General features: G+C 41.5%; 1 protein-coding gene, 1 long non-coding RNA gene and 1 pseudogene across 2 annotated transcripts; all 3 read left to right on the top strand.

The window, feature by feature from the left end:
- The first annotated feature begins 9,254 nt into the window (after nucleotides 1–9,254).
- LOC139703284 (uncharacterized) lies at nucleotides 9,255–10,017 on the top strand. Its single transcript, XR_011705687.1, has 2 exons — nucleotides 9,255–9,564; nucleotides 9,707–10,017. It is a non-coding gene; the product is annotated as an uncharacterized lncRNA (long non-coding RNA).
- Nucleotides 10,018–20,642: 10,625 nt separating this feature from the next.
- LOC114107175 (melanoma-associated antigen 8-like) lies at nucleotides 20,643–55,334 on the top strand. Its single transcript, XM_071606101.1, has 3 exons — nucleotides 20,643–20,683; nucleotides 21,679–21,750; nucleotides 54,251–55,334. The coding sequence occupies exons 1-3, from the start codon at nucleotides 20,643–20,645 to the stop codon at nucleotides 55,332–55,334; spliced, it is 1,197 nt and encodes a 398-aa protein (XP_071462202.1).
- A 9,699-nt stretch (nucleotides 55,335–65,033) lies between these two features.
- Nucleotides 65,034–65,492, top strand: LOC114082954 (stathmin pseudogene; annotated as a pseudogene).
- Nucleotides 65,493–72,089: the final 6,597 nt, after the last annotated feature.

Here is a 72,089-nt window from a genome sequence, read left to right as displayed (position 1 = left end):
TCCAAGAGGTGATAACATGTCAGCAGAGGGAGGAATCCAGGACCTGCCAGACCCAAGGTATGGACTCTTCATGAGGACTGAAAGTATCCCCATCTCTGACCCAATGGATACCACATAGTATGCCTGGCCACTATACTCAGCCTGAGGAGGCCCTAAGTGGCAAGATCTTCTGCCATGGGCGCAAATATGGGAGATATTCAGGGAGATGGGGTCTTGGTCTAAAGATGTCAGTTCATTTCAGATGGGGTGGTAGTGAGGAAGGGCAGGCGTGGGCATGAGTAAGGACTTGGGTAATCTCCCAGCCCATGATACATTGGACCCAGGTCCAGCCACCAGCCCTGGAGAACCTACACAAGGGCAGTGGGAAACTGTTCACTTCTCTGGGAAGTACCAGGGCTCTTGGGGAAGAGAGGAACCTGATGTGACAGGGTAACTTCATCTTAGCACAGGGATCACTATCTGGTCATCAGACACAGGTGTCCCAGTTTACCCAAGAGTAAAGTGAGGACCCTAGGGGAAGATCAAGGGTCCCAGAATACAGTAGATGCCCCTCAGAAATCTTCCCGTTACCTGCTGTCAGCACAGGAAGCCCAGGCAGGGTTGTAAAGGTTCCTTTATTTTCTGTGTGTCATTGATTTCAGAGAAGTGAAGGCCTCAGTAAGAGGGGATTGGGCTCAGGAAAGCAGAAGGAGGATCTCAGGCATAGCCAGGAGTCAGGTAAGGACAGAGGGAATTTCTTCAGTGGAACACAAGGACCCCGATCCTCACCTGCCCTTTCTTCTCAGCCATGGGACAACCCAGTTCCATTGGCTTTACCTTTCCCTCACTTCCTTTCTGGGTGTCTCACGTAGACAGGGTGTGTTTTAGGATTTGTTAAGGTTTAAGGAAGGTGCCTTAGATCATTAGAGAGCATCTCATACCTAAGGTGAGGACTGAGCCAGATCCTCCATGGCCAGGACACATGGAACCATTGAGTTTGGCCAGCTCTTGCTTCACCTTTGAGAAGGTGTGGCCATATGTGAGGCCCCTCACTGCCTTGTGTTCCTTCACAGGGAGGTGGGCACTTCTTCAGAGTGTCCTTCAGGCCAGCACATGGGTGGTATCCAGGTCCTGCCAGGGGAAAGGTAAGGGCCCAGAGTAAGCAGAGCGGACCATCTACCTCAGAACAGTGGGGACCTCACAGAAGGCAGCCCAGCCCTCCTATCAGGGCTGGTGGATCAGGTTGTGCTTGGAGTCTGCAACCTGTGGGGCCCCTCAGTGCCTCTTACAAGAACTTCTGGAACCAGGTCGTGAAGGTTTTGTATGAGGCAGTGTCCTCAGGTCCTGGAGCAGAGGAGGCCCAGGCAGTATTTGGAGTCATGGTGTGGTGCACTCTGGGAATGTGTATCAAGGACCCCACACTAACAGGACAGAGGGAGTCCCACAGAGCTCAGGCCCCAGAAGCCCTACTATTAACCCTGGGCCTTGTGCTCTGTGGGCTTGCTGTACCCACAGAAGTTGCCTCACTTCCTGCCTCAGGTTTTCAGGAAATAGGCCTACCAGGAGAGGAACTTGAATAGCCCTAGAGCATTGCCCAAAGAGAAGACCTGTAGTGGGCCTTTGTGAGGGGTTCCAAGGGTTCAGTTCTCAGCTAAGGCCCTGACACATACCCTCTCTCCCCAGGCTGGTAAGTCTCCAACACCAAGCTCCTGTCCATCCTCCAGCTTGCTGTCTTAGACCAGAATCATCATGCCTCGAGCCCCAAAGCGTCGGCGCTACATGCTTGAGGAAGACCTTCAGGCCCAAATGGAGAAACAGGCCCTTATGGATGCCCAGGTTTCCACAGATGTGGATGAGGAGGATACTTCCTCTTCCTCCTCCACTTGCTCCTCCTCTTTCTCCGGCTCCTCTTCCTCCATTTCCTCCCCTTGCTATCCTCTGCCACAGTCTGGCTGGGCACAATCAGGAGCCACTTGTCAAAAGAAACTAACTTTATTTTTAGAACCACACACGCCAAACAAAACAGCCTCTCAGGAAAAACCCTCAGAGCCTCAACTGCCACCACCGGCTTTCCACAAGCCTCTCTCTCCCACACAAGCTTCTCTCCACCTCCCACAATCCTCCTGCTCTTGAGGCCGATTGGCTGGGTCACGTGGGCAGAGCCAAAAAAGTCCCCCAATGAGCAGCTCCGTGGTCTGAAAGGGCAGGGAAACAGCCCAATGAGCATCACCGCAGAGGAGCCAATCAGCTAGATGTTGCTGGGGCTGCTGTGAGCCAATCATCAGCCGGCAGCTGGAAGTTTGCTGGCAGCTGGAAGTTTGCTGGGGCCCCTTCGGCTGTGGCTCTCAACATCTCCCCCTCTCTGTTTAAACAACAAGCATGTGACTTAGGGACCATGCCTGCCTTAGGTTGTCCAATAGTACATATGGTCCTTAGGTTGGTACCATTGCAATTGGATCTTACCCGTCACTGACTACCGGTCCAGTATACAGCCACACCTGTGGAGAGGTCTTTGTACCAGCGGGGGGGTGAGGTTCTTTGCCTCACCTCTGTTGGCCCCCAAATTTTAGCTGGACGATCATGACAAGCAGAAGGGAGGAAGATTCACCAAGCCAATTGACGGCTCCTTTTGTAAAAATTGTACCACCAATGACATCATCAGCAAAAATACCCCAACACTACCACAAGTCGTTGCACCAACAGATAGTTCACAATGCATACAGGTGAGCTCACAATGTGTCCAGGCAAGTTCTGCAAGCAGTTCAGTGATGGCTATTGTAGAAGTTGTAGATTGGTTTTATCTTTGACTTCACCAGCACTGGGATGAAGATAGTAATTCTGGCAATAATGGCTAAAGAAAAAAATTATGTAACATTACAGAAGGCACTAAAAGAAAACAATTTTCTTAACAATTTACATTGTCTTTAAGAGAATTATTAAATATAATGAAAAGGAAAGGTGAAAGTAAACAAACAGATCTGTTAACCTTCTTTTTTGTTTACATATTAAAACAATCCTCAACAGTTGTTTACCCAATTTAAATTAAACCATATAAATCACGTGAAAAAACAAAATATTTGGATCCATTTTATCATGAGCGCTCATCATATATGATATATGGACATACATACATTCAAACATATAACACAAAACACAAGTGTGCACACATAATATAATACATACAACACATAACATTATAGTAAAGGCCTTATAACTTTTTACAGGTGAAATCTCCATTGCAATGTTTAAAAACTCTATAGTCAAAAAATAGAACTGATCAGCAAAACATTAACCTAGGTCTGTATGAGCTCAAAAAACAAAATAGAACTTCATGATATGGCAAAGGGCAATAATAAAATAGATATTGAAAAAAGCATCCTGGTTCTGTTGCAGATGTAAGAATAGCCAAACTGGAGTTTTGGATATCAGTTGTTATGGATTTGAGCCAAATCATCTTCTTTTTGGTCTGTAGAAATCGCTTTAGTTAATCTTTCTGGAATCCAAATCGGCTGCTGTTCTCCCTGTGGAAACACATAAACAGACCCCCGACTCCAGACAATTACTGGGTCAGGACCTTTCCATTGTCCTGTTAGAATATCCTTCCAAAGTACCTTGGGCTTATGTACATTTTTTGGACACATATGCAAAATGTAAGGAATTTAAGGAAATTCAGGACTTTTACATTATTCTGTTCCCCTCAATGACTATGGCATGTTGCTCTATTTATTTCAGACTCCTTTTTGGTTATGTTTTTATTAGTGCATTATAATTATACATAAGAGCAGGGTTCTTTCTGACATATTCCTACATGCATGTAGCATAATTTTCTCCACTTCATTCCCCAGTACTTCCTCTTTCCCTTCCATCCCCTCCAACATTCCCTTCTTCTTCAGTCTTCCTTCTATTTGTTTTTAAATGAGTATATTATAATGATGCACAAAGTAGAATTAATTGTGATATATTCATATATTCATCTAGCATAATTTGTCAATTTCATTCCCTAGTGCCTTCCCTCCTCCTTTCCCCTGGATTCCATCCTTTTACTGTTTATTCTTCTATTTTGGTGAGACCAGACACTTTTTTCCTGACTCTGTCACTACACATTTATAGTTGTCTTTATAAAGGCCTTATACATTTTGTTAGGATCTTTTTTTAGGTAATTTTTGGACTTTGTTGCCATTGTAAATGGCATATTGTCTATTAGCTGTTCTACATAGTGCTTTTGTGTGGCAATGATTTTAATTTTGCCATTGTAATCAGCTGTACACCTGGTCTGATGTCTCATTCACTTGAATACTCCACATGAATGTTCCTTTGAATTTTCAAGATAGATAATGATGTTGTTACTCTGCCTTATTTTCCCCCAATATTCATACCTTTATTTGTTCTGATGATCACAGCTCTGGCTTTGTGCCTTAGCCCTGTTTTGAAACACAGAGGCAGTAGCATACATCTACCCCTTCTTCCTGACTTTAATGATAATTCTTCTAACATTTTACATTTAAGCATGTAAGTGATTTTAGCAAGTGGAAGCTTCCTTTTAATATTAGTTGAATAAATGTTTTTACTATGAGCTTATGGTGAATTTCTTTCAAAAGCATATTCTCAACCATTGACATTATGAAATGTTTTCTCTCATCAATTTTGTATGTAAGGAACTAAAATGGAAAGGTTTTTTTCCCTAATGTTTACATCAAATTTTCTTGCCTTGAATGATGCCTATTTATTCATTTAATTCATTACTTTATCTGATATGCTGCTAATTTATGTAGGATATTTGATGCTGTATAAGCGAGCTTACCTCAAGGGTTCTTATCATGGGGAGGGGGTTCTTGTCTGGTTTTTGAATCCAGGAAAGCTGGCCTGAGACAATGAGTTGAACTACTGGCAACTTTTGATATGCTATGAAAGAGTCAACAATCAGGCAGTAATTAGTTTTCTCTAACCATTAAGTGGAACTGGCCTCCCAAACTGCCTGGTCCTGGAATATCTGAGGGTGGCTTGAGCTTTGAAAAGTTTCAGTTTATAGAGTTTAATTAGAATTTCATTTTCCTTTTAGGCCAATTTGATCATTTATTTATTTTATTTCTAAAAAGTAGTCAGAGTTACTGGAAGGGCATTATTTATAATGCAAACCTTTCATTACAGAAAGCGTCAAACATATAGTAGAAAGAATAATATAATGAGCCCAGTATACCTGAGCTTAAATACATGGAAGATTTGTCTCCAGTTAGATTCCCCACCTACCTGCTTCTCAGGTACTGGAATAATGTGGAGCAACTCCAAATAGTATGTCCTCTCTAAACAATTCAATATGCACTTCCTAAACATAAGAATTCTTTTTCTCCTTTGGTACCAGGGATTGAACTCAGGGCTGCTTAACAACTGAGCCACATCCTCAGCCATTTTTTTAAAATTTTATTTGACTTTTAGACAAGGTCTTGCTGAGTTGCTCAGTACCTCGCTAAGTTGCTGAGGCTGGCTTTGAACTCAAGATCCTCCTACCACAGCCTCCCAAACTGCTGGGATTACAGGCATGTGCCACCACACCTGCAGATAAGAACAGTTTAATAAAAAAAGCGTAAAACAAAATACTTGTGTTTTTAAATTAAATAAATAACCATCAGTGTACAATTGTTTTACACACTTTTCGATACACTTTTAAGAAGAAAGTTGTGTCCTTGAATGAGTATCTAAATATGGTCCATATAGAGTAATTCTTTGTTATGCCTCTTAAGCTTTTTAAAATTTGTGTATTACCTCTCAAGTTTTCTTTCTCCTTGCAATTCATTTTTTTATTTTGTTGTTGTTGAAAAAGAAAAAAAAAATGTTGTGTTCATTCCAGCTTTCCAAGACTCTGGAGTTTGATGAATGAAACACTGGTGTCTTTTAACATATTCTTCATCCCATAATTTCTAGGGCTACATGGTACTTCAGGCTTATGTTATATGCCCTTCCCTGGTTCTAACATCAGCCATTTCTTCAAGAGGTCTGCTTCCTTCTATAAATGGTTCTAGAAATCTCCATCTGGGTGCTAGAGGTGCTCATTGCAACTTGGGAGTTAGTTATATGCCTCCTCTGCTGACAACACAATGACATGGTCTCTATCATTTGTATATTTAGATCACTCAAATAAAAACTTGTAAGTTATAGTCAAAATAGTGAATATATTCTTCACATCTAAAAGTTTCCTTCTAGCCCATTGTAATTTCTGCCTGCTAGCCTTCCCTGCACACTCATCTCCAAAAATCACTGATCTTCTTCTGTCACCATAGATGAGTTTATATTTTGAGAGCTTTTATATAAAAAGATTTGGAGAAGTATGACTACATTATTTGTTAGGTGCATGCTTAGTATTTTTGTATTGCCAAACTATTTTCAAAAATAGTTGTGTCAGTAAACATTATCACTAGGTGTTACATGGTATGGCCAATCTCCTCAATTTTAGCCATTCTAATGGGCAGATAGTGGTATCTCATTGTGATTTTGATTTGCATTTCTCCAATGAGTACTGATGTTGAGTTTCTGACCATGTGGTAAAACCCTAGTGTAAATATTGTTGAACAAGTATTTTGTAGATGTGATTAACATTTGCAATCAGATGAGATTATAGTCCATAATGTGAGTGGGCTTCACCTATTCAGTTGAAGGCCTTAAGAGCAAAAACTGACATTTCCTAGAGAGGAGAGAATTTTGCCACAATTATGTAACATAGAAATGCTGTGTGAGTAGACACTTCTCAAAAGAATGAATACAAGTGGCCAAGAAATATATATGAAAAAATTGGTCAATGTCATCATTAACCATTATGAAAATGCAAATCAAAACTACAATGAGATAAAAATCTCACCCCAGTTTAATGGCTATTATCAAACAAATAAATAACCAATGCTGGTGAGGATGTAGAGAAAAAAAAATAACTCTCATACACTGTTGGTGGGAATGTATATTAGTACAACCATTATGGAGAACAGCATGGAGGTTTAAAAAAATTGAAAATAAACCCACTCTGTGATCCTGCTATCCCACTTCTGGATGTATGTATGTATGTGTATATATATATATATATATATATATATATATATATATATATATATATCTCGAAAAGAAATAAAATCAACATACTGAAGAGATGACTGCATGCCTTTTTTTATTGCAGCACTGTTCACAGCAGCTAAGAAATGGAATCCACCTAAGTGCCTAAGTGTGTTTCATATGGAATATTATTTATCCATAGAGAAAAATGAAATTCTATAATTTTCAGAAAAAGGTATGTACTGGAGAGCATCATGTTAAGGGAAATAAATCACACACGGAAATGCAAGTACCACATTGGCCCTCACATGTAGAAGCCAAAACAGTCAAACTGAATGTAAACTAGTGATTACTAGAGATTGGGAAAGGTAGAGGCTAGATTTAATTAGTGCATGCTGTATGCAAGTGTTGAAATATTACACTAAACACCATTATTATTTACAATTTATACATGGGAATGAAATAAAATATTAAAATAAAAAGAATGGGGGCTGGGGATGTGGCTCAAGCGGTAGCGCACTTGCCTGGCATGCGCAGGGTGCTGGGTTAGATCCTCAGCACCACATAAAAATAAAATAAAGTTATTGTGTCCACCGAAAACTAAAAAAATAAATATTAAAAAATTCTCTCTCTCTCTCTCTCTCTCTCTCTCTCTCTCTCTCTCTCTCTCTAAAAAATGAATGCCTATGCCTATGTGAGTTTCTGACCTGCTGGCCTATTCAGAGTTCAGATGTGTTAGACATGAGCTGATTTATTTTACGTCTCCTTTTCTGTTTCTCTCTTTCTGTGGTGAGAAAGAGGAAGATATCTGTAGCTATACTGACAGATACAGATGTAAATGAAGATAGACACAGTATGGATCAAAGTTTACTTTTTGCATAAGGATAGTTCATTTTTCCAGATCTAGTTGTTTCAGACAATTCTTTCTTTCCAATGTTCATTTACATCTTTACCAATAATTAGTTGTCTATATATGCATATAAATGTGAATCTACTCCTGGAAGAAATTTATTTTGTTCTACTGAAGTATTTCTCCAATTACTATTTTGATTATCATTAGTTTATAATGGTTGAAATGATGTAGGATATTTTGTTCTATTTTTATGGATTGCTTGCATATTTTTATGAAAGTTAGAATCAGCCTCCTGATTTCTATATAAATATTTATGGAATTCTGAATTGTACTACATTGAATTGATCAATGCATTTGAGAAGAATTGACATTGCAACAATATTCAGTATTGTGAGTAATAAACAGATTTATATTTCCATTTATTTATATCTTCATTAATTTATCCTTGGAATGTTTTATAGTTCTCAATGTACTCATCTCCTACATCTTTTGTCAGTTTATCCCTTTTAATTAATATTTTCTACTACTATTTTAAATTATACTGTTTTAATTTCCAGTTGCTCATTGCTAGTATCCAAATATAATGATCTTGTATGCGATGGTGTTGCTACACTCAATAATTAGTTCTGAGTGTTTTCTTAATTAATAGAATTTTCTCTATAGACTTTTCTTTTCCTTTTCCAAACTACAGGCCTTTTAAAAAGCCTCAAGTACAATGCTGAGCAATCCCAGCAAACCCTGCCCTGCTTTGTGAATTCATCAGTCTTAGGTTGTGGCTTCGTACATGCAAACATCCTGCATAACTTCTGGCATTGTTATGAATATTGGCCTTGTCTCTCCTTTACTGTTAAATCCTACATTGGCTTATTACACTTACTAAGGTAATCAAGGCCCCTTAGATTATAAACAAGATTGGGATACCCAGTGAAGCAAGTCTGGTGGTTCATTAAAGTCTCCCAGACTGAAGGTAGTGATTTCTGAATGAAAATTAAAAACCTAGGAAACCTCAGTGGACATTAGGAAAAAGAAGTGGGATGGAAAAGTACCCTGCAAGAACTAAGTGGTCTTCAAGGTTGTAGAGAAATGTTTAGGAGGGAAGTGGAAAGATCCATGTCTCCATATAATCTTAAACACAGAGTGCTTTCAGGTGCGACAGACCTGAACTAGGTGCTGGTGGCCAACAAAAGAGACTGGACCATTGCAGGGGGTGTCTGTGGAGAGGTGTGAAGGAAACGCCCTCTCTGGGCCTTGTGATGCACCACAATTGAGCGTGGGGACATGAGGAGGCATCCTGCATCAGTTTGGGAAACCTCTCCAGGGGGCTGGGCATATCCTTCCGTTCTCCAACCAGACTGACTCTCCTGGCCTTCAGGTCACGGCCCCTTCCCTATGGACCTGACAGATGGGGATGCTTTGTGATGTCTCAGCCCTTCCCCCTCCTCGGCAGGCTTAGGGGTGTGGCCTGGGGTGGGACTTGCTGAGCCAACAAAGCCCAAGGGTGTGGCCACCTGTTGTCCTGGGGACCATAAATAGAGGGAGCTCAGCGGCCTGGACAGACTACCTGGAGGTGCTGGTCCAGAAACATGGGCAGGAGACCCATGGCATCCATTCCCCACTGTGCAAAATCCAACTCTGGCAGCAAAGCGGGCCAAAAGAAGACGTGCATACATCATCGAACCAAGTACAAGAAAAGCAAGGTGAGCTGAGCCACCCAAGTCCTGCTCTTCTGCCCCTGGACTGCCCTCCCTACCTCCCCCTGCACAAAGCCCCTGTTGCCACCCTCCTCCACGTCTGCCCCCAAACCAGTGCCCCTCTGTGATCTCCTTGTTGTCCTTCCAGGGCCGAAAGATGACAAGAAAGTCTAGAAAGCCCCTTCGAGGGCGTTGTAGGAACAAAGAAGCTGCCAGAGCTCGGACCACCGCAGCTGACAGCAATAAGAGAGGAGCAACCCGAGGCAGCCGCCGTCTCCCGCTGAGGAAGAAGGTCCACCGTCGAGCCTGAGGGGGACGACCAGAGCCTGGAAAGTAGCTGCTGAGGTCGCTGCAGTGAGGACCTGTAACACCAGCGAGGCCTGAGACCTCAGAACCTTCCCTGAAGCCTCCACAGGTCTGGCCACAGAGATTGTGAAAATAAAATCAGCTTCTCTGGCGTGTGTGTGTGTGTGTGTGTCTGTGTGTCCTCTGACGGTGGGGGACAGAGGAGCAAGGGGAGGTTGGTGTGTGGGAAGAGGGAGGTGGGTCCTTTGGGGCTGTGGGTCTTCCAACAGGGCCACAGAACCAGACGTGGAGCATGAGGACAGATGGGCGCTGAGCACTGAAGAGTCATTTCCTCCACACAGGTTTACCAGGAAGGAGGGCAAAGACGAGGAGATTTTGCTCATGTGTAAAGGCGGATGAGATGGGAGGGGTGTAGTATGTGTGGAGACAGTGTCTCCCCAAAAGGACACAATGTAATTGCTAATGCCTGTGCTCTTGCTGCTCCTCTATGGGGCCTTTTCCACAGCTAGACTAGTGACCCAGCTAGGCCAGCCAAAGCCCTTCACCTGAGAAGCTGTGGATTTCCCTATATCCTTTTTTAAAAAAAGCACTGTGTAAATCAACAAATAGCTATGAATGGCAAGGAGGCAGGCTGGTGGGTGCCTTTAAGGTCCTTGTTGTATGAAGTTGGAAACTGGGAACCAGGGACAATTGGGTCTTGTCCAAGATCACCAACAAATCCATCAATGGCAAAGCTGAGTTGCTAATGCCTCCTACATCGAAAGTCTTCTCAAAGCACCACTATTCCCCTATGGTTTCACCTGCCCATGGGTGCCTCTAAGAGGGTGTCACCCTCTTCATTTTTCCTCCATCTGGATAGCTTGTGTTAATTGTCATGTCAGCCTCTCCCCACTGCTCCAGGTCAGCTCCACGAATTGCCACAGTTCAGCAGCCAGACAGGCTCTTGAGTACTCACAGACCTATAAAATACTGAGAGGAGAATGTTCTAGGAGATCCAGGACCCGTCTTGATCTTGCAAAAATCCCTCTGCACCAAAGGCTACAGGCTGGAAAGGGTTTGCTTCTCTCAGGATGCTTCTGTGGACTCAGTGTGTTTTCCCACTAGCCTTGAGAGGTCCGGCTTGCAACACTCAGAAATAGAGTCAGAAAATGAAAGAACTTGCTGGAAGTCACACAGCCACTATGGAGTAAAGGCAGGATTGGAGCTTAGATCTTGGATTTCAGAGTCCTGTCTCCTACCACTGCACAGAAGCCTCTTTCTCCTCTGGCCTACCCTCTAGGTGGCCTGGGAGTAAGGAGGCAATTGTGCAATAGTCCATAAGTCAAGATGAGAATCAGAACTCCTGATTCTCCAGCATGGCTGCCTCCTTGCTATGTAACCTTGGCACAGCCACTTCATTTTTCTGCACCTTGGTTTGCGCAGCTTTGCAGTATAGATCACAATGCAAATTCAGGTTTGCCAAGTAATGTTTACTGAGCACAAATTTTGTACCAGATTGTCCTGGGCACTAGAAGTATAGATAAACACAGGAGCTTACATGTGTTGAGAGAAGAAATTCGGAATACATAAATAAATGACCAGCTTAGATTTTGTCAGGCCTGGAAAGTGTTATAAAGTAGATTGTACAGGGAAATATGTTGGTAGTATTTAAGGGCCTGCTCCAGATAGGGTAGTAAGGACTTAGGATTGGTTTACAGCTCTAGAGGAATCACAAATCAGGCCAGTGGTGTGGTGTCAGAATCATAATGCATGGAAATGAGGCCAGATTACCTCTTGCCTTCCTTCAGAATCTCATTCTCAGCCCTAGCTTCCCCCTTCTGCCTCCTGGCCTCCCACTGGCCCTGGGTTGAATCCATTTCTCCAGCTCCAGTTCTGGCCCTACTTCTTCCTGTCCTCCATGCCCCTGGGGCTCTGGTTGCACATCTATTCTCCTCTCAAAGACTCGTTTTTTAAAAAATAATTAGCTGAGTTTCACTTCCTAGGTGAAACCTGCCACACAGCTCTCTCTAAGGCCTCATACATCTGTATTTTCATACTCAGTCCCCCAGGACATGCATCTGTGTAAGAGTAACTAATCTACATGCAGATACTTTACTTGGTTCAGCAGATAGGATCTCAGAAGGCTGTGACTACTTCTGTGCTATATTGGTGGCACCAACATTCCAGCACACTAGTTGGCAAAGCGGAGGGGGAGGTGCTCAGTTTCTGTTGTTCGGCACTGCCAATGGAGGCATCAGAGCTTATAGAATCTCAAACTGAAGGCTTTTGGATGCTCCACAGTGCCAGTGTTCAGACAAGCAGAAGCCAATGGTAGGAAGAAAAAGAATGCTGGAGAATAGAGGGCTAGGTTTGTCCAAAGTCACTGCATAGAAGACCTACAGTCCTCTTCCATGTAACACCTTCTCCTTTTGTTCTCACACATCCCTTTCTAGTGACTATTTTTCCATCACTGCCTGATTCCTCTCCATTTTCTCTGACCAACCATTAAATGTGAGTGCTCCTCTGGACTGTGCCTCAGACCCCCCCCCCCCCGCCCCGCAACTCCCATCTCTGTCATCATATGCTCCCTGGCTCATGTCATCCATTCCACTTCTGTATTTTGACCTCTGAACTTCAAAGCTGAGCTTGTCTCTCAGGTTCCTCCACCTTGATAGGAATCTCCACTTCAACAAGGCCCACATAGCCTCATCTTCTACACTCCTATAAGACCACACCATGATTAATAAAATAGTTCTCATCATTAGAAAAAAGACTCATGACTCCTGTCAATTTTACTTTGAAATAACCGTTGACTCCATCCTCTCCACTATGACCACCTTGCTAGAGGCCCTTTACCTTCGGAGACATTCCCCAACCTTCCTCTGCATTGCCTAAGTACTTGTACTTCCTGGATGGAGTTTGTAATGTGAGAGGAAGGGGAAACCAAAATATGTATTTTGTTCTTTTCTCTGCCTTGAACTCTCTAACTTCATCTCCCACCAACAGAACCTACATGATTCCACTTCCACCATGTTACCTTACATCAGGACTCTGGAAAACCTGGCTCCATTCTTTGTTCTCCATTCTTTGTTTCCTGCTGGGTTGAGTCATTTTATGCAATTTGGTTCCTCAATAATTCTATCTCCTATGTAACCAGTTCCCTGCAATACATTTATCCTCTTATCAAAAATTAGAGTGGCTTCTGTTTTCCTGGTTGAACCCCGACTGATATAGCCCTTGTTAATTCTAGCCTGGCTTATTGTAATAACTTTTCAGTAAATCATCCTGATTCTCATTCTATTCCTCCCTATTTGCTCCTAACATTGCAGAGTAACATCTCTTATCCTAATTGTCCTAAAACCCTTCAATATCTCCCCATTGCCTACAGAATGGAAGCCTAACCTAGGTTTGCTGTCTGGTGATGGGATGGGTGGGAGATGGGACTGTTGCAATGTTAGGTTGCCAGGTGGGGACCAGGGCAGCAAGCTAAGAATGCCCCTCAGATGTTGTCACAGTTGTATTTCTCTTCACAGAAAATAAAGGGAATGAGCTCTCAAAAACAGTCTTGGTGAGTAATAAAGGTTTCAAACTACAATGATAGATACAGACCAACTAATTGGAAGCTCCTAATTCATCTACTTGCTACATTTTCAAGAGATTCCTATCCCAACCACAGCTGGGCAGAGTGTACTGTGTAATAAGTGTTGGAGATTATTTTATTATATTTTCATATTTCTCATTGCTCAAAATGGAATTAGGAAAAAAATTTAAAACAACTGCAATTTTTTAAAGATTGAGATGTCAGTACTAAGAGAAAATTTTAAAATAGCATAAAGAGATGGAGCCTGGGATAGGTTTGTACGTGCAATTCATGCTGTAGGGTCCTGAACTTGCAATTTAGTTTGGGATTTTTTAGCATCCAGTTGTAGGAGAAAAATTGCATTATATGAACCCCAGGATTCCAAAGATAAAAACCAACCAGTTGCTCACAGAAGCAAACTATTTTCAATAATATGAGAAAGGAATTGCTGCTGGGTGTCCTCATAAAGAGGACAAGATGGGCCATAGTGAGTAATATCCTCCTCAATATTGTAGCAGCAAATGCTTTTTAAGGGATGCTTCTGTCAGTATTGGACAAGATCTCCCTGGATTCATGATAAGTGTATTTGATGGAGGGGGAATGAGGAGTCTAGAATTATAGGTTTCCTGTTTGGTATTTTTTTCCATTGTTCTCTGAGATTCCTGCATTGCCATACTTACTAAATCTGTGATAACATGGAATCCTTTTGCCTTTGCCTCTCCCTTGATAGATATGCCAGGTCTATGTCATTTGGGGTGTTTACTCATTCATCCAGAAGCCACTTATGAATAAGTTAATGGGCTCTGGTGAAACAGTGGTGAATAGAGGAGACTTAGCTTCTGCCACCATGAAATTGGAAATGCAATCTGCAGAGACAGAAGATAAACACGTCAACAAATAAACATCATTTTAGATAATTATGATGGCTTGTGGAAAATAAAATAGAGTAAGGGGATACAGTGTGGGGTAGTAGTGGAGGGATACTAGCTAATTTATATAAGATGGACAGGGAAGGCCTTTCTCAGGCATTAATAGTTGAAATCAGACTTGAATGATGGGAAGGCAAAAGGCATACACAGTTCATGGGGAGCATGATTTCTCTCATCTCTTTTGGAGATGTGATGCCACTTCTTACTTGAGACATGTTAATCAAAGGGAAATTGGCAGGATATGGTGACTATTTGGATACCACCTGTCATCGTGGCTTTGGTGATAGTAAGGATGACATAGTCATTCACTGAAACAATAAACACAAGGAAGGAGATGATTTCTATGCGTTGAGACAAGAGGGAGATGAGAAATTTACTTTGGACTTGTTGCATTTGAGATGCCTGTGAAAGTGTCCAGTTACATATTTCAGATGAATTGACTATTACATGTATTAGGAGCTGAGGAAAGCTATGAACTACAGATATAAGGTGGTGGGGAGAGAGGGAGTTCTTGAATATAGAGGTGGTAGTTGAAACCATGGTAGTGAAGAATGCCCAGGGAAAAAGTTATAAAATTGAGAAAGGACCCTAGGCACCTAATATTTGACAGACAAAAAGAATAGTGTTCTAATGAGTACAGCATTTCCAGGAAGTAGTGGCCAGTGCTATTCAATGTTATAAAGGGATCCAGTAAGAAGAAGACTAAGGCTTGACAATGGACCTAACAATTGGAAAGTCATTGGTAAAAGTGGTTTCTGTGAAGTGGTAGGCAGATGGTAACAAAAATGTAAACACATGTCCAAATGCACAAAATTGTATACATTATTTATGTACATAATTTGTTTTTCTATAGCAATTACACCTCAATAAAGCTAGATAAAAGGAAAAGTAATAGGTCATAGATTAAGTTTAAAAACAGAATTTAAAGAATCTTTCATTCTTCGGATTTCAGCAATTAATGTTTTCAGCATTGGAGAAGAAGACAGAGGAAAGGAAAATAAACAGGAGAGGGGGAGAAAGAAGAATGAGGAAATAGACGGAGAAAGGTTAAGTACAGAGGAGTGTGAGTGTGCAAAAGTGAACAGAAGGAGAGACTTGTCATTGAGGCCAATCGTTGAGAAGACTACCATAAATTGATAAGGGGGCATAGTCAGGGTGTTGAGATGCAATTTCTTATTTTTAATTATTTATTTTTAATTGACATATGTACAGTATAAAATTATATGCTATGTGATGTTTTGACCCATGTGTACATTGTGTAATGTTCAAATAAGGTCAGACTATCTCTTTGCTCAAAGGAAATTGAACATATTAACAAAAACTTGAGAGTTTAGTGGAAATGAATTTGTATTCTTAATGGCTTGCAGCAAGGCTGGAACAAAGAAATTCAATGCAAGGCAATGCATCATGAGGGCTTGGTTATGTTGCAAGCTGGCCTGGGTCACTGGCTGGTAAGCTTCAGCCAAGGAGTCAATTGTGATGCCACCTACCCGCACACTGGCTATGAAACCTCATAGCCATGGCACCCTCTGCTTGGTTCTCATGGGACAAACATAATCTGGAAGAATCTGGAGACCCTCAGGAATCAGTCAGCAAGCTGTTCTCCTAATCCACTCTGAACAGTTCCAGCATCCCATTTGTTTGTGAGCATTTGAACTTGTTCTACTTTTATCTTGTCCCTGTGACAGAAAATACTTTCTGCACTATTTTGATTTTTATTCTCTCCTTCTACCAACTCTTGCAGCACTTCATAAATTTTAACCACCACGCCCCCCCCCAAAAAAAAACAAAACCAAAACACCTGGGCATCTTGTTCAATGACACTTCTGACTGCCTAAGTCTGGGATGGGGTCTAAGATGTTCCCAAGTGTCCTGATGCTGCTGGTCTTTTAGTCACACTGTCAGCAAGAAAATTTCCAACCAGGGCTTTCCCCAAAAGAGCATTCCTTCACTCACATCCTCCCTTGTCAGTATCTCCCATAGTCACTGTGCTAGAACTAGAGTAGGGGTGGAAAACAAGGGAAAAAAAGGGTACATCAAAGAACAAGACCTGATTCCTCTTCATAAGGGAACAGGCAATGATACTATACTTGGGTATAATAGAGATATGAGCAAAGGATTAAGGGAACACATAGAAAGGACTAAATCTACCAGAGTTTTCTAGAAGGATTCATAATGGAAGTGACATTGAGATAGATATTGAAATCTGAGTTGGAGGGCAGCAAATGAAGAGATGCAGGAGTCCTGGGTAAATAGTGGTGAAAATAGTCTAAGTTGTCAATGAGAGCCAAGGTCACAAAGCCTTGTTTACCATGCTAAGAAATTGATCAGCAACCTTCTCTGCATGTTTACACTTATAAGCCAAACAAAAGATAGGGCAGGTATGTTGGGTGGGAAGTTATCTCAAAATAACAGTAGCTTCCCATTGATTCCAAACTGCTACAGATTCTCATTCTTCCTGGTTGGGCAAAGACTAACCTGGGAAAAAAGGGGTAACAATTGAGGAAGAGACTACAGAGGGACAAAGCATTTTTACAGTTATCACTTTTACCAATTAAATGTTTTAATTACAAGCAGGACTTATTTGTGTAACAAAGTCAACATCAAAGCTCCAGGATACTACTTTGGGTCTAATTTACTGTGAAAATCCATGTGCATTATGTAATGGAAAGAAACTGACTGCTTTTCTTTAAAGACTATACATGCCAGGGCCTTTAACCAATTTACACAGCCTATGTTCCCCAGCATCACAATCCAGAGCAAAGCCAGGTTCCATCTGTACAATGCTTCTCTAGTTTAGCAGGATAAGAAGAGCAGGAAGAAAAGACAGAAAAAGAGAGAGAGACAAACACAGACTGAAGGAGGAAGCAAGGGAAGAAGGAAGGAAAGAAACTGAAAAAAGACATTAAAATACATTTATGTAAATATTTTTTAAAAATCACCTGGGGGGCTGGGGATGTGGCTCAAGTGGTAGCGCGCTCACCTGGCATGCATGCAGCCCGGGTTTGATCCTCAGCACCACATACAAACAAAGATGTTGTGTCCGCCGAAATCTGAAAAATAAATATTGAAAAATTCTCTCTCTCTCTCTCTCTCTCTCTCTCTCTCTCTCTCTCTCTCTCTCAAAAAAAAAAAAAATCACCTGGGTACCTCCCCATGGGCAAAACCAGAATTGTGTAGAACAATCTTACAATCAATTTGTGCTGTTTACAATAGATAAGCCATTGTTTTAAATTGCTTATGGAGAAGTGGCATAATCCTTTCTTAGCTAAGGCTAATATGAAGTCCTGTTCTGGTGAATTCCACCACCCACAGCATGAATATGAGGGGTATGCATATGATGATGAACTGACCTCAAATGGCCCCAGTCATCAGCTCTGAGCATTTGGTTATTGGCATTTAGTTTAGCCCCCACTATAAAATTATCCACCAGGATGAAGGATTATGCCCTTACTCACAAACTAATTTTATTGAATTTGGTTGCATTTGGTCACACACCTTCTTTTCCCAGCTGCAAGGAGCTAAGTAACTGACTTGATTAAGTCTTCCATTATCGACCAATTTCTCTGGGCATAATGAAGCCATCCTACATGAATAGAAGTGAGCAGGTATGCAAATGAGTTGCAGATTTCAACCTCTCACCCTAAATTAATGTGAGGATACTGGGTAGTACTCCCTGGATTCATGGCTGGATTTGGGCTATATGCGTACTAGTCTATGTGATTTGGCTACTAACTTCTGTGCTTCTTAGGGCATGGCAGAACTGGCAAGAGATGGGGCAAAGAAGTGAGGCTGGTGGAGTATGACTAAATTTTCTTGTGAGGCCTGAGGGACTGGGGAGGCAGACCTCTTGCCTCCCATCAGACTACAGAGTGGAACAGATGTTTGACACCTGGGTTCCAAGCCTGAACAAGTGGTTTCACTTCTTTCGATCTTAAATCAATGAGGTAGAGGTACTAACAACTATCTCCCAGAAGATATATGAGGGTAAGTTATATGATAAGTAAATATGAGGGTCCTCTCATTTGCTTCTTCATTTGTTTAACAAATATGTGTTGATTACCTGCAGGTCCTGGGAAGGAACTTGGGCTACAGTCCTGAAAAGAATTGACCACATGTTGAACTTTCTATTTCAGAAAACATAATAAGCAAATAAATAAATGTGATTGAATAATATCTCCTTAGTAAGGTGATATCTGAGATGAGACCTAAATGATGAGAAAGAGATAGCTTTGAAAAGATCACAGCGAACAGATTCCAGTCTTAGAGAGTAGGATGAGCAAACACTGGGGAGAAAACTTGGCTTCCCAGAACAGAAAGAAGGCTTGAGGGCACCAGAGTGACCCAAGGGAATCTTGGTAACAGGTAGGACTGTAGAGGCAGGAAGGCACCCATGGGATGAGGGAAATGTATGTAGATTTTATTTGAAATGTGATGGGAAACCACTGGACTCTTTTAAGCATTGGAGAAAGATGATTGGTTTTATCTGTTTAAAAGGTCCCTTTGGTTGCTTTGGGAACAATTGGAAAGACCAGCAATTGACATGGGGTGACTATCACAGTGGTCCAAACACTAGAGCTGAATGAACTTCTTGGGTCATGTGTTTTTGTTAAACAGCTCATCTTATTTAAAATCTTTTCTTCCATCCACCTGCCTCACTATCCATTTTCTCTCACCACATTCATTACCTGGTACTGCCTGAGAACTTGGATATTCTGAGCAATATAATGTGATGAAATGGAGGAATAGAGAGAATGAAAGAAAGGATGAATGGATGATTATAATGGCCCACATAAATCCCCAATGCCCAGTAGAGATTCCAACACAAAATATTGTCTTCAACATTGAATGAATGAAGGGAGGAATGAGTTGGTAAATAAAAATTTATTCTCAGAATGAGCAATCTTGGATCCTGTTGATGTTGTAATAAAGGAGTTAATACCTTTGGGTTAGAAGCAATTACAGAACAGGACTTAGGAATAATTTTTAAATAAAATGGGTTCTGCTTGAAAAAATAGGTTTGATGTTTTGAGTAAGAGACTCAGTGGAAACGTTTCAAAGTAATTTTAGAAAGTCATTTTGTGTGGACATTGAACGTATACCTGTTGTTAATGATATGACAACTATGAAGGAGTTGAGTTACCTGTAAATAATTTCTGGATACACCAAAGAACTTGGCAACCACCTTCCTAAGTTTCACCCATCTCAATAAGTTGCACCATCTTGCAGTCACTTATCCAAGCCAGAAACCTAGAAGTTATTCCAGACTCCTCTTTCTCCCTCGGTACATCTTTGAATTTTCAAGCCCCCTCTATTGTACCCCTTAAACATCTTCTGATCCACTTAATTCTCACCATGCTTCCCTGCAGGGCATACTGGGAGTTAAAGACATAGGCTGAGCCGCACAAGGAGCGGACAGGTCCAGGACACTGTGGGTGTCAAGATGAGAGCTGGAGTGGACCGAAGATGCGTCCCCCCAGGGGTAGGTTCCCTTTGTAGCCACTCATTTCCCCAGGGGAAGAATTACAGGGTGCCCCGTCTGCCTCCACGGCCTTCTATCACGGTACCTCTTCTGGTCGCAAGGGATGCTGGGAGTAAAAGCCGTTGGCGGAGTGAGGGGACAGGGACAGGGTGCTGTGGGTGTCAAAGTGACAGCTGGCATAGACTGAAGTTGCCCTCTTCCCCCGCTCTTTGTAGTCAGTCATTTCCCGGGGGGAAGAATTCCAGAGAGTGCCCTGTCCACCTCCACGGCGGTACACCAGGGTACTCCTTCCGGTCGCAGGGGATGCTGGGAGTAAAAGCCGTTGGTGGTGTGAGGGGACAGGACAGGGACAGGGTGCTGTGGGTGTCAAGGTGAGCACTGAGGGTGGACTGAGGAGTCCCCACAACAGTGGGAGGGTTGTCAAATCATCCAAGTGACCTCTATGGTCAGCCCTGCACTTTGGAATGAAAGGTAATATTCTGGGACAAACCCTTAGGCTGCAAGGGACCCTGGGAGTTCCAGCCTGTTGCCTAGATGTTGGAGGTGAGGATGGGGGAGAATTGCAGTGACTCCTTTTGCCTCTCAGGACCCTGGGAGATATTCCAGCATCTGCTAGGAATCAAGGTGAGGAACTTTGGTGACAGGGACTGAATGCCATACCTCCCAAAGGAAGGGACCTCAGAGAGCCTGGCTTCCCTTGTAATCTACCCCATTCAGGGTCACTGGAAGTAACTCTGGCTCATTTCTGCCTCCTGGTTTGGCTGAGAGGTTTTATATGTGTAGGGACCTTGGTCCAAGAGGTGATAACATGTCAGCAGAGGGAGGAATCCAGGACCTGCCAGACCCAAGGTATGGACTCTTCATGAGGACTGAAAGTATCCCCATCTCTGACCCAATGGATACCACATAGTATGCCTGGCCACTATACTCAGCCTGAGGAGGCCCTAAGTGGCAAGATCTTCTGCCATGGGCGCAAATATGGGAGATATTCAGGGAGATGGGGTCTTGGTCTAAAGATGTCAGTTCATTTCAGATGGGGTGGTAGTGAGGAAGGGCAGGCGTGGGCATGAGTAAGGACTTGGGTAATCTCCCAGCCCATGATACATTGGACCCAGGTCCAGCCACCAGCCCTGGAGAACCTACACAAGGGCAGTGGGAAACTGTTCACTTCTCTGGGAAGTACCAGGGCTCTTGGGGAAGAGAGGAACCTGATGTGACAGGGTAACTTCATCTTAGCACAGGGATCACTATCTGGTCATCAGACACAGGTGTCCCAGTTTACCCAAGAGTAAAGTGAGGACCCTAGGGGAAGATCAAGGGTCCCAGAATACAGTAGATGCCCCTCAGAAATCTTCCCGTTACCTGCTGTCAGCACAGGAAGCCCAGGCAGGGTTGTAAAGGTTCCTTTATTTTCTGTGTGTCATTGATTTCAGAGAAGTGAAGGCCTCAGTAAGAGGGGATTGGGCTCAGGAAAGCAGAAGGAGGATCTCAGGCATAGCCAGGAGTCAGGTAAGGACAGAGGGAATTTCTTCAGTGGAACACAAGGACCCCGATCCTCACCTGCCCTTTCTTCTCAGCCATGGGACAACCCAGTTCCATTGGCTTTACCTTTCCCTCACTTCCTTTCTGGGTGTCTCACGTAGACAGGGTGTGTTTTAGGATTTGTTAAGGTTTAAGGAAGGTGCCTTAGATCATTAGAGAGCATCTCATACCTAAGGTGAGGACTGAGCCAGATCCTCCATGGCCAGGACACATGGAACCATTAAGTTTGGCCAGCTCTTGCTTCACCTTTGAGAAGGTGTGGCCATATGTGAGGCCCCTCACTGCCTTGTGTTCCTTCACAGGGAGGTGGGCACTTCTTCAGAGTGTCCTTCAGGCCAGCACATGGGTGGTATCCAGGTCCTGCCAGGGGAAAGGTAAGGGCCCAGAGTAAGCAGAGCGGACCATCTACCTCAGAACAGTGGGGACCTCACAGAAGGCAGCCCAGCCCTCCTATCAGGGCTGGTGGATCAGGTTGTGCTTGGAGTCTGCAACCTGTGGGGCCCCTCAGTGCCTCTTACAAGAACTTCTGGAACCAGGTCGTGAAGGTTTTGTATGAGGCAGTGTCCTCAGGTCCTGGAGCAGAGGAGGCCCAGGCAGTATTTGGAGTCATGGTGTGGTGCACTCTGGGAATGTGTATCAAGGACCCCACACTAACAGGACAGAGGGAGTCCCACAGAGCTCAGGCCCCAGAAGCCCTACTATTAACCCTGGGCCTTGTGCTCTGTGGGCTTGCTGTACCCACAGAAGTTGCCTCACTTCCTGCCTCAGGTTTTCAGGAAATAGGCCTACCAGGAGAGGAACTTGAATAGCCCTAGAGCATTGCCCAAAGAGAAGACCTGTAGTGGGCCTTTGTGAGGGGTTCCAAGGGTTCAGTTCTCAGCTAAGGCCCTGACACATACCCTCTCTCCCCAGGCTGGTAAGTCTCCAACACCAAGCTCCTGTCCATCCTCCAGCTTGCTGTCTTAGACCAGAATCATCATGCCTCGAGCCCCAAAGCGTCGGCGCTACATGCTTGAGGAAGACCTTCAGGCCCAAATGGAGAAACAGGCCCTTATGGATGCCCAGGTTTCCACAGATGTGGATGAGGAGGATACTTCCTCTTCCTCCTCCACTTGCTCCTCCTCTTTCTCCGGCTCCTCTTCCTCCATTTCCTCCCCTTGCTATCCTCTGCCACAGTCTGGCTGGGCACAATCAGGAGCCACTTGTCAAAAGAAACTAACTTTATTTTTAGAACCACACACGCCAAACAAAACAGCCTCTCAGGAAAAACCCTCAGAGCCTCAACTGCCACCACCGGCTTTCCACAAGCCTCTCTCTCCCACACAAGCTTCTCTCCACCTCCCACAATCCTCCTGCTCTTGAGGCCGATTGGCTGGGTCACGTGGGCAGAGCCAAAAAAGTCCCCCAATGAGCAGCTCCGTGGTCTGAAAGGGCAGGGAAACAGCCCAATGAGCATCACCGCAGAGGAGCCAATCAGCTAGATGTTGCTGGGGCTGCTGTGAGCCAATCATCAGCCGGCAGCTGGAAGTTTGCTGGCAGCTGGAAGTTTGCTGGGGCCCCTTCGGCTGTGGCTCTCAACATCTCCCCCTCTCTGTTTAAACAACAAGCATGTGACTTAGGGACCATGCCTGCCTTAGGTTGTCCAATAGTACATATGGTCCTTAGGTTGGTACCATTGCAATTGGATCTTACCCGTCACTGACTACCGGTCCAGTATACAGCCACACCTGTGGAGAGGTCTTTGTACCAGCGGGGGGGTGAGGTTCTTTGCCTCACCTCTGTTGGCCCCCAAATTTTAGCTGGACGATCATGACAAGCAGAAGGGAGGAAGATTCACCAAGCCAATTGACGGCTCCTTTTGTAAAAATTGTACCACCAATGACATCATCAGCAAAAATACCCCAACACTACCACAAGTCGTTGCACCAACAGATAGTTCACAATGCATACAGGTGAGCTCACAATGTGTCCAGGCAAGTTCTGCAAGCAGTTCAGTGATGGCTATTGTAGAAGTTGTAGATTGGTTTTATCTTTGACTTCACCAGCACTGGGATGAAGATAGGAATTCTGGCAATAATGGCTAAAGAAAAAAATTATGTAACATTACAGAAGGCACTAAAAGAAAACAATTTTCTTAACAATTTACATTGTCTTTAAGAGAATTATTAAATATAATGAAAAGGAAAGGTGAAAGTAAACAAACAGATCTGTTAACCTTCTTTTTTGTTTACATATTAAAACAATCCTCAACAGTTGTTTACCCAATTTAAATTAAACCATATAAATCACGTGAAAAAACAAAATATTTGGATCCATTTTATCATGAGCGCTCATCATATATGATATATGGACATACATACATTCAAACATATAACACAAAACACAAGTGTGCACACATAATATAATACATACAACACATAACATTATAGTAAAGGCCTTATAACTTTTTACAGGTGAAATCTCCATTGCAATGTTTAAAAACTCTATAGTCAAAAAATAGAACTGATCAGCAAAACATTAACCTAGGTCTGTATGAGCTCAAAAAACAAAATAGAACTTCATGATATGGCAAAGGGCAATAATAAAATAGATATTGAAAAAAGCATCCTGGTTCTGTTGCAGATGTAAGAATAGCCAAACTGGAGTTTTGGATATCAGTTGTTATGGATTTGAGCCAAATCATCTTCTTTTTGGTCTGTAGAAATCGCTTTAGTTAATCTTTCTGGAATCCAAATCGGCTGCTGTTCTCCCTGTGGAAACACATAAACAGACCCCCGACTCCAGACAATTACTGGGTCAGGACCTTTCCATTGTCCTGTTAGAATATCCTTCCAAAGTACCTTGGGCTTATGTACATTTTTTGGACACATATGCAAAATGTAAGGAATTTAAGGAAATTCAGGACTTTTACATTATTCTGTTCCCCTCAATGACTATGGCATGTTGCTCTATTTATTTCAGACTCCTTTTTGGTTATGTTTTTATTAGTGCATTATAATTATACATAAGAGCAGGGTTCTTTCTGACATATTCCTACATGCATGTAGCATAATTTTCTCCACTTCATTCCCCAGTACTTCCTCTTTCCCTTCCATCCCCTCCAACATTCCCTTCTTCTTCAGTCTTCCTTCTATTTGTTTTTAAATGAGTATATTATAATGATGCACAAAGTAGAATTAATTGTGATATATTCATATATTCATCTAGCATAATTTGTCAATTTCATTCCCTAGTGCCTTCCCTCCTCCTTTCCCCTGGATTCCATCCTTTTACTGTTTATTCTTCTATTTTGGTGAGACCAGACACTTTTTTCCTGACTCTGTCACTACACATTTATAGTTGTCTTTATAAAGGCCTTATACATTTTGTTAGGATCTTTTTTTAGGTAATTTTTGGACTTTGTTGCCATTGTAAATGGCATATTGTCTATTAGCTGTTCTACATAGTGCTTTTGTGTGGCAATGATTTTAATTTTGCCATTGTAATCAGCTGTACACCTGGTCTGATGTCTCATTCACTTGAATACTCCACATGAATGTTCCTTTGAATTTTCAAGATAGATAATGATGTTGTTACTCTGCCTTATTTTCCCCCAATATTCATACCTTTATTTGTTCTGATGATCACAGCTCTGGCTTTGTGCCTTAGCCCTGTTTTGAAACACAGAGGCAGTAGCATACATCTACCCCTTCTTCCTGACTTTAATGATAATTCTTCTAACATTTTACATTTAAGCATGTAAGTGATTTTAGCAAGTGGAAGCTTCCTTTTAATATTAGTTGAATAAATGTTTTTACTATGAGCTTATGGTGAATTTCTTTCAAAAGCATATTCTCAACCATTGACATTATGAAATGTTTTCTCTCATCAATTTTGTATGTAAGGAACTAAAATGGAAAGGTTTTTTTCCCTAATGTTTACATCATATTTTCTTGCCTTGAATGATGCCTATTTATTCATTTAATTCATTACTTTATCTGATATGCTGCTAATTTATGTAGGATATTTGATGCTGTATAAGCGAGCTTACCTCAAGGGTTCTTATCATGGGGAGGGGGTTCTTGTCTGGTTTTTGAATCCAGGAAAGCTGGCCTGAGACAATGAGTTGAACTACTGGCAACTTTTGATATGCTATGAAAGAGTCAACAATCAGGCAGTAATTAGTTTTCTCTAACCATTAAGTGGAACTGGCCTCCCAAACTGCCTGGTCCTGGAATATCTGAGGGTGGCTTGAGCTTTGAAAAGTTTCAGTTTATAGAGTTTAATTAGAATTTCATTTTCCTTTTAGGCCAATTTGATCATTTATTTATTTTATTTCTAAAAAGTAGTCAGAGTTACTGGAAGGGCATTATTTATAATGCAAACCTTTCATTACAGAAAGCGTCAAACATATAGTAGAAAGAATAATATAATGAGCCCAGTATACCTGAGCTTAAATACATGGAAGATTTGTCTCCAGTTAGATTCCCCACCTACCTGCTTCTCAGGTACTGGAATAATGTGGAGCAACTCCAAATAGTATGTCCTCTCTAAACAATTCAATATGCACTTCCTAAACATAAGAATTCTTTTTCTCCTTTGGTACCAGGGATTGAACTCAGGGCTGCTTAACAACTGAGCCACATCCTCAGCCATTTTTTTAAAATTTTATTTGACTTTTAGACAAGGTCTTGCTGAGTTGCTCAGTACCTCGCTAAGTTGCTGAGGCTGGCTTTGAACTCAAGATCCTCCTACCACAGCCTCCCAAACTGCTGGGATTACAGGCATGTGCCACCACACCTGCAGATAAGAACAGTTTAATAAAAAAAGCGTAAAACAAAATACTTGTGTTTTTAAATTAAATAAATAACCATCAGTGTACAATTGTTTTACACACTTTTCGATACACTTTTAAGAAGAAAGTTGTGTCCTTGAATGAGTATCTAAATATGGTCCATATAGAGTAATTCTTTGTTATGCCTCTTAAGCTTTTTAAAATTTGTGTATTACCTCTCAAGTTTTCTTTCTCCTTGCAATTCATTTTTTTATTTTGTTGTTGTTGAAAAAGAAAAAAAAAATGTTGTGTTCATTCCAGCTTTCCAAGACTCTGGAGTTTGATGAATGAAACACTGGTGTCTTTTAACATATTCTTCATCCCATAATTTCTAGGGCTACATGGTACTTCAGGCTTATGTTATATGCCCTTCCCTGGTTCTAACATCAGCCATTTCTTCAAGAGGTCTGCTTCCTTCTATAAATGGTTCTAGAAATCTCCATCTGGGTGCTAGAGGTGCTCATTGCAACTTGGGAGTTAGTTATATGCCTCCTCTGCTGACAACACAATGACATGGTCTCTATCATTTGTATATTTAGATCACTCAAATAAAAACTTGTAAGTTATAGTCAAAATAGTGAATATATTCTTCACATCTAAAAGTTTCCTTCTAGCCCATTGTAATTTCTGCCTGCTAGCCTTCCCTGCACACTCATCTCCAAAAATCACTGATCTTCTTCTGTCACCATAGATGAGTTTATATTTTGAGAGCTTTTATATAAAAAGATTTGGAGAAGTATGACTACATTATTTGTTAGGTGCATGCTTAGTATTTTTGTATTGCCAAACTATTTTCAAAAATAGTTGTGTCAGTAAACATTATCACTAGGTGTTACATGGTATGGCCAATCTCCTCAATTTTAGCCATTCTAATGGGCAGATAGTGGTATCTCATTGTGATTTTGATTTGCATTTCTCCAATGAGTACTGATGTTGAGTTTCTGACCATGTGGTAAAACCCTAGTGTAAATATTGTTGAACAAGTATTTTGTAGATGTGATTAACATTTGCAATCAGATGAGATTATAGTCCATAATGTGAGTGGGCTTCACCTATTCAGTTGAAGGCCTTAAGAGCAAAAACTGACATTTCCTAGAGAGGAGAGAATTTTGCCACAATTATGTAACATAGAAATGCTGTGTGAGTAGACACTTCTCAAAAGAATGAATACAAGTGGCCAAGAAATATATATGAAAAAATTGGTCAATGTCATCATTAACCATTATGAAAATGCAAATCAAAACTACAATGAGATAAAAATCTCACCCCAGTTTAATGGCTATTATCAAACAAATAAATAACCAATGCTGGTGAGGATGTAGAGAAAAAAAAATAACTCTCATACACTGTTGGTGGGAATGTATATTAGTACAACCATTATGGAGAACAGCATGGAGGTTTAAAAAAATTGAAAATAAACCCACTCTGTGATCCTGCTATCCCACTTCTGGATATATGTATGTATGTATGTATGTATATATATATATATATATATATATATATATATATATATATATATATATATATATATCTCCAAAAGAAATAAAATCAACATACTGAAGAGATGACTGCATGCCTTTTTTTATTGCAGCACTGTTCACAGCAGCTAAGAAATGGAATCCACCTAAGTGCCTAAGTGTGTTTCATATGGAATATTATTTATCCATAGAGAAAAATGAAATTCTATAATTTTCAGAAAAAGGTATGTACTGGAGAGCATCATGTTAAGGGAAATAAATCACACACGGAAATGCAAGTACCACATTGGCCCTCACATGTAGAAGCCAAAACAGTCAAACTGAATGTAAACTAGTGATTACTAGAGATTGGGAAAGGTAGAGGCTAGATTTAATTAGTGCATGTTGTATGCAAGTGTTGAAATATTACACTAAACACCATTATTATTTACAATTTATACATGGGAATGAAATAAAATATTAAAATAAAAAGAATGGGGGCTGGGGATGTGGCTCAAGCGGTAGCGCACTTGCCACCAGACTCAAAGGAGAAGTGAATTGGGCTCCCCTTTGCTTTTCCACATTGCCCAAAGCAATCTACAAATTCAAAACAAGCTCTATCAAATTTGTGGAAATAGAAAAACACCATAAAACTTGTTGAAAACCTGTTTCACTTCTATTCAACTGGGTACATCCTAGGTCACATGGTAGGTGCTTGCCAGGACAGTGTAGAGGTGTTTGCCCAGATTTCTCATTTCCTTCAGCAGCAGCAGTTACAGCTGCAGCAAAGCTGCATCACAGTGGCTCCCACATCCGCTCTCCAGGGTCAGTTGAGAAAAATGGGGCACTTTTCACGTACCAGTGCACAGTATATTCTCTGCATCAGCTAAGTATAGGCCTCTTTTTGATCTCAGGTTTTTTTGTGCCAAATCTGTTTCTCTGTGTACTCCACCCTCTGTACAACAGTACCTGCTTTTAAAATCTACTTTGACACACCTGTAATCCCAGTGGTTCTGGAGGCTGAGGCAGGAGCATTGCTTAAACAGGAAGTAAGGGCTGGGCTCACTGTGGTTGTGGCTTAGTGGTAGAGCACTTGCCTGGCATGCATGAAGCACTGGGTTTGATCCTCAGAACCATATAAAAATAAAAAAATAAAGATAGTGTCCACCTAAAACTAAATAATAATTTTTTTTTTTTTTTTTTAAAGAAGAGGGGCTGGGATTGTGTCTCAGCAGTAGAGCGCTCACCTAGCGTGCGCGGGGCCCTGGGTTAGATTCTCAGCACCAAATAAAAAAATAAATGATTTGAATAAGGGTATAAAAAATAAAGGTATAAAAAATTTATACATAAAAATAATGAAGGTGGTGAAATTTTTATTCATACACATAAAAAAATTTAAAAAAAGAAAAAGAAGAAAAAAATTAAGAAAAGAGCATAGGGCTGGGGATGTGGCTCAGTGGTGGAGTGACCCTGAGTTCAATTCCTGGTACCCTTCCCCCAAAATCTACTCTGAATGTATAACTATAAAGAACAAATAAAAACAAAAAAATCTACTCTGACACCACAGTAATCAAAATACCATGTATTGGCATAAAAATAGACAATGGAACATAATAGAGATCCCAGAAGTAAATACACATAGTTTCAAACAATTTTAGACAAAAATGTCAATAATACACAATGGAGAAAGCATGGTTTGTTCAATGAATGGTGCTAAGAAAACTAGATATCCACATGCAGAAGAATGACATTAGACACTCATATCATACTGTATATAAAAATAAACTTAAAATGGATTTAAATGTTTTTAAGATCTGAAACTAATAAAAGCTTGTAATAGAAAATATAGGGGAAAATTACATGATATTGTCCTTGGCAAGGTTTTGGTTTTATCTTATTTTTTATTTGTTGTAATTAGTTATATATGACAGTAGAATGCATTTTGAGACATCATACATAAATGGAGTATAACTTCTCATTCATCTGGTTGTAAATGATGTACAGTTACACAGATCATGTAATCATATATGCACAAAGGGCAATAATGTCCCATTTATCCTACTATCATTCCTACCCACATGCTCCCTCCCTTCCCTTCATTCCCCTCTGTTTAGTCCAAAATATCACTTTTCTCGACTCCCCCACACACACCTATTGTGAATTAGCATCCTCATATCAGAGAAAACATTCAGCCTTTGGTTCTTTGGGATTGGCTTATTTCATTTAGAATAATATTCTTTGGTTCCATCCATTTACTGCAAATGCCATAATTTCATTCTTCCTTAAGGCTGAGTAAAATTCCATTGTGTATATATACCACAGTTTCTTTATCTATTCACCTGTTGCAGGATACCTAGGTTGGTTCCATAGCTTAGATATTGTGAATTGAGCTGCTATAAACATTGATGTGGCTGTGTCACTGTAGTATGATGATTTTAAGTCCTTTGCATATAAAACTAGGAGTACGATAACTGGGTCAAATGATGGTTCAATTCCAAGTTTCCTCAGGAATTTTTCCTTAGAATCTTTCCATAGTGGTTGCACCAACTTTCAGTCCTACCAGCAATGTATGACTGTATCTTTTCCCCTACATCCTCATCAACATTTATTATTTCTTGAATTCTTGATGAGTACAATTCTGACAGGAGATAGAATCTCAGTGTAGTTTTGATTTGCATTTCTCTAATTCATAGAGATGTTGAACATTTTTTCATATATTTGTTGATTGATTTTATTTCTTCTTCTGTGAAGTGTCTGTTCCTTAGCCCATTAATTGATTGGGTTATTTGTGTTTATGGTATTAAGTATTTTGAGTTTTTATTTCTCTTGGAGATTAATGCTCTATCTGAGGTGCATGTGATAAAGATTTTTTCCATTCTGTAGGCTCTCTCTTCATGTTATTGACTGTTTCCTTTCCTGTGATCTATTGATTCTTGATTTTAATTCTTATGTTTTAGGAGTCTTGTTAAGGAAGTCAGATTCTAGGCCAACATGGTGAAGATTTGGGCCCACTTTTTCTTCTATTAGGCATAGGGTATCTGTTCTAGTGCCTAAGTCTTTGATCCACTTTGAGTTGATTTTTGTGCAGGGTGAGAGATAGGGTTTTAATTTCACTTTGCTACATATGGATTTCCAGTTTTCCTAGCATCATTTGTTGAAGAGGCTATCTTTCCCCCAGTTCATGTTTTGGGTGCTTTTGTCTAGTTGGAGATAACTGTATATATGTAGGTTTGTCTCTGTGTCTTCTATTCTGTGCCATTGGTCTACATTTTGGTTTTGGTGCTAATACCATGCTCTTTTTGTTATTATGTCTCTTGAGCACACTTTAAGGTCTGGTGTTGTGATGGCTCCTGCTTCATTTTTCTTGCTAAGGATTGCTTTTGCTATTCTGGGTCTCCTATTTTCACAAACGAATTTCATGATTGCTTTTTCTATTTCTATGAAGAATGTCATTGGAATTTTTTATTGATTTTTTTAGTATATGACAGCAGAATGCATTACAATTCATATTATACATATAGAGCACAATGTTTCATATCTCTGGTTGTATATAAAGTATATTCATACCAATTTATGTTTTCATACGTGGACTTTGAATAATGATGTTCATCACATTCCACCATCATTTCTAACCCCCTGCCCTTTCCCTTCCCCTCCCACCCCTCTGCCTTATCTAGAGTTCATCTCTTCCTCCCATGCTCCCCTTCCCTACCCCACTATAAATCAGTCTCCTTATATCAGAGAAAAACATTTGGCATTTTTTTTAGGGGGTTAGCTAACTTCACTTAGCATTATCTTCTCCAGCTCCCTCCATTTACCTTCAAATGCCATGATTTTGTCATTGGCATTTTAATAGGAATTGCATTATATCTGTGTGATGCTTTTGGTAGTATGGCCATTTTGACAATATTAATTCTGCCTATCCAAGAGCATAGGAGATCTTTCCATCTTCCAAGGTCTTCTTCAATTTTTTTCTTTAGTGTTGCTTTCATTGTAGAGGTCCTTCACTTCTTTTGTTAGATTTATTCCCAAGTATTTTATTTTTTCAGGCTATTGTGAATGGGGTAGTTTTCCTAATTTCTCTTTTAGTAGAGATGTATAGAAACACATTTGATTTATGGGTATTAATTTTATATACTGCTACTTTGCTGAATTCATTTATTAGTTCTGGAATGCTTCTGGGGGAATTTTTTTGATCTTCTAAATATAGAATCATGTCATTAGCAAATGGTGATAATTTGAGTTCTTTTTTTCCTATTTGTAGCCCTTTAATTTATTTCTTCTAATTATTCTGGCTAGTTTTAAAGATTTTGTTGATTAAAAGTGGTGAAAGAGGGCATACTTATCTTGTTCCACTTTTTGGAAGGGATGCTTTGAATTTTTCTCCATATATAATTATATTGACCTTGGTTTAGCATTGATAGCTTTTACAATGTTGAGATATATTCTTACTATCCCTAGTTTTTCTAGTGTTTTGAACATAAAGGGGTGCCATATTTTGTCAAATGCTTTCTCTGCATCTATTGAGATGATCATATGATTCTTGTCTTTAAGTCCATTGATGTGATGAATTACATTTATTGATTTCTGTATGTTGAACCAACCTTGCACCCCTAGAATAAACTCCACTTCATTGTGGCACACTATTTTTTAAATATGTTTTTGTATGTGTTTTTCCAGAATTTTATTGAGAGTTTTTCATCTATGTTCATCAGGGATATTGGTCTGAAGTTTTCTTTCCTTGATGTGTCTTTGTTTGGTTTTGGTATCAGAGTTATACTAGCTTCATAGAATGACTTTGGAAGGGTTCCCTCATTTTCTATTTCATAGTATAATTTGAGAAGTATTGGTGTTAATTCTTCTTTGAAGGTCTTGTAGAAATTGGCTGAGAATGCATCTGGTCCTGGGCTTTTCTTAGTTGGTAGGCTTTGGTGGCATCTTCTATTTCATTGCTTGAGATTGATTTGTTCAAATTGTATATGTCCTCCTGGTTCGGTTTGGGGAGCTCATATGTCTGTAGAAATTCTTCAATGTCTTCAAGATTTTCTATTTTATTGGAGTATATATTTTCAAAATAGTTTCCAATTATATTCTGTATTTCAGTAGTGTCCATCATAATATTTCTTTTTTCATCATGAATTTTAGTAATTTGAGTTTTCTGTCTTTCTCTTCATTAGTGTGGCTAAAGGTTTATCAATTTTATTTATTTTTTCAAAGAACCAACTTTTTGTTTTGTAAATTTTTGAATTCTTTCTTTTGTTTCAATTTCATTCATTTCAGCTCTGATTTTAATGATTTCCTGTATTCTACTGCTTTTGGTGTTGATTTGTTATTTTTTTCTAGGATTTTGAGATGTAATGTTAGTTTTTAATTTGTTGACTTTCTATTTTTTTAATGAATGAGCTCACTGCAATGAACTTTTTCTTAACACTACTTTCATGGTGTCCCGGAGACTTTGATATGTTGTATCACTATTTCTACTTACCTCTAAATATTTTTTTAATTTCCTCTCTGATTACTTCTGTTATCCATTTATCATTCAATAGTATATTATTTAGTCTCCAGGTGTTAAAGTAGCTTCTATTTTTTGTTTTATTGTTGATTTTTAATTTCATTCCATTATGATCTGATAGGATGCAGGGTATTATCTATTTTTTTTTGTATTTGTTAAGAGCTGTTTGTGGCCAAAAATATGGTGTATTTTAGAGAAAGATCATGTTTTGTTGAGAAGAAAGTTTATTCAGTCCTTGATTGATGAAATATTCTATATAAGTCTAAATTGTTAATATTGTTAATTGTATTCATTAGTTCTATAGCTTCTTTATTTAGTTTTTGTTTGGAGGATCAATCTAGTGGTGAGAGAGGCATGTTAAAGTTACCAAGTATTATTCTGTTGTGGTCTGTTTGATTTTTGAAGTTGAGAATGGTTTGTTTGATGTATATAGATGATTCATTTTTGGAGCATAAATATTTATGATTGTTATGTCAAGTTAATGTACAATTCCCTTAAGCAGTATAAAATATCCTTTGTTGTCCCTTCTGATTGGCTTGAAGACCATTTTATCTGATATAAGGATAGAAATCTCTGCTTATTAAGAGATGCATGTGAGTTATATGTTTTTTCTCATCCTTTCACCTTCAGTCTTTGGTTGTCTTTGTCTATGAAATGAGTCTGTTTCTTGGAGACAGCATATTGTTACATCTTGTTTTTTAAATCCAATCTGCCAGTCTATGTCTTTTGATTGATGAGTTTAGGCCATTAATGTTCAAGATTATTATTGAGATATTATTTATGTTCTCAGTCATTTTGGTTTATTTCTAGTTTTTTTTTAATATAGAGAGAATTTTTTAATATTTATTTTTTAGCTTTCAGTGGACACAACATCTTTATTTTTATGTGGTGCTGAGGATCGAACCCAGTGCCCTGCGCATACCAGGCGAGCGTGCTACCACTTGAGCCACATCCCCAGCCCTATTTCTAGTTTTTAATTTGAATTAGTTTCTCCTTTGATCTACTATTCCTTTAATATAGTTCCTCCCTTCTCTGGTTTTTATTTCATGTTCATGGAATATTTTCTTGAGAATATTCTACAGTATAGGCTTTCTTGTTATGAATTCTTTTAATTTTTGTTGATTATGGAAAGTTTTTATTTCATCTTCAAATCCGAAGTTTAATTTTGCTTCAGAAAATATAGGATTCTTGGTTGGCATCCATTTTCTTTCAGAGCTTGGTATATGTTATTCCAGGACCTCTTAGCTTTGAGTGTATGGGTTGAGAAATCAGCTCAGATCCATAATGGTTTCCCCTTATATGTAGTCTGATATTTTTCTCTCACAGAGAGAAAATTCTATACTTATTCTTTATGCTAGGCATTTTCATTACAATGTGCCCTGATGTGGGTCTGTTGTAATTTTCTACATTTGATGTCCTATATGCCTTTTGTGTTTGGTTTTTCATTTCATTATTTAGATTTGAAAAATTTTCTAATATTATTTCATTTAAAAGATTGTGCATTCCTTTGGTTTTTATCTCCACGCCTTCATCTGTCCCAATAAATCTTGAATTCGGTTAAGATTTTCATGTTATCCCAGAATTCCTGGAAGTTCTGTCCATGGTTTCTTAACATATTCTCTCTGTGGTCAACTGTATTTTCAAGATTATATATTTTGTCTTCATTGCCTGGGGTTCTGCCTTTCAAATAGTCTATTCTGATGGTGATGCTTTCCACTGAATTTTTAATTTGGTTTATTGTTTCCTTCATTTCAAGAATTTCTGCTTTTTTTTTCAGAATCTCTATCTCTTTATTGAAGTGGTCTTTTACTACTTGTATTTGCTTTCTTACATCATCCTTTACTTCACAGATCAGTTTAACTATGCACATTCTAAAGTCCTTCTCTGACATTTCTTCCACTGTGGAGCCAATGTATTCTGTTATTGAAGTATCTTGGTTTGTTTGGGGTGTTTTTTTCCCCTTGCTTTTTATGTTATTTTTGTGTTTACCCATATAATAGTATTGATCTGAGGCAGCAGTTTCTATCCTTTAGACTTATAGTGTCCCTGAAGGTTTCCAGTACCTTACTGTTTAGGGGGAGACAAGTAATAACAACAACCAATGCAAACAATATACAGCATTAAACCAAATATTTCCTACTATGATATCTATAATGTCAATTATCATAATAAACAGAAATAACATGATCAGTTATTGCTTATAATAAAAACAGAATATAATCAGTTATTGCCTATAATAAAAACAGCAAGTTTGCAAAAGGGTTTACATTTCAAGTGTTGGACAGAGAGAGAACAAAAATAACATCAGATGTGATGATTATGAGGGATGAGGATGAAAAACAGAAGTAAAATATTAAAGGAAGAATGAAAGAGAGAGTAATAGAGATTGGTTGTTAGCAGAAGAAAAGAGAATAAAGGGAAGTGGGTAGAAGAAAAAATATAAAGCAAAAATTTAAATTAAAAAAATAAAAACAAAAGAATACAAAAAAACCCTAAAATATAATAATCAAACATCCTAGTTCACAAAAAACTAATCCATGTAAAATAACTGGCTTCAAAAGTGCTAGAAATGATAAAACAATAAATATGAATATGTATAAAAATCCATGTACCATTAAAGTCACAATAAACAGTGAAAAATAATACAAATAAAAGAAAAAAATCTTGATGACAAGTTAAAGTTGGAGTTCAAAATATTCTCAGTTTTTCTTCTCAGCAGTTTTAGGTGGGGTCTTCTGGAGTATGATGCTCTACCCTCTGGATTGCTGCAGTGAGAGAGGCAATCCTGTAGGTGAAGTTCCTGGAGGCAGGGTTCAAGCTTAGGTGGGCTCCAGGCCCTTTGCTGAATGCTAATTGGTTTGGAGATTTTAAATCAGTGCACCTCCAGTGCCTAGTACTTACAGGTCCATGCTGGAAGACTTTACCCCAGGGATCTTCCCTAGGTTCCACTTGTGTGGTGGGGGAGCAAAATAGACACCTACATCACTTGCAGACCCCACATTTCCTGGTCTCAGATTCAGTCTCCAATCTCTCCTGTCCTTTCCCTTCCAAATTCCAGACCAAATGTGTTTCTCCCAGCCATTCCTGCAAGCAGTCAGATTGGAAGGGGAGGGGAAAAGCCTGGTAGTTTTCTGTGACCAGTTGTCCCCTGTGTAAACCTTTCTCCACACTTGATTTTCTCCTGGTCACTTAAGCACACGCAATGTTGTGCAGCATGTGTTTATTGGGCCTGTAGTTCCAGGTTTGCCAGGAATTGGATTCCTCTTTTGCCGGCCCTCGCTGCAGCTGCAAAATGATTCCTTCCTTGGTTCTCCCCATGCCACCTGGAAAGATGGTGGCTCTGCACCCCCCCCCCCCAAACACAGATACAGTACAGCATGTCCTTCAGGTTTGTCAGGCAATATCCTGGGTCTCTAAACACTCTGTACCCAGACAGGCCTTGGGCCTCCCACAAGTGTGGGTTCCTTTAAGTCCCTTATCCCTCCACTGTGCTCACAGAGGGACCTCTCTGCTGGAGCTTCCAGTATGACTGTGGCAGTGGCTGTGCCACTGGGGATGTTTTCCTTATTTTATTATATCCAACTTTCTTTGTCTCCAGTCTGCTTTGAATGTCCAGTTTTAGGTTCCAGTAAAGGCTCCTTTCCTTTTTTTTTATTCACCCACCTAGAGGAGAAGCTGACTGTCTATTTTCTTGGTTTCACCCCATGGAGCAGCCAGGAATGCAACCGACTATATTCAACCATCTTGGATCTCTCAAGGTTTTTTGTTTTTAATATGATTTCAAAAACATATGAAACAAAAGCAAAAATTAGATAAATGGGTTTAGATCAAACTAAAAACTTATGTACAGCAAATGAGACAATGAATAAAATGGAAAAGCAACATAAGCAATATAGGAGTATATTTGTAAATCATATAGCTTATAATGAATTAATCTCCAAAATATACAAAGAATCCAAAAATAAGAAAATGAATTCAATTTAAAAATGGGCAAAGAAACTAAAATTTTTGTATCTGAAGACACACACATGTCCAAAAAATACATAAAAATGTGCTCATAATCACTAATCATTAGTGAAGTGCAAATGAATAACAAAATAAGATATTATCTCATACCTGTCAAAATGACTAATAAAAAAAGGCAAGGGAAAAGAAGTGTTGTTGCAGATGTAGAGAAAAGGGAACTTTTGCACACTGTTGGTTGGGATATAAATTAGAATAGCCATTATGGAAAACAGCATGCAGATTCCTCAAAAGACTGAAAAGAGACTATTATATTATTCATAAATCCCACTCTTGGATATATATCCAAAATATGAAAATTAAATCAGTCTCTCAGAAATATCTGTACTTGCACATTCATTGTAACATTATTATTATTATGTTGGTACTGGAGATTGATCCCAGGGGTATTTAATCTCTGAGCCACAACCCTAGCTCTTTTTTGTATTTTATTCAGAGCACTGAGTTACTTAGGGCCTCAATAAGTCGCTGAAGCTGGCTTCAAACTCATGATCTTCATGCTTTAGCCTTCCAAATGGCTGGAATTACAGATGCCACTATGTCTGGATCATTGTAACATTATTCATAGTAACTGAGGTATATAATCAACATAAGTGTCCATCAATGGATGCCAATGAATGGATAAAGAAAATGTGATACATGACCCCCCCCCACACACACACACATGCACACACACACGCTCACATGCACAAATACAGGATATATGTATATTGATATACTTTTAAACCATAAAAAGAAAATTTGTGACAACATGGATGAACTTGGAGAGCATTATGCTAAGGGATATAAACCCAAAAGAGGAAAACTATTAACACGTGATCTAACTTATATGTGAAATCTAAAAATGCTAAACTCCTAGAAATAGTAGAAGATTGGTAACCAAGGGTCATGGAGCTATTGTAAACTTTCAGTTATATGATGCATAAATTCTGGAATTCTAATGTATATCACGCTTACTATGGTTACTAAAACTATACTGTATTTTATACTTAAAAATTTCTAAGAGTAGATATGAGATGGTATCACCATACCACACCCCAAAAAATGGTAACTGTAAGGTAAAGGATGTGCAAAGTAACTTGATTGTAGTAATCACTTCATAATGCAAATGTACATCAAATCTTCACATTGCCAGGCATGGTGGCACACGCCTGTAATCCCAGTGGCTTAGGAGGCTAAGGCAGGAGGATTTTGTGAGTTCAAAGCCAGCTTCAGCAAAAGCAAGGCACTAAGCAACTCAGTGAGACCCTGTGTCTAAATAAAATACAAAATAGGGCTGGGGATGGGGCTCAGTACTCAAGTGCCCCTGAGTTCAATCCCTGGTATCAAAAAAAAATCTTCACATTGTGCACCTTAAATACATACAATCACATTTTTCAATTATACCTCAATAAAGCTAGGAAGAGAAAGGGAGAGGGGAGAGAAAGAGAGAATTTTAAAGAAAAATAAATCCAGAAGACGATAGATTCACCAAGTATGGCCCAGTCCCTCCTTGTACCCTTTTGGTACAGATTGAATTCAAGGAAACTTAGAGGATTGGAGGTACATGTCAGATTGGTTTTTGCTTTCTGGTTTGCAGAATCCAGCCACCCATGATTCCTTCCCAGGCATAGACACACCTATCTCTGGAAGGTAAGAATGTATCTGATGCAAGGAAGACATGGGAGTGACATAGGCCTCCTACAGGGGTTCAGGAGTATACAACACTCAGCAGACTCACAAATTCCCTTCCACTGACTTTCAATTGCTTTTTATCCAGACCCACAGTTATTTCTGGTTCCAAGGTACCTACCTAGAGACTACTGCTGTGCTAGGGAAAGCAAAGACCATAGGGCCTTGGGAATGGCAGGAAAATCCAGCAAGAGACTCAAGTGTTATCTTATGACTTAACTATTCCACTCCTAGATATATACCCCAAACGACTGAAAATGCATATTCAAACAAATAATTTTACATGTATATTCATAGCAGCATTATTCAGAAATAGTGAAATAGAAGCAACTTAATTGTCTACATAGAATAAATGTATAAACAAAATACGGAATATACATAAAATGGAGGGCTTTTCAGCCTTTAAAATTAATGAAGTATTGATACTTAATACAGTGTCACTGAACCTTGAAATATGTTAAGTGAAAAAAGACAGAGGCCAAAATACATATTGTATTTATATAAAATATCCAGAATAGGTAGATCAATAGACAGAAAGCAGATTGATTCTTGCTTAAGGTTAGGGGAAGAAAGAATGGGATGTGACTTCTTTAAGGATAGGTGGTTCCTTTTTGTGATATGAAAATATTCTACAACTAGGTATTGATGATGGTTTTACAACTAAGTGAATATACCAGATACTACTGAATTACACTCTTCAAAGTGTTGAATTTAGGGAATGTGCATTTTTTATTGTTTGTTTATTTTGGTTTGTAGTGCTGGATATTGACCACAGGGCCTCATGCATACTAGACAAGCACTTTACAACCAAGTCCCATCCTCAGCCCATGTGCACTGTATTTTTAAAAAAGAAAGTATAATGACAACTCAAAAAATTGGAATGGTATGGAAAGAGCAACAACAGAGAGTTCTTTGGTAGTGCGACCCTACAGAGACATGTGAAAGTCACAAAGGAAAGAAACTCTTGGAAAACACACCAACATCACAGAACCTACAGTATACAGAGGTAAAGCAGATCTCCACGGATGGTTTTTGAAGCTGGAAGCAGAAACAAAACCAAAACTCAGCTAAACTACTGAAAAAATCGACTATACCCCATACACTAACAACTTAGCCGAAGAAGACATACTATAATTTATATGTCTAAATATTTACACAGATCTTCATTGTTCTACACAGGAGGACTGCCATATCAATAAACATTACAAACTATTTAAAAGTCAACAACCATCCACTCACTGCTAAGAGAAAAAACAATAAACAAAACTGGACAGGACTTCAAAAAACAACTTTAAAAAGAATTGTGATTAGGGCTGGGGTTGTGGCTCAGCGGTAGAATGCTCACCTTACATATGAGAGATCCTGGGTTCGATCCTCAGAACCACATAAAAATAAATAAATGAAATAAAGTTATTGTGTCCAAGCACAACTAAAAAAGATAAATATTAAAAAAATAATTGTGATTAATATGCTAGTAATCTAGTGGGGATGTGGTAGGGACTTCTTGAGAACAAAGAATATAACATGTCACCATCAGTATCAATGTGCACATTCCACAACTCTGTTATAACACTGTTACAACTGTATACTATAGAAGTAGAATGCCCAATCAGAATGTGTATTACCTTATATGGGTGACAAAGAGCTGGCAAATAAAAGAGGAACTAACAAGGGTTATATAAAACAATGCCTCCTGTGTTAGGTGCTCAGCCTTTGGATATGAATCTGTTAGGCCAGTCCTTGCACTAATGAATGCTGTTTCCTACTGAATGCTCCAATGCTCTGTCTCACTGTGCGAGAATCCCACAACAGGAAAAGTGGATATTATGCATGAAGAAAAGTATTTTGAATATTTGTATTACTGTTTACTACAGTTAATATAATTAATTTGAAAGTAATTAGAATGAGGAGGTCCTAGAACCCTGAGTTCCTATATAAACAAAAATAAAACTAACTCAATGTAAATGGCAAAACTAAATTTAAACTTTACCAGTTAGAAACATCAACTAACATTTAACTAGGGATTTTATCACTCAGAAACCAACAACTAACTTCTAAATAGTAGCCTTATGGCTGCTTCTCAGCTCGTGTGTGTGTGTGTGTGTGTGTGTGTGTGTATGTGTGTGTAATTTGTCTTTGTGTACTTTGTACAAATTTTCCCCTTACATTCATCTGGGGGAGCTCTGAAGTGCTAGCAGTTTGGTGCTACTCAATTTATGAATCTGTGTTTGCTCAAATACTATGTTTACATTTTCTATGTGCTTACATTTATCTTTTAACACAATTCCTTTTAGCTTACTGTACTAAAATAAAGAATAATGATCTCTGGGAGACAGAAAACAAATGAAGTGAGCCCTATGAGTGCCTTAATTTATTGCCTGGAGGCCACATGTGCAGAAGAGGAACATGAAAGTTTTTTAGTTGAGGAAATAAAAGTAGGACTACAGGGAGTTTATGGCTTATAGAACAGGACAAAAGAGAGGAGAAAACTGTAGGAAAAGAAATCTCAGGGCTGGGGTTGTGGCTCAGTGGTAGAGTGCTTGCCTAGCACGTGTGAGGCACTGGGTTCAATTCTCAGCACCATGTATAAATAAATAAAAGTAAAGTTCTATCAATAGCTTTAAAATATATTTTTTAAAAAGAAATCTCCAAGGCTCACACAGGGATGAGAATAATTTGTGTTCTCATCACTCTTAATGGAAAAACGTCATAGATCATAGAAAATAAACTTGAAAAGTCAACAGGATTTTTCCTCAATAATGAGGCTTTGTAAGACATAAAGTATAAATTTCTCTGATTTTACCTTAAAATGTTAAAAGCAAGAATTGGAAAAAGTTATGCTATTTGAGTAATTTAACTATATCCTAGAATGAATCTCAAGAATATTTTTATAGAAATACAGAAATATCTAGCACTCAACAAAAATTTACAATGATTTCCATTCAATCAAAATTATCAGGCTTATAAAGAAGCAGAAATGTAGGATCAATGATGAGGATAGAGAAGCAGAGCAAAATGGCAGCTGAATAAGTAATGTCTCCACAGAGACACAATTTGCACAGCTTTTCATACACCAAACTATCTTCATAAGAGCTAAGGAAACTGAGAGACCACAGTATCTGTTTTTTTTTTTTTTTTGCATACTAATATGATACACATTGAAGCAGGCAGGAAAAAAAGAGTTGCCTGAATCATCTGTCCCCCAACTCCAAGCAAACCAGCATGTAAAAAGATGCATTCCCTTGGGGAAGGAGAAGGAATTAAGTCCAGCCTTTATACTTGAAACTCAGTCATCCTGGATGTAGCCCCATAAACCCTACTGTCAGGCCAGAGCCTGTGGAACAAGCCTCTGGGCATGTATTGGCTGGTCAGCCAAAGAACTGCCTCCACAACCCCTCCCCCAACCTTGGGTAACACAGTAAGAAACAAGACTCCACCCAATGGTAGGTATGACAGGAAAGTAGTATAGAGAGTCATGAGATAATATCAGGAAAGGAGGAAAACTTGGTTTTATTAGGCAGTATGGCTTCAAAGCCTGTGATAAGAAAACATCTGAAAGTACTATAGTAGACCAAATTTGGCATTTTGAAATATTATCATTTAAAATGACGGTAAAAAGTAGACTAGAAATAGTGTTCAGCATTAGGGTTAATCCAGTGTAATAAGGTTGTTAGGTAGGAGTTCAGGGACACAAAGATGGCAGAGACAATGTATAAGTAAGAAGCCACTGGAAGACAAGACAAGGAGACAAGTCCTGTTCCTCCCTGTTTACAATAAATTCCATTACCAAAACAACTCCTGCCACAGGTTCAAATTTTAAAATGACTAATGGAAGTAATTCAGGCAGTGTTCTAATTAGGTTTTCTAAAGTAACCAATGGCGGGGGGAATTGGAAAATATTCTAATCAGGTATCAAGATAATCAATGCCAGAAAATGAGGTAAGGTCTTCAATAAGGTCCGTACAGGGAAGAGAATGCCCCATACTTCAGGACATGAGACCCTAATTTGCAGACATTGGGGCCTTGAGTCTCTCTCTTGCTTGATCCACTCTTTTCTGCCTGAGTGCTATCTTGACTTTCAAATCAGTACTCTACCTATTACTTCTGTTTCACTCAATTCTTTGTTCGGGACACAAAGGACCCAGACTTGGACTGAACATCCCAATGGTAACAAGGATGTGAATGCTTGCTGATTGAGAATTAAAACATTAAAATGACTGCACTGGATTACAAAATTTTAGCTAACTTAAAAATAGCAGGATCTTCCCAAATTCCCTGTTCCAGTGCTTCTTTGGTTGTAAAAATAAATCTTTTACAAGGAACACTTTCCAAAATCTACATATATCTGATGAAGAGCCCAAAGAAGAGACATGTTTCTTCTGCAACAGTCTGGCAAAATCAGGGTGCTATAGTGGCCCAATCTAGCATCTAGCCAAGGACCTGTAGTCATTATCTGCAAAGACTGCAGCACAGCAAATGTTCAGAAGTGTCAAGGACAGTGCAGCTCCTGCTGGGCATCTAATCAAGCAGCCAGGATACAATAAGAGAATCTTGATTTGTGAGGACTGAAGTGTCCACCTACCCAAAAAAGATGGACCCATGAAATACAACTCAGCCTATGCTCTCAGCCCTGGAAATGTCCAGGTAATGTTTTTAGCTTGACCACTCCCATGTCCCCACTGCAACCTCAGGGGACTCAGAGTTAGAAGGGAGTGTGGACCCAGGTGAACAAGGAAATAGATGCAAGCCTTACCAAGAACCAAGCTGAGATGCCCGAGGAAAGAAAGCAGAATAGAATTCTATTCTGCTCATTCTGTCATACCTGAGATGCACCAGGCAGGTGGCCATGGATGCTCCAGAGTTCCAACTTAGGCCAGGAGGGGTAAGAGAGGTGAAGCTTGTTCTGAGGTTTACGTGAGTTAGAATGCACTGAGCCAGGGATCTGTCAAAGTCAAGGTGAAATTTCATGGTTGACTGGGGTGGTCAATCCCCAGGAGGAGGATCCCCAAGCAACCTAGGATGCCCCTGTTGTTAGCCGTGCACTCACAAGAGAATTCCTGGGCCAGCTTCTTCCTCCTCATGGGACTAAGAGTTAAAGTCTTTGACTGAGGCCCACAATTCAAGTCTGCAGAGCCAAGGGCTGGCTCTGCTGCAAGCAAGGTGAGAGCTGTGGATAAACTGAGGCCCCACTCTAGGAGTAGGGGCCCCATTCAGACTACCTCAGTGGCCAGCCCCAACCCCTGAGGGCTGGGGTGAGTTACAGGTAAAGCCCCCTACATTGCAGGGGACCCTGGGAGTTACGTCTGGTGGCTGATGTTGCCACAGAGCAGAAAGGGCCATGGAACCCTCAAGGTAAAAGTGAGAGCTGAGGCTGGATGAAGCCCACCCCAGAATGATCTTAATCATCCAGACTGTGGCCAGCCCTACACTCTGGGAACAGAATTCCCAAGTAAATCCCTTCTGCCATAGGGGACACTGAGAATTATATCCTCAGCCTAAGGCCTGCAGGGACTGGACAGGACCCTGGCTCTGTGGGGAACAAGGTGAGAGCTGAGGGTAGACTTGGGAGGCCCCACCCCCAAAGCAGGGTCCCCAAACCATGCTGGCTGTCTTTGTGGCCAGCCTTGCAGGGCACACTTTCGCTTTAGTGAGACCCAGTGAGGAGTAGGTTCTTTCTCTCATGGATCAAAAGAATGAAACCCACTGACAATGGAGGGTGAGAGCAAAGTAACAAGTTATTTTTTGAACAGAAATGAAGGGAAGTGCCCACAAATTTTTGATCCTCTAGGGGTTCAAATGGTATTGCAGGAGGTGACCTTTAGAGCCATTGGACAATGAGTTTTAGGCAGACAAATTTCTACATCCAATCACAGTGAGACAATCACGGATCATGTACCTGTTCTCCAATCAGGATGTTGATCATGAGCTGTACACGTGCTGATCATTTGCTTGATCACATGATGTCTGGCTCATAAGATACTATGTACAGGAAATTGTTACAATCCAGGTTCCTACCTTATCTGCTTACCAGATTTCTGGATCCTGTATCCACCAAGAAAACCTGGGAGTTGCAGATGTTGCTTGAACACCACAATTCTACTAAGTGAAGCAGACCAGGACTGGAGACTATTGAGGTCAAGGTGAGAGCTGGGTGGACTGAAAAGGTCACCCCCCAGAAGGATGGTCCCAGAACTACCCAGGATACATCTGTGTCTAGCCCTGCTGTCCACCGGATCAGAATTCTGAGATGAAAACCTTCCAATGCAGGAGACCCTGGGAGTTACATTCTAGTTCTGAGGCCTTTAGGGAGTAGACTGGTTCAGGCCATTGTTAGAGACAAGGTGAGAGCTGAGGGTGAGCTGAGGAAGAACCCACCAGGTACAGGTAAATGATACAATGCAAGCTGCCTGTGAGGCCAGTCCTTAATCTGTGGACAGAATTCCAGGGAGCCCATTTCACTACAGGGGACATTGAGTGTTAAAGCTATTGACTGAGTGAGAGGAAGGGCCAGGACACTGTGGGTGTCAGGGTGAAAGATGGGGTGAACTGAAGAAGTACCATGAGGTGAGGGTCCTAAACCACCCCATTTCCTTGGCCAGCCCTTCATGAGGTGGGGGACAGAATTCTAGGGAACCCTTTTCACCACAAGGATGCTGGGAGATGACACAGTCTGCTGAGTGGACAGGACGGGGCACTGTAGATGTCTGCATGAGAGGAGGTATGGATTGAGGAGGTCCCACCCAGGGGAGGATCCTAAACTACCCCAGTACCTTTGCTAGGTCTTCTGGGTTTCAGGGGGACTGAATTCCAGGGAACTCCTTCTTTTTCCGGGGACTATGGGAGTTAAAGCTGTTGGCTGAGAGGAGAGGCCAGGGCGCTGTGGGGGTCAAAGTGAGACGTGAGGTGGAGTGAGGAGTTCCACTCTGTGGTGAGGGACCTAAACCACCCCAGTTCCTTGGACAGCCCTTCCTGGGGTGGAGGGACCGAATTTCTGTGTGCACCTAATAGCGCAAGGGAGGCTGGGATTTATTGCCAATGGCTTGGGGAGTTGCCAGGGCCTTGAAATGGACTGAGGAGTTCCAAACAGGGGAGGGTCCTAAACCACCCTAGTACCTTGTCCAGAACTTCTCGGGTTCTGGGGGACTGAATTACAGGGAACCCCTTCTGTCGCAGAGGACTCTGGGAGTTAAAGCCGTTGGCTGGGTGGGTAGACAGGACCCGGGCATTGTGGGTGTCAAGGTGGGAGGTGGGATGGACTGAGAAGGTCCCACCCCGTGGGGAGGGGTCCTAAGTCACCCCACTGCCTTGGCCAGTCCTTAACAGGTTGGGGGACAGAATTTCAGGGAACCTCTTCTGTTGCAGTGGATGCTGGGAGTTAAAGCCATTGGCTTGGTGGGTAGACAGGGCCCGGGCACTGTGGGTGTCAAGGTTAGAGGTGGATGGACTGAGAAGGTCCCACCCCATGGGGAGGGTCTTAAACCACCACAGTACCATGGCCAGCCCAACTCGGGGTGGGGGACAGAATTCCAGGGTGCCCCATCCGCTTTGATCCGTTATACCAGGGTACCCCTTCCAGATGTGGGGGATGCTGGGAGTTAAAGCCCTTGCCCAGGGAGTTGACAGAGCAGGGTGGTGTGAGTGACAAGGTGTGAGCTGGGATGGCCTGAGGAGGTTCCACCCTGGGGGGAGGGTCTTAAACCACCCCATTATCTTGGCCCCTCCTTCCCGGACTGGAGGACAGAATTCGTGTGTGCGCCTTATAGCGCAAAGGATGCTGGGATTTATTGCCGGTTGCTGGGTAAGCTAACAGGGCCCTGGGATGGGACTGAGGAGGTCCAACCAGGGGAGGGTCCTATACCACCCCAGTACCTTGGCCAGACCTTGTTGGGATCCGGGGACCGAATTGCAGGGAACCCCTTCTGTCGCAGGGGACTCAGCCATTGGCTGAGTGAGCAGAGAGGGCGGGAAACTCTATGTGTCAAGGTGGGAGGTGGGATGGACTGAGAAGGTCCCACCCCGTCGGGAGGGTCCTAAATCACCCCACTTCCTTGGCCAGCCCTTCTCAAGTTGAGGTACAGAATTTCAGGGAACCCCTTCTGTCTCAGGGGACGCTGGGAGTTAAAGCTGTTGGCTGGGTGGGTAGACAGGACCTGGGCACTGTGGGTGACGGGGTGGGAGGTGGGATGGACTGAGAAGGTCCCACCCCTTGGGGACGGTCCTAAACCACCAAGGTCCCCTAGCCAGCCATTCACGGGGTGGGGGACAGAATCCCAGAGAGCCCCTTCTGTCGCAGGTGACGCCTGGACTTAAAGCCATTGGCTGGGTGGGTTGACAGGGCCCGGGTACTGTGGGTGTCCATGTGGGAGGTGGGATGGACTAAGGAGGTCCCACTCTGTGGGGAGGGTCCTAAATCTACCTTGGCCAGCCCTTCACTTGTTGTGGTACAGAATTTCACTTCTGTCGCAGTGGACCCTGGGAGTTAAAGCTATTGGCTTAGTTGACAGGGCCAGGGCACTGTGGGTGTCAAGGTTAGAGGTGGGGTGCACCGAGGAGGTCCCACTCAGGGGTCCTAGACCACCCCAGTACCTTGGACAGTCCTTCTGAGTTTCGGGGGGCCCAAATACCAGGGAATCCATTTTGTTGCAGAGAAGCTGAGAGGTAAAGCCATTGTCTAAGTGAGTTGACGGGGTGCCATTGGTGTCAACGTGAGAGATGGGGTAGACTGAGGAGGTCCTACCCTGTGGGGAGAGTCCGAAACCACCCCACTATCTTGGCCAGCCCTTCCCAGTGTGGGGGACAGAATTCCAGGGTGCCCCATCCATCTTGATCCCTTATACCAGGGTACCCCTTCCAGATGTGGGGGATGCTGGGAGTTAAAGTCCTTGGCTGAGTGAGTTGACAGAGCAGGGCAATGTGAGTGACAAGCTGTGACCTGGGGTGACAGAGCAGGTGGTGTGAGTCAAGGTGGGAGCTGGGGTGGCCTGAGGAGGTCCCACCCTGGCAGTGGTTCCTAAACCACTCCAGTACCTTGGCCTGTCTTTCAGTCTTTCACGGACTGGCGAAAAGAATTTCTGTGCATGCCTTGTAGCTCAAGGGAGGCTGGGATTTTTTGCCATTGGCTGGGGGAGCGGACAGGGCCCTGGGATGGATTGAGGAGGTCCAACCAGGGGCATGTCCTAAACTACCCCAGTACCTTGGCCAGAACTTCTTGGGTTCTGAGGGACTGAATTCCAGGGAACCCCTTCTGTTGCAGGGGATGCTGGGAGTTAAAGCCATTGGCTGAGTGAGCGGAAAGGACGGGAAACTCTGGGTGTCAAGGTGAGAGGTGGGGTGGACTGAAGAGGTTCCACCCCGTGGGGAAGGTCCTAAGCCACCCCAGTACCTTGACCAGCCCTTGGCAGGGTGGGGGTCAGAATTCCAGGGTACCCCTTCTTGACAGGTTATTTTGGGAGTTAAAAGCCATTGGCTTGGTGGGTAGACAGGGCCCCAGCACTGTGGGTGTCAAGGTGAGAGGTGGGGTGGACTGAGAAGGGTCCATCCCATCGGGAGGGTCCTAAATAACATAACTACCTTGGCCAGCCCTTCGCAGGGTGGGAGACAGAATTCCAGGGAACCCCTTCTCCCACAGGGGACCCTGGGATTTAAAGCTCTTGGCTGAGCTTGTGGACAGGGTCCCGGGCATTGTAGGTGTCAAGGTGAAAGGAGGTGGAATGAGGAGGTCCCACCCTGTGGGATGTTTTCTAAACCACCTCAGTACTTTGACCAGTCCTTCACAGGTTGGGGGACAGAATTCCAGGGAATCCATTCTGTGGAAGGGATGCTGGAAGTTAAAGCCATTATGTGAGTTAGCCATCTTAGCCCTGGGCACTGTGGGTGTCACCTTCAGAGCTTGGGTGGACTAAGAATGTTGCACTCTGGGTGAAGAGTACTAAACCACCCCATTCCCTTGGCCCTTCCCTCACGTGGTGGGTGGCCAGAATTCCTGTTAGTGTCTTATACCACAGGGGACCCTGGGATTTATTGCCATTGGCTGGGTGAGTGGACAGGGCCCCGGGCACTGTGGGTGTTAAGGTGAAAGGTGGGATGGACTGAAGAGTATCAGCTTGGGAGGAGGTTCCTAAACCACCGTAGTACCTTCCCCAGACCTCGGTTTCTGGGGGTCCAAATTCCAGGGAACCCCCTCTGTCGCAGGGGATGCTGGGAGTTTAAGCCCTTACTGTTTCGGGCCTAGAGAGCTGGGGCACTGTGTGTGTCAAGGTAGGAGTTGGCATGGACTGAGAAAGTCTCAACTTTTGGCACGGGTCCTAAACCAACCAGTACCTTGGCCAGCTCTTCATGGGGTGGGGAACAGAATTCCAAGGAGTCCTTTCACTCTTGGGATGCTGGGAGATGACACCTTTGGCTGAGTTAGTGGACAAGGCCTGTCCACTGTGGGTGTCAAGTTGAGAGGTGGGATGGAGTGAGGAAGACCTAGCCAGGAGAGGGTTCTAACCCACCCTAGTACTTTGGCCTGACCTTCTTGATTTCAGGTAGACCAAATTCCAGGAAACCCTTTCTGTTGCATGGGATGCTGGGAGGTAAAGCCTTTGGCTAAGTGAGGGCAAGGGCACTCTGGGTGTTATGGTGAGAGCTGAGGGTAGACTGAGGAGGACCCACCCTGAGGGGAGCATACACCATCAACTAAGTTGCCTATGGTTCCAGCCTTGCTTCCCAGGTGAGGGGCAAAATTCCAGGGTGACCTGCTGCCCAAGGTAATGCTGGGGGATACAGCTGATACTAGAGCCATGGGATACAGGTAATGAGAGTGGGGAATATCAGGGATCCTAGGTTTAAGTGAGAGCTGAGGTGAACTGAAGAAGCCTCACTATAGACCACTGTCATTAGTCTTCCTGGAAATCTCTGTGGCTAGCTCTGCCTCCCCCGGGGGTGGTAAAAATTCTGGGTCAAACCTTTCCACCACAGAGGACTCTAGGAGTTAAAGCAAGTGCTGAGGCATACGGGGAGGGGCTGGTCCTCGGCTCTGTCAAGGGTCAATGATAGAGCTGAAGGTGGAATGAGGAGTCCCCAACCAGGAGTGGGGGTCCACAGATCACCTAGGTTGCCTGTGTCCAGCCCTGTGCCAAAGGGGATAGAATTCCATGGTGATCCCTTCTACACAGGGGATCCTGGGTGTTATAGCCTTGGTCTGAGACTTAATGGGAGCAGATACAGTCTAGGAATGATCAGAATCACGTGATAGCTGCATATTGGTGCAGATGGTAGTATGCTTTAACTCCCAGCATCCCATGGACTGAGAAAGCCACACCATAGGCAGACTATCACCAATATTACCTGGCTACCTCTGTGAGGGGGGTGGGGTTAGAAGTGAGAGGACAGAATTCCAAGGTGACCCCTTCTACTGAAGGGGACCCTGAGAAACCTAATCCTTGAGTCACTCAATCCAGGACACTAGGGCAAGCAGGGTCTAGGGTCTGTTGAGGGTCAAAGAGCTAGGGTGGACTGAGGAATCCACACAGTAGATAGATGGTCCCAAACCATCTAGGCTTCCCCTGTGGGCAGTCTTGTGCTCCAGAATGAAGAATTCCATGAACCCCTAAGGGGGACCCTAAAAGTTAGTCATTGCTAGAAGGTGACCAGGAGCAGATAGGGTTTGGTATTTATAAGAGGTCAAGATGAGAGCTGAGGGTGTAGTGAGGTGTCTTCACCCCTGAAGGTTTGTCCCATAACCACCCAGGCTGTCTCTGTAGCCAGCCTTGCTCCCCATGGGAAATAGGTATAATTCCAGGGTGATCTCTTTGGCAGCAGGGGACCCTAGGAGTTATCTCCTATGACAGAACGTGCGATTACAAATCACCAGAGTGGAGAGGGTCTGGGGTCTGTTGGGGGTCAAGGTGAGAGCTGAGGGTCAGCTGAAGTCACACTACAGAAAGAGGGTTCCTAAACAATCTAGGCTGCATCTGTGGCCATCCATCCTCCCTAGCTGCCCTATAGGATGCTGAAACCACAGACTTGGTCTGAGGGGGCAGACACAGGTACATAGAGAACAGAGGTCCAGGCTCTGGCAGGATCCAAAGTGAGGAGCACTGGGGACCACAGAGAAAGCCCAAAGAATCACTGAATGCCCCTGCTCTCCAACCTCGGAGGAACTGGGTACTCAGCCCATTGTGACATCCTCTGAGTTCTGATTTGGAGGATAAGACAGAGGTTGATGGCCATGCTGAAGTTTGGTGGAGCAGACAGGGCTTGGGCTGTGTTAGGGTCAAGGTTTGAATTATGGGTGTAGCACACTGTTAGAGAACTTACCAGGCATGCAAAAAAAAAAGAAAATGAAAAAGTGAGATGCTCAGGATGAACTGAAAAAGTCCCACCCAAACTAAAGCATGCCCAAATTATACAGGTCTGGATGGGGTGGGGGTGCACACCTGGAATCCCAGTTATTTGAGAGGGTGAGACTGGAGGATGGCAAGTTCAAGGCCAGCCTGGACAACTTAGACCCTGTCTCAAAAATTAAAAATACAATATAAAGGGATGGAGATGTTGCTCGGGGATAGAGTGCACCTGAGTTCAGTAAGGGTACTTCCAAGAAAATTATACTGATCTACCTATGTGTTTAGTCCTACAGAATATGGGTGCAGATGGTAGGTGCTATCCCCTTGCAGTCAGCCTTAAGGAATCCTTGGATTCAGAGTCTTGGTCTCACTGAGCATGCTTAGGTCAGCAGAGGATGGGGATCTAGGGGGCTTAGGAACATGGTAGAAGGAGAGGCTCTTTGTGGTCAAGGTTAGAAATGAGGGAGGACTGAGTGCCCTAGGACACAGAATGGGCACCACCTAGTCCTGCCCCTGCTTTCAGACTGAGCCTGTCCTTCATTCTGACTCTGGAATCTGAGGGAGGAGGACTCAGTTCAGGAGAGGAGTGGGCTGCTGCCAGGAGTCAAGGGGAGGACTCAGGGAGGAAGGAGGGGGCCTTGTACTCCAGATCAAAGGGGACCTCCACCCTGACATCAACCCTGGGAGGCCTGGGCAGAGTGGCCAGAGGCAGTGCACCTCCCTTCTGCCTGACACACCTTCAGGGTGTCAGGGATGAGTGAGCATGATTAAAGTGTGTGTTCCCGGGTCAGCAGAGGGAGGAATCTCAGAGACTTCTGGAAAGACGAAATAAGAGCCCAGATTAGAGACATGGGAATGTTTACTGGAAGCCCAGGAAAACTCCATGCAGGGCTGTTGGGAATGGTTGTACCCACCCCCCATTTCCTTCTCTGGGCCTTCAGAGAGACGGTGGCCTTGGCCTGCAAGATGCATCTACAGGTCAGCAGAGGGGAAAGGGCCCAGACCCTGTCAGGAGTGAATATGAGTACCTTGAGGACACTCCAGACAAAGGAGGCCCCTGGAACCTGCTGGTCTGTTAACTTGGGGAAACTCCATGCAGCCGTGTCCAAATGTGCTGTCCTCACTTCTGTCTCCTCCAAATCAGGGAGGTGAGGCCTTGGTGTGAGAGAGTTCATCAGGACGGCAGAGGAGCCACAGCTGGTCAGCAGAGGGAGGATTCCAGCATCTGCCGGGAATCAAGGTGAGGAACTTTGGTGACAGGGACTGAATGCCATACCTCCCAAAAGAAGGGACTTCACAGAACCTGGCTATAATTAGGCTGGTGGGGGCAGACAGGGTCTCTGAATATCTCAGGTCTCACTCCCTCTCATTTCTGCCTTATGGTTTGGCTGGGAGATAATATGTGGGTAAGGACCTTGATCCAAAGGTGATGACAGGTCAGCAGAGGGAGCCACATGAGATTATCAGAGGGAGGAATCCTAGGAACTTCCAGACCCAAGGTATGGACCCTTTACAAGGACTGAAAGCATCCCCAGCTCTGAAACATGGAATCCGCATAGTCTGCCTCTCAACTTTGGTCAACTATGGGAGACCCTAAGTGGCATGGTCACTTCTAGCATGGGCACAAGATTGGGGAGTCTTTAGGGAGATGGGAGTATTGTTCTAAAGATGGGCATGAAGAAGAGCCAGCCTGGGCATGAGTAGATCCCCATCCTCATACCAGAATACATAGGGCCCAGGCCTGGCCATCAACCTTTTAGAACCCACACAATGGTGATGGGATATGACATTTGATCATTTCTCCTGAGAGTTGTGAGGCTCTTAGGGAGTTGAAAGAAGTTATATGACAGGATGGCATCACATTGGCACAGGGAACCACATCTTGTTATCAGACAGAGGGGTGTTATGTTTTCCCAGAGTTAAGGTGAGGACCCTGAGGGAGAATCAAGGGGATACCTAGCCAAAAATACAGAGGTGCCCCTCAGAAATCTTCTCTGTGCCTGCTGTCAGACATTGAAGCCCAGGCAGGGCTCTTAGGCTGAAATATCTTTCTTATCTGTGTCATTGGTGTCAGAAAGGGGAAAGATTTGTTAAGAGGGTCATGGACTCACTTCAGCAGAGGGAGGATCTCAGGCATAGCCAGGAGTCAAGGTGAGGGCATAGGAAACCTCTACACATGAATACACAAGACTCCAATCCCCACCTGCCCTGTTTTTCAACCACTGAAAAATCTGGGACCACTGGCCTCCCCTCACTTCATTTCTAAGTGTTTCACAGTGATAGGATATGGTTTAATGAAGGTGCCTTCAGTCATCAGAGGACCATCACAGACCTTGACTTTCATTAAGGTGAGCACCAAGTAGGTCATCCATGCCAAGATAAATGGAACCCCTAAATTTGGTCAGCTCTTATAGTCACCTTTGGGCAGGTGTGTCCAGATGTGAGAACACTCACTGACTTTTTTTCTCACAGAGTTGGACATTTGTTCAGAATGTTTGCTTTAGTTCAAAAGGGAGCTTGAGTCCAGGTATTGCCTAGGATAAAATGAGAACCTAGAGTGAGCACAAGGGGACCATCTACCTCAGATCAGTATGGGCCTCACAGAGTCCATCTCATCCCTCCTGTCAGGGTTGGGGGCCCAGTAATGCTTTTGCAGTCTGAAATGACTATTATAAGAGCTCTGGAAACCAGCAGGTGAATGTCTTGGTTTGAAGCAATGTCCTCAGGTCACAGAGCAGATGAGGCCCAGGCAGTGCTGGGAGTCATGGTGATGTGCAGAATAGAGGGCAACCCACAGTACCTAGTTCCACAGGGTATAAGTCAGCCCCGGGGCCTTGTGCTCTGCAGGCTGGCATCATCCTGAGAAACTGTTTCACTTCCTCCCTCAGTTACTCAAGGAGTCAGGCCCACCAGAAGGACATGTGCCTCCTTAGCCCTAGATCACTACCCAAACAAATGACTGGTAGTGGGCCATTGTAATCACCAAGAAGGGTGTAGTCCTAAGTTCACTGGATCCCTCTCTCCCCCAGGACCAGTCTCCTGCCCACCGTCTTGACTACTGTTCCCAAGGAAAGCCACGTCATCTCATGGTCAGAAGCGCCAGCACCGCAAGCAAGAAGGAAAACCTAAGGCCCAAAGGGAGGCACCAAGCCTCATTGGTGTGCAGGTTCTCAGGCCTGAGGAGGAGGGGGCCTCCTCTGCCTGTATCTCCTCCACTTCCCTTCCTCTGATACCAGCTACCCAGAGGGAGGTGCCTGCTCCTGGGCCACTGATTTTTCCACAGGTTCCTTTGAGTTTCTCCTCTTTCTCTGTCACCATGGCTCCCACTTCATTTATCCAGTCCAATGAAATCTCCAGCAGCCAAGAAGAGGAAGTTTCATTCCCCTATCAGGAGCAGGAACACCATAGGTCCTTGTTGGAAAACCCACTGGATGAGAAGATGGCTGACCTGGTGCAGTTCCTGCTTCTCAAGTATCGAATGAAGGAGCTGACCACCAAGACCGAAATGCTGAGTAGTGTCATCAAAAATAACCAGGATGACTTCCCTGTGATCTTCAGTGTAGCCTCTGAGTACATGCATCTGGTCTTTGGTATTCATGTAAAGGAGGTAGACCCCTCTAGCCACTCATATGCCATTGTTAATGCTTTGGGTCTCACCTGTGCTGGGTTGGTGGGCGATGATCAGAGCATGCCCAAGACGGGCCTTCTGATAATGGTTCTGTGCATCATCTTCATGGAGGGTGACCATGCCACTGAGGAGGTTGTCTGGAATGCACTGAGTATGATGGGTGTGCATGCTGGGAGGGAACACTTCATCTATGGGGAGCCTAGAAAGCTCATCACTGAAGATTTGGTGCAGGAACAGTACTTGGAGTATCGCCAGGTACCTGGTAGTGATCCTGCTTTCTATGAGTTCCTTTGGGGTCCAAGGGCACGTGCTGAAACCAGCAAGATGAAAGTCCTGGAGTACTGGGCCCAGGTCCATGGGAGTGAGCCTAGGTCCTACCCTTTCCTGTATGAAAAGGCTTTGAAAGATGAGGCAGAGTGTGCCAAAGTATCAAATGTAGCCAGGGCCACTAGAGTGCCCAGGGGACAGCCCAGGACCAGGAAACATGGCAGGGCCGCATCCCGAAGCTTCCACACCCCCATGTGAGATAGGGCCCATTTTTCAATCTGTGTTGGAAGAGAGAAGTCACCTTTCTAAGTAGTGAGGGGCCATGGAAGGTGGAAGAGATCTTGCCGTCTAACATTTTGATGCTTCTGTATTTGTGCGACTTGGAAATTGAACTTTGTTTCCTATGGAATTTTTCAAATGTTCCTGTTGATTGAAAGTTTAATTTACTTCTGAATGGGATGTTATGAAGACCATACTCATTCATTTATTGCTGTGAACACAGTTTAGGATTTTGGTGTTTTGCTTTTTGTTTCATTAATTAGCATCTCATTCTTTCTTTATTTTTTGGACCTGAGCAAAGATCACATGGGAGTGTAAGAGATAATTTCTGGACGTGGAAAAGAACTTGGTCATGAAAAAGAATGAATAAATGATAGAGAAATCAAAGGTGAATGCTCGCCTTCCCTTATTACCTATCTTCCCTGTATCCTTAAGAAAGTTGGTGTGCACCTGGATTTGCTTGTGTGTATTGGAGAATGGAGGAGAAGCTATATGCTAATAAAAAGGCCCTCTCCTCACTGCCTCATTGATTCATGGAACAGTCGTGCAATTCTGCTCTTCTAAAAGAGAGAGAATGAGTAGTGGGAATAATCAGATAATAGGCTTAGCCAGACTGAATCCCATCTTTGAATGTTAATACAGCAACCATGTCAGGAAGACGGTGAGGTGTCCCCAGAGACCTAAGGAACATATGAAGGAGGGTGAGCAGGTGGACCTCCAGTGTAGAGCAGCCGAGTGCCAATGTCCTATGCCAGCCAAGGCAGTTTGCAATTTGGGGCTTGGGGAAACTGCAGTGCCTTCTGCGGGTCTGGACTTGAAGGACACTGCATGGAGGCCAGGGCCAGACCTTTAGATGGTGTGTCTTAAGGCTGAGAGAATGGAAGACTACTCTGAGTCGTTCCCTTTGATGGTGAATGAAGCAGAACAGAATCTCCACCTGGGGCAGGTGTGAGAGGTGCTGTGTGGTTGGACACAACAGGAGAGCTTGGTGCTCAGTTACCATCAACTGCAAGGATCTGTAGAGAGAGAAGACTGAATGTCTAAAGAAGTGAGGCCTAGAAGTCCCTGGCCAGGACCTCCTCTGCTTGGTTGGGAGAGCCAGAGCTGACTCTGCAGTAAAGTGGTGTTTTAATTAGGGTACCAGTGTAATTCCACCCACTGTAATCAAGCAGTTGATTTTGCATGGCGATGGAATGAATGGAAATCATGGTTTGGATGGAACAGAATCTGGCATGGAGCTGGTCCTGACTATATAGTTCTATGAGCTTTGTGTTAGTTGTACTCAGGAAGGGAAGAGTTCCATCTGATCATATAATATATATCATTGAGGAAACGTTTACAGAACAGTATTTTTGACTGATTTTCTATTCAATTTCATATTGAGCTGCAAGTCCTCTCAGATATTCTGGAAAAAATACCAGAGGGAATGGTGGTACTACCTAGGGTCTTGATAGTACTAGAAATAGGTACCAATCACTAAATACTCAATATATGCCAGGTGTTTACATACACTTCCTACATTGCAACAGTCCTCCACACAGTGCTATATCAAATCTATTTTACAGATGAATAACCTGAACCTCATATTGTTCAGTAATATTCCTAAAATCATATGGCTAATGAATGATAAGGTTGCTCTGAAATCTTCTATATCCCACACTCTTCTAACTTCCTCAGTCTGAGGTGGACCTGTGTATTAATTCATTTTTCAGTACTCCATAATATCTCTGATGAGAAAAAGAAGGATCCAGGGCAGGAGAGGGGGATGTAGTAAATGTGGTCCTAATAAGGTGACAGAATTAAACATAATGTGGGGATATCCAGTGATTGACTCCTTGAGAGCCAGGTAAGCCAAGATGTGGGCATATTTGTCCAGTTCCAGCACTTTGCAACACAAAAATGCCCTTCTCCTGGCTGGCCACTCTATACCCTTTATCCAGCTCTGCAACTTGGCCTGTTACTCAGCGTGTCACTGTTCCCCATGAAACATAAAGCATACCAATACCTTGCAGAATTATCCTGGTTTTCCCCATAGCTCATCCTGGGACCTTTCTGATTACAACAGCCATTTCAACTTAAATGTTTGCTCGGGACAGAGACTTCCAGATATGTGGTCATCCTGTCTGAGTATACAAGTGGGTGGCAAGGATAGTATGATTTAGCACATAATCTACTCATTCTTGACATGTAAAGTTAAGATTTTTAAAACCACCCTATATAATTTGAGTGGGATGTTTTATTTGAAAGTGACCACTGAATACACACAGCTGAATGATCTTACCTTGGTTGTCAAAGACAAGACATCCTCATAAGCTATAAATGAGGAAAGATCATGGAAACTACTGTGGAACAAACACCTACTGAGGCTGAGCTCTTAAATCTACAGAGTCTGCCAGAAGGTGAAAATATTTCCTTGGCATGTAAGCTTGAATTTAAAAAGAATAATTAACCAAACTGCTCTTGTTAGGAATCTGGCCCTTAGGAAAATACTGGCATTTAGTGTGCCTAAAGCATCTGCTTAGGTGTTTGGGTAGTATAAAAGTAGCAAGAGAATCACAAGTTGTGATTTTGACCATGAATCAAATAGGAGAGAAATTATCAGTGTACTGAGATTTTGGAGTTCTTTACATGGGTACTGCAGAAAAGTGCTATTGAGTAAAGAAAGGGAAACCTCCCTGCTGAGATTTATAATGAAAATAAAACATAACCCTGTATTTGAAAGTACCTGTTACACAGTATGCAGGTGCTTGAAAAAACTGGAGAATTTACAGTTGTATCTAACCCTTTCTGAGGCGCCTCTCAGAAAGGAAGAGGATTTTATAACAAACTGTATTAGTTGCTTTTTGTTGAACACCTACTACATAACAGTTTATGGGAGATACACGTATCCATTTACCTCTTTTTTCTTTTCTTCCTGGCCAAATGGGGACAGTCCATTGCCAGTTCGCTTGTCTTTAGAAGGGTCATGTTACCTCAGTTTGCCCCTAAATTAAGGAACAGTTCTGCATAAGGTGCTACAGGACCCAGGATAAATTCTCAAGCTATGAGCACAGAACACAGACCATTCTATCCCCATATCTATGGACTTTAAGTCATGCAACCATACTCTCTTAGATATGAGAAGCCAGAATCTGCCTATAAAGCCCTAGGAAGGGACATATATCTTTTTTAATTTTTTATTTTTTGGTGGACACAACTTCTTTATTTTACTTTTATGTGGTGCTGAGGATCAAACCCAGTGCCCTGCGCATGCCAGGCGAGCACGCTACCGCTTTAGCCACATCCCCAGCCCCAGGGACAGATATCTTCAAAGGAGGAACCACCCCCAACATGCAGACTGTTATGCTTTCCTCTTGCTACTTGCACCCTTCGTACCCCTGTGACACATCTATAAGTCTCCTGAGAGCTGTGATATCATCAGAATCAGAGATAGCAGGCCAAATTTCCCTGTTGGGATTGAGTATTTTCTTTGCTGCAGGTTCCTTCTGGAATCCCCATCACCTCTTTTGGGTAGCACTTTGTCAATCCTCTTCTTTATTTAGTCTCAGTCAGCCCAGCACGTTGTTTTTCCCTTCCTGTCTCTTCACAGACACCAACTGAGCTGTAAATGGCCCACTCCTGATGATCACATGTAATTATCTTTATTATACATCCTGCTGTTTCTAAGACACTGTACTTTAGGTAGAACTGGCAGGAGATGATGCAGCCTTTTGGTGAGTCTCCTAATGGTTGGTAAATAATGATCATTCTGTGCATGAGTAACAACTCACCATGATTATGAGTTATTATTCAGCTGATCCTCCATATAATGACCAAGCTTTGATGAACTGATCACCCTACCTGAGTGATTATGAGGTCTTGCTTTCTGAGGTTTGATCCAGAGAGGTAGGGCAGAATGTACTTCTGTCAGCCACCACAAAGCCAGCTAGGACCATGGTGTTCCCAGGCAGGAAGTTTGTGCAGACTTAAGGCTGCATGTAGAAGATGGAGCAGTGGTCATTAGGACACTCCCCAGACCCAATTTAGGACTTGGAAAGGAGATGGGCAGGAGAGGGCTTTGGGGTTCTCAGATGGTGGTGATGAGGATCAGCAGCCCCAGGAGAGGCAGGAGGAAGAGGCCCCACTGGATCCATGTGAACATCTGTGGACTGGCCAGGTGAGGGACATAGGAGCAGAATGGGACTGGAAGTGAGCTGGGGCCCTGGGCCACATCATGAGCTAGGTGGTCCTGGGAAAGGACCCCTGCGACGCACTCCAGGTGTAAGCATGGACACTGCTGGGAATAGGGCACTACATGGCAGTTCTTGGAGGATGATGACGTGTGGAGAATGCTTGTCCAGTGAGGCTAGAGATGGCAAGATTGTAACAGCTAGGATGGCCAAAGTGGCCCCCATTACCTTTCCTGGGGACATTTCCAGTGTCCAGTTTCTATTGCATCAGACTGCTGTGTGGAAAAACACCACCTAGGGACTGAGCTAATGCTAACATCTGGACAGAGCAGAGCAGATGGGACCCTCCTCATGCCCATCATGGGAAGGTCCTGAGGTTCTCTGGATTTCCTCAGTTTTCCTCCTGAGGGGCTGCTGTAAGGATTCTCAGCCATGATACTGTTGCCCTGACAAGTGCCCCTGTTTCTGACTGGCAATGGTTATAGCCCTCTCTGAGCTCCAGTCCCTTGGCAAGGGGTTGACCTCCTGCCTGTTTTTTCCCAGCCTTCCTGTAGCAGCAAATATTGGCAGGTGTTGTAAGATTCTTCTTGAGCAAGGGTTGGGGTCTCATATCTACATCTAGCATAGGTGGGGGGCTACTGTCCTAGTACAGGCAAAACAGGTTTTGAATATGCACTAGAATAACAGTAGAGGAGCTGGAGAATATGAGCAGTTTATGTAGATGATTTTGATATGAAATAAATTTTCTGTACAAGACAGGCAGGATTTAAGAGAGAAAAAAGGGCTGACGACAATTTAGGGATGCTTTATTTCTCAGTTCCTAGTCTGTGCAATTGTTTTTGATTTACTATATTTTTAACATACCCACAATACTCCAAAATTTCTTTAGGTCCTTTTCAGTTTTTAAAAATTTCTATATACTCTATTTTAGTATTTTAAATTTTTTGAAAAGTGTTTGTGAAGATGGTACAGTGTTTTTATGTGCCACTTTTTCTTACATGAGAATGGTAAATTTGTTAAAACTGATTAGTTATTTGTAGGTAACTAAAGCTCACTATTTATTTGGGTTTCCTTTCTCCCAGGATTGCAACCAGAACATCACATCTAGTTTTAGTATCTCTTCAGTCTCCTCTTGCTTGTACCATTTTCTTCTTTTTAATCCTCTTGACAGTTTTAAGGAGTACTTACTAGTAAGCCATTTTGGAGAATTAACCCCCAGATGGTCTATCTGATGCTTTCTTCATGGTTAGACTGGAGTTGTGGGTTTGGAGGAAGAAGTTCACAGAGATGAAATGCCATTCTCATAGCATCACATGAAGGGTGTATATCAGCAACATGGCTTATTACTGATGATGTTGACTTTGCCCAGCTGGCTAAGGTAGCATTTGTTAGGTTTTTCCACAATAAAATTACTATTTCTCTTTCCTTTCTGTACTATCCTCCTTGGAAGAATGTTATTACATGTGGCCCACACTGTAAGTGATAAGGAGTCACACTTCTCTTTCTTGAAGTAATCATATCAGCAGAAATTAGTTGGAATTTTTCTCCATGGGAAATTTGTCTATTTAAAGTCTTCATTTATTTATCTCAGTATTGACTCATGGATATTTTTGTACTTTCTGTTAAAACCAAGAACATCTTTGTATTTTGTTCTTCAAATTGCTCCAGGTTTGGGCACTTGCAGATCATTTTGCAAGCTCTGTTTTTATATTCCTTTCTCATATACCTGTCAATGTGACTTTAAAAAGTTTTATTAGCACTTATTTACTCTAAGCAGTATAAGGTATTCCTGGATCATTTTTCATACTTCCTATCCCAATTCTAGAATTAGTAATTTCTCCACTGAGCCTTGATCCCTTTTATTGGAGAATGATATAGAATCCTAGATTTTGGCAGTAGATGTGCTCGTTGCTTCTGGGATGTTGTTTCTTCTATATCCTCTTAGCTGACAAAGCAAGAAATTATATGTGTGTATAAATATCTGTATATATTCATAGACATTGATAGTTCTAGTTGTAATCACTTGTACATATATTAAGTTAAATATGAGTTCTTTGTAATGTCTCCCACTCTAATCCATTATCATATAAATCATCCTAGCCTTCTCTACTTGCTTCTCTGAAAATTTTCTCTAAATAGTGAGAAACATTGAGGTTCACAATATGTTTGTGTGTCAGTGTCCTCATGCCTGCTCTAGAAACTTCCAGGGCTTTATCACTTTTGGAGAAACTGCCAGAATTAAGTTTGTGGGTCTGCAGAGCAATAGTTTAATTCTAGGGCTGGGGTTGTGGCTCAGTGGCAGAGCGTTTGCCTAGCAAGTGTGAGACACTGGGTTCAATTTTCAGAACCACAAATCAATAAATAAAATAAAGGCCCATCAACAACTAAAAAAATATTTTAAAAAATAGTTTAGTTCTAGGATTACCTGGGACCTCAACAAAACTATCATCTACATTGTGCAGTCTGCCTGGCCACTATCTATGAAACACTTGAGAGAGCCATGATGCCTCTTATTCACATTTCTGAACTGACAGGCCATCTCCCTCTTGGTGCCTGCTGGCCACGCTGGCCCCTGACAGGGGGCCTACAGTTCTGGCTGGACTCAAGTTGTATCTTTGCTCCTTCATCTCCACGAGCTAGGTGGCCCAGGGCATGTTATACAAACCTCTCTGTGCTTTAGTTCCCCTTCTGTATTTCAGTGTTCACTGGGATCCTCCTCAGGGCTAGATACTAGACACAATTTGGAGGATAGGTACAGGAGCTGGATCAAAATTTATGGGACAGAATGTTTATGCTTCCACAGTTGAATGCTTGATCCAGGTTACTCATCCTTAAAACCAGCTCATATAATAATATCTACTTCTCAGTGGTTGTCAGGAAGCCTAATTACCATTTGTGAAATGTTTTCTAGTTCTCAGAAGAAAGCTGATACACCATGGCAAAGTATGACTCTTACAATCGTGATGCTCCCAAGCTTGCCCTGGGGTAACCAGTATAAAATTGCCATTCATGAAACTCTGCTATTGTGACAAAGTAAGATGATTAACCATAATGATACTAAACTAATGTTTAAGGTATTGCTGTGCTCATGAAAAACTCTTATTGACTAGAAATGAAGACTATAGACTAGGTCAGATTTTGTGGCATGGTGTGACCCAACACACACACATATACACATACACACACACACACACACACACACACTCCATCTTGAGAGACTGGAATTTTTTTAAATCCACACTTTAAGGATATCTGTTGAATCATTCATTAGGTATAACTACAAAGTAAATAAAGCAAGAAGGTCAGTATCCACACATGACAAACAGTACATATTTTATAAAATTGGTTTAGAAAAGTCACTAAAAAATTGAAAAACTATGACCCAGAGGAAGCAAGCAAAAATAAGTCCTGGGGAGGGGAAATAATATGACTCTGATTTCCAGAGTTAACACCTTATATTAAAAATGCTAAGTTTTCCTAAAAAATTATGGAACATGCAAAAAATAAGTGCCTATACAATCCATGGCTCATACTTACAAGCTTAGATCATACCTCAAGAATAAAAAACAAAATGCAAACCAGGTGGGCACAGTCAGTGAACACATATACTCACTGACTGTTTTGTCCACCATAGTAGATATGATTCCTTAATTTATTAACATTTCACTACTATTTTTCTTTTGTTGTTGTTGTTGTGGCTTCTTTGTTATGGCAGTAGTTCTGTTTTGCTTTTTGACTTTGGGCTTCCATATTGGATTCTTCTTTTATTTGAATGTGTACTGCTTCAAGGACTCCTACACATCTTAATATTTGTTTCTCTCTCCTTATTTTTCTCTATTCTTTCTTTCTTTTTTTGTTGTTGATAAATTTTTTATGTTTTTTTCCAAAGGTGTTATTTTCCCATGCTCTGTATTTTGAGGGTTAGGGTTCATGACTCCTTATTTTGATTTTGTTTTGTATCATCTTTATCACTGCTCTATCTCACTTGTCTCCCTCTCATTTCTCTATTCCTGACCACTAAATTCCATTCTCTCTCTCTCCTGTTTATATTCTTCTATTCTTGTCCCTTTTCAAACTAACAACCTATCCTAAGTTACCACTGTGTATGACCTATTCACCCTTTCAAACTGCAAACTATTCCATTCACAATAGCATCAAAAAAATAAAATAATTGGGAATCAATCTAACAAAAGAGGTGAAAGACCTCTACAATGCAAACAACAGAACACTAGAGAAAGAAATTGAAGAGGACCTTAGAAGATGGAAAGATCTGCCATAAAATCTTGGATAGACAGAATTAATATTGTAAAAATGGCCATACTACCAAAAGCACTATAAAGATATACTGCAATTCTCATCAAAATTACAATGACATTCTTCATAGAAATAGGAAAGCAGTCATGAAATGTATTTGGAAACATGAAAGGCCCAGAATTGCCAAAGTCATCTTTAGCAAGAAAAGTAATGCAGGAGGCATCACATTACCAGACCTTAAATTATATTACAGAGCTATAGTTAAAAAAAACAGAGCATGGTATTGGCACAAAAATAGAATTGAAAACCTATGGAACAGAATAGAAGACACAGAGTCAAACCCACATAAATATAGTTATCTCACACTAGACAAAGGAGCCAAAAACATACATTGGAGAAAAGATAGCCTCTTCCACAAATGGTTCTGGGAGTACTGGAAATCCATTTGTAGGCAAATGAAATTAACTCCCTATCTCTCACCATGCACAAAACTCAACTCAAAGTGGAGTAAGGACCTTGGCATTAGACCAGAGACCCTGTGCCTACTAGAAGAAAAAGTAGGCCCAAATCTCCATCATATCAGCTCAGGAATAAACTTCCTCAATAAGATTCCAAAAGCACAAGAAGTAATATCATAAATAGGATGTATCAAACTAAAAAGCTTCTTCACAGCAAGGGAAATAATTAAGGACATGTATAGAGAACCTACATAGTGGGAGAAAAATCTTTGCTATCTGCACCTCAGATACAGCATTAATCTCCAGGATATTTAAAGAAGTAAAACACTTAACACTAAAAAGTAAATAAATAATAATAATTCAATCAATAATTGGGCAAAGGAACTGAACAGGCACTTCAAAGAAAATAAATATGAATGGTCAAACAATATATGAAAAAATGTTCAACATCTCTAGCAATTAGAGAAATACAAATTAAAAATATATTGAGATTTCATCTCACTCCAGTCAGAATGTCAATTATAAAGAATACAAGTAACAATAAATGCTGACAAGGTATGGGGAAAAGGTTCACTCATATATTGCTGGTGGGAGTGCAAACTGGTGCAATAACTATGGAAATCAGTGTGGAGATTCCTTAGAAAATTTGGAGTGGAACTGCCATTTGACCCAGTTTTCCCAGTCCTCGACTTATACCCAAAGGACTTAAAATCAGCATACTGAGTGTGGCCAGGCGGCTTGGACCGAGCAGGGCTTTCCTTACCAGTGGATTGTGTAGAATACATTGCAAGTCTCTTCTATTCACCATGGCTTCTTCTGATATTCAGGTGAAAGAACTGGAGAAGCGTGCCTCAGGCCAGGCTTTTGAGCTGATTCTCAGCCCTTGGTCAAAAGAATCTGTCCCAGATTTCCCCCTTTCCCCTCCAAAGAAGAAGGATCTTTCCCTGGAGGAAATTCAGAAGAAATTAGAAGCTGCAGAAGAAAGACGCAAGTCTCATGAAGTTGAGGTCTTGAAGCAGCTTGCTGAGAAACGAGAGCATGAGAAAGAAGTGCTTCAGAAAGCAATAGAAGAAAACAACAACTTCAGTAAAATGGCGGAAGAGAAACTGACCCACAAAATGGAAGCTAACAAAGAGAACTGAGAGGTGCAAATGGCTGCCAAACTGGAGCGTTTGCAAGAGAAGGATAAGCACATTGAAGAAGTGCGGAAGAACAAAGAATCCAAAGACCCTGCTGATGAAACTGAATCTGATTAATTTGTTCTGAGAACTGAATTTCTCCCCTTCCCCTTCCTAAATATCCAAAGACTGTACTGGCCAGTGTCATTTTATTTTTTCCCTCCTGACAAATATTCTAGAAGCTAATGTAGGACTGTATAGGTAGATCCAGACTGTAAGATGTTGTTTTAGGGGATAAAGGGAAAACTGAAAGTGTTTTAATCTTTTTCTAAAGTGTTGGTCTTTTTAATGTAGCTATTTTTATTGTTGCATCTTTTCTATTTCAGTGCACTTGGTGTACTGGGTTAATGGCTAGTACTGTATTGGCTCTGTGAAAACATGTTTGTGAAGAGTATGTAGTGGCTTCTTTCAAATTGTTAGATGCTGAATATCTGTTCACTTTTCAATCCCAATTCTGTCCCAATCTTACCAGATACTACTGTACTTGAATGGTTAATAAAACTGCACAGTGCTGTTTAAAAAAATCACCATACTACACTGACACAATAACATCAATGTTTATAGAAGCTCAATTCACAATAGCTAAGCTATGGAACCAAACTAGGTACCCTTCAAAACACGAATGGATACCCAGGCATGGTAGTGTGTACCTGTAATCCCAGTAGCTCTGGAGGCTGAGGCAGGGGGTTGCAAGTTCAAGCCAGCCTCAGCAACTTAGTGAAGCCCTAAGTAACTCAGTGAGACCCTGTCTCTAAATAAAATACAAAAAAGGGCTGGGGATGTTGCTCAGTGGTTAAGTGCCCCTGGATTTGCTCCCCAGTAAAAAGAAAATATTAAGATGAATGGATAAAGAAAATGTGGTATATATACACAATGGAATATTACTCAGCTATAAAGAAGAATGCAATTATGGCATTTGCTGGTAAATGGATGGAACTGGAGAATTGTGAACGTCTAGAGCGTTCGGGTCCCTGGGTAAGGGTCGCGAGATAACCAGGACACAGGGGATGCAGAGCCAAGGCAGCAATTGCAACTGCATGCTGAAGTTTATTTGCAAGTTCCTTTTATACACTTCTTCTAACAAAGCAAGCAATTCTTAAATAACACTTTACCCACATTGTCCAAATATCATGCCTCAGCGGATACACAGAGCTAGATTCAAATTGTTCCTGTTTGTTTGATAAGTACCCTCCTAAAGTTCTTTGTAGACATTATCTACTCCTCTGAGGATGCATTTGTTTCTTCAGAATGTACTGTTCCCAGGATAAGTATGCAGGAAGCTTCTTCCTCTTGGCCAAACCATGCAGAACTTGTGACTTGCGATAAGGGGAAGAGAACTTTTCCTCCTCCTAGCTGAGGTTTGCCTCAGCTGACCTAAATCACAGCCACAGCTCTTGCAAAATGTCAGGCCTGAGGGAGCTAAACTCTGCACACTTAAACCCCAACAGAGAATACCATGTTAAGTGAAAAAAGCCAGCCCCACAAAGCCAAAGGTTCAATTTTCTCTCTGATATATGGATACAAATCCATAACAAAGGAGGGTAGGGAGGGGAAGTATAGAAGTTCATTGGATTAGACTAATAGGAATGAAGGGAAGGGAGCAGGGATGGAAATAGGAAAGTTAGTACAATTAATTGAACATAGCCTTCCTCTGCTCATGTATGAATACACAACCAGTGTAACTGAACATCATATTCAACCATAAGAATGGGATCAACATTGTAATAGGTTGCACCTCATGTATGTATAATATGTCAAAATACACCCTACTGTCATGTATATCTAAAAACAACCACAACAACGATTTATACCTATGTTTCCTTTAAGTTCCATTTTGAGTTAATTTTTGTGTATGATGTGAAGTAGGAATCTAAATTTATTATTTTGCAAGTGGTTATTCAATTGCTACAACACCACTTGTTGAAAAGACTACCCATTGCCCATTTAATTGTCTTGGCACTCTTTTCCCATTTCTTATTAATGCATTATAGTTATACATAATATGGGGCTCATTTTGATATAATTATACAAGGGCAGGATATAATTTGCTCCAATTCAGCCCCTAGTACTTCCCCTTTCCCTTTTCTCCTCTCTCCCACTGTTCCCTTTCCTGTACTCCACTGGTCTTTTTTTCTATTTATTTATAGTTTTTTTTAAAATTAGTGATATATACATACACACACATTCACACACACACACACACACACATATATATATATATATATATATATATATATATATATATATATATATAGTGGAATTCACTGTATACAGGATAGTTTGGTTAATGACATTCCACTGTTCCTCCCTTTTCCCATTAACCATCCCCTGGGACTTATGAATCATTTGACTACAAATGTTTATTTCTGAACTCTCAATTCAATTCCATTGATCTACATTATTCTAGTACAATACTATTTTGATTATTATAAATCTTGTGGTAAGTTTGAAAATAAAAAGAGTAAAGTGGCAAAGAATACAAGAAGGATGTGTGGATGCCATGGACTAGTTTTATTTGGAACTCTACTTCATTGTACTGTAAGATAGGGAAGGGGGGTTGAATACCAGTTAGATTCTGGACACAAGGGAAACCTCCTTTATTTCTACAAACATGAGATAACACTATTCTTCTTTGTTTCTTCTTTCCATATTTGGGTTGGCTGTACTCGTAGACTGCCAGAATCCTACCCCTATAGATACTCAATACCACAGACAGCTGGTTATTGCTGCTGGGTTCAGTGAGAAATTCTCAGAGTGAATATTTTCTTTGCCCAGCTAGGTGGTACTCTTTTCAATGCCTTCTCCCCGCACCACCACAAGCTTTCTACATTTCTTTTTCACAGGACAGTTTCATTAGGGTTACTGAACATGGAATGTCACAAGTGTGAGTGAGATAGATAACACAAGTTACAAAGAATAAATAAACTGGACTTTGTTGAAATTAGAAATGTTTTTGCCTCAAAGGAAAGTGAGAAAATGAAAAGCCCACATGCAGATTTACACAAGGGAGATATATTAGCCAAATAAATTAGTGCTACATAGTATATGTAGGAACCTTGAATATACTGTGTCTAAGGTAAGAAGCCCAACACAAAAGACCACATATTTTATAATTCCATTTATAAAAAATGCCACAAATAAGAAAATCTATAGAGACAGAAAATTAATTAGTGCTTACCTTGGTCTAAGGAAAATGGGAATGAAATGTCATTCATAACAGGTAGGTTATTTCTTTGGAGAGCATTGAAAATTTCCTGTAAATTGATGATGGATGTACAACTAGGATATAAACCAAAATCCATTGAACTATATACTTTGAAATGGTGAATTTTGTTTATTTAAGCTACATATCAATAATATATGTTTCCATCTTAACCTAGTTTGAAAAAGAAGAATAACACTTTACCCAAAGCAAGCAGAAGAAAAGAAACAAAGAAATGAAAAGAAAAAAATCAGTAAAATTGAAATTAGGAAACAGAGAAAATGATGGCAAACAAACCATATTTTTCAAAAGATTGAGAAAAAGCTATATAACTCTAGCCAGGTGCCCAAAGTTAAAAAGGAAAAAAAATCTACACGAATCATCTCTCTCAGAATTTAAACAGTTAATGTTACCACAGGTCCTAAATTACAGATGTTAGAATGATAGAAAAGTAAATACTAAGAAAAATATTTGCATATAATTACAAGGACTTAGGTGAAACAGTACAATTCTTCAAAAAATCAGAAACTACTGAAACTCACTTTACATGAAATGAATAATCTAATAGAACTATAACTATTAAACAGATTGATATCATAGCTTAAAAATCATTTAAAAATCTTTAGGCTTGCAAAATCCAGGCAAATCCTAAAAGAATAAAAAGACAAAAAAACAGTAGAAACATTTTGTGGCTTTTAAATTGTCCCTTCCTACTCCCCTTTGCAACTTGGCAGTGGTCTTAAAGACAGCAGCACGCATTTCTAGTGTGGGACCCTGGAGGCTGGTTCCAGAGGGAACAAAGCAGACCTTATACATAAAGTTGTGTTTCTTTGTTCTAGCCTTCCTGGGGCCTAGCTGGAATGACTCAAGGTACTTTGGTTTATTTGACAGGGAATTCGGTCTGCAGAATGGTAGTGGGTGCTCTTTGAAAACATTGTAAAGCAAGTTAACAACACCTAGTCATCCAGGACAAATCAATATAATGGGGACAAACAAGAGTGCCTAGAGCCAGGGAGGGAAATCTGTTGAAAGGGATTGTTTGTTTGTGTGAAACATGGGCATTCAAAAATGCCATGTATGTACTGAGAATTTAGATAGTCATATGTTTAGTATCTGTAGCTACCCCATGAAGTAGGTACTGTTGTTATTCATAGCTTATAATTGACGGAACAAAGGCACAGACAGTTTAGAACCATAAAGAATGAACATCCTGTGCAGCCACACCCCTCTATTAGGTCATAAACTACTCAGGGCAGGGGTTATGCATTATGCTGCACTCCCAGCTTCTTTCACAGGCCTTAACAAATAGTGGAGATTAGGAAATACATATTAAATAAAATTCACACAACCTTGCCCTGGGAATGTGGTTCACTGGTATAGCACTCCTCTACCATGTGCAAGGCTCTGGGTTTGATACCCAGAACCCCAAAACAAAATGAAAAACACACAACCTTGTCAGATCGACTTTATTTAGCCTACAATACATGTAACATGTTGACACAAACAGAATCAGTGGTGCAAATGACACTTCTCCAAATGAATGGAGAAGTGCCTACATACACAGCCAACAATAGAGGGAGAGAGTCTTGTCTATGTGGAACTTTTAAGTCACATTTTTCATGAAAATTAGCATATGAATATGAGAGAACAAAATGATTACAAGAGAAATATCTTTATAGAGTGAACCAGCTATGCCATTATCCTTCAAACATTGGAAGGATAACAGTAGCATTCAAGAAGAAATTACTAGTAGCATACCATAATATGAAGGAAAGTTAAGCTGGGTGTGAGGGCACTTGTTATGGTTTGAGTGTATCCCACAAAAGTTCATGTTAATGGTATTCAGAAGTGGAGCCTTTGAGGTATAATTAGTATTATATAGGTCATGAAGATTTCCATGATGGCCTTAGTGGCTTTTTAAGAAGAAGAGAGACCTGAGCTAGATTGCTTGCTCTGTCTTTCTATGAGGTGGTCTTCTCCATGTTATGATGCAGCAAGGAAGCTCTCACCAGATGCCAACTAGTTGCCAGCACCATACTGTTGGACATTCTAGCTTCCATAACTGTGGAAAATACATTTTAACCTTTATAAATTATCTGCTCTTGGATATTTTGTTATAGCAACAGAAAACAAACTAAAACAAAGCTACAATATTCTCATAGGTTCCAGAAGCTTAAAATTATTTCCTTAAAATACCCCCTGGCATATTTAAGAGACAGATAATTTTAATTCTCTTCCTAATAAAATAAACATCTGGCCCATCCTCAGCTAGTATGTCCATGTAAATGCCATTACACAAGAAACAAGTGACTTCAAAGCCCAAATTCTGGGCCTCACATTCCTGTAACTATTACAAGGAAATGGGTGTGTGAGAAATATACTTAATAATTTTGCTTCACTTTTGCTTAAGGGAAAAAGGACCCAAGACTTATGTTTGGATAGCAATGTCATCATTCTAGCGACAGAGAGGTCAAGCCCGTGTGGTAATACCTAAGCAAAGAAACAAGCCAATGACTGAAATGCAATTGTGTCCATGATGATACATTAGAGGAATCACAGTACAAAATCAGAAAGCTCTGCTGGTGTTCTTAGTTTCTCATCAAAATTCAGGCTTTCCTGGGTTAGGGGCCATGATATCTGGTAGCCAAGGTGTGGAGTCTCACCTGAAATTAAAAAAAAAAAAAGGACATGTGAAGTGAACATGTTTCTTACTGAAGCAAATTGGTCTCAAGAAGAGTGAAGAATTGGTTCCTATGGGAATTTTAAATGGTACCTTTCTTCTGAGGTATTCATATATACATTTTAAACAGAAAATGTTTAACCCTTCCTAAAACCCAGTGAGGAAGATACATGACAGTCTATACATGCATAAGTATGTCCAACCCTGCCCCGAGAAGGAAATAAAAAGGATGAGAGGAGCCCAGATGTGATGTAAATCTGTGATTTAATTACACAGAATAATGTTCATATTCCTTACTCTGTATTCAGGGTCTCTCTAAACTGGACCCACTGTTCATTCCATATCATTTCTGTACACACCATGATCCTGTGCATTGTCTTCCATGTTTTAAGGCTTTTGTAAGGCTTCTATTACACACAGGATATAGGGGCTGAAATGTTTCATTGAGTTTTGATTTGTGTGATGAGTGCGCTATAGTCAGCATGCATTCCTGGACTGGTTATTTAGGAAATGATCCAAATGCTGGGATATCTTCTTTATTTCTTCACCTGACCTCAAGAAAGGGAGAAAGTAATAATTGGATGTCTTCCTCAGCCATGGAATCAGAGTCAGGGCTGGTCTTGGTGGGCTGCTGCAGAGCAAGATAGAAGAGAAACAGGCAGCCCCTCAAGGAGAGCTGATAGCAAGAATGCCCTGTTTGGGGCATCTACTTCAGTAAATGACAATGATAGGATCTGCAGAGTCATCCCAGTCCCAAATGTTATAGAGAACAGTTACAGCTGCAAGTCCTAAG

Source organism: Marmota flaviventris, chromosome X (genome assembly GCF_047511675.1).
Source record: "Marmota flaviventris isolate mMarFla1 chromosome X, mMarFla1.hap1, whole genome shotgun sequence".
Taxonomy (NCBI): Eukaryota; Metazoa; Chordata; class Mammalia; order Rodentia; family Sciuridae; genus Marmota; species Marmota flaviventris.
The sequence above is the reverse complement of the archived record's forward strand: the minus strand, read 5'-3'. Positions and strand labels throughout refer to the sequence as shown.

Coding starts and splice junctions, on each gene's coding strand:
- LOC114107175 (XM_071606101.1), top strand. CDS start 20,643: ATGTCAGCAGAGGGAGGAATCCAGGACCTGCCAGACCCAAG. Junction 20,684..21,678: donor CAGGACCTGCCAGACCCAAG/GTATGGACTCTT, acceptor GTTCCTTCACAG/GGAGGTGGGCACTTCTTCAG. Junction 21,751..54,250: donor CAGGTCCTGCCAGGGGAAAG/GTAAGGGCCCAG, acceptor ACTGTTCCCAAG/GAAAGCCACGTCATCTCATG.